Genomic DNA, 72,089 nt, shown 5'->3' on the forward strand with positions numbered 1-72,089 from the left:
GCGTCTAACACTTAGAACTTTAGATTCAGAATAGAGTGACGAGGTTGGGAAACGAAAGGGCTTTTTTAACATGACTTTAAGTACCGATCTCTGAGCTCTTTCGAGTCTTATAAGAGCAGAGGTTGGAGCTGAACCCCAGATCGATACGCAGTAAGTTATAATAGGTTGGCATAATACTTTGTAAATCCTCATCAGAATATCCAAAGTAACTTTATTCCGAAGGTTCTTCATGATGTATATTAGTTTTCTTGTACGTTCAGCAGTTACGTTTATATGTGGTCGAAAGGAGAGACGTTCATCAATCAAGACACCCAAGTATCTTGTGTCATGAGATCCATTGATTGAGACACAAGAACAAAGTCTCATGCCATCAACGGAGCTACTCATTGAACAAGTATGTATAAAAAGAGGGGTGTTATCTTTGGGCGCTGATCTAGCAGTTTTGTGAAACCTTAAAAATTTAGTTTTTTGAGTATTTAAAGTGAGGAGGTTGTTATGTAGCCATGTTGCTACTTGCGAAAGACCATGCTCAGCGGCCGTTATACAATTCTTCCAAGTGGAACCATGGAATACCAAGGCCGTGTCATCTGCGTAACAAATCATATCAGCCTGATCAAGGGACAATGAAATTAGGTCATTGATGTATATGAGAAAAAGAGTCGGCCCAAGAATGCTCCCTTGCGGGACACCGAAAGATACGTGTTCCGGCTTACTAAGAAAAGATTCTACTTTAAGTTGTTGAGTTCTGTTTGTAAGATAACTTTGAAACCAATCCAAAGCACAACCTCTTATTCCCATACATTCTAGTTTCCGAAGCAAAATTGGTATAGATACCGTGTCGAACGCCTTTTTGAGATCAAGGAAAACACCCGTGCAAGCTCTACCCTTGTCCAAGTGAGAGGAGACTAGGTTTATCAGGTGGCTAACAGCATCTTCCGTTGATTTAGCTTTTCGGAAACCAAACTGGACATCTGCCAATAGTTTGTTGGACTCTAAGTATTTGATCAGTCTTTTACTAATACACCGTTCTAATATTTTTGAGAAAGTTGACAGCAACGATATGGGTCTATAGTTACATGGATCGCTACGACTACCTTCTTTATGGATGGGGGTAATTATAGCGGTTTTCCATGGTTCGGGGAATACTCCCTTTGCGATACTTAAATTATCATGGGTCGCCATTATCTACCACCCTCGACAGCAATAATACAAAAATTTTGCGCCTAGAAAAAAGCATTAGCCAATTGCAACAACAACTGCAATCTGCTAATGAGGACATCATAAAGATGAAGGGGAAAATTAAGTCAATTACGAAACATATACAACCCGAAATGGCTTCAGGGATGCTGGAACATAACCTTAAATTGCAGAATGATGAAGAGGGGGCAAAAATATGGATATGTGGAACACAACAATGTGTTGGACTTGCTTCTGCAATTTTGCGGTCAAGATATTCAACCACATACGAGAAATATTCGGTTAGAGGTGAAACACGCCCACACTCCTCAAGTATGCAGATAATGAGAGAGTGTCATAAAATAAATTTAAAGATACATGATAAGCTTATATTATGTTTAGGTGAAAATGACCGTTATTATAAATCTGTCTTGTACTACTTAAAATATATTTTGGACAAATTTAATTCTAATCAAGTAATTGTATTAAATGTCTTGCAAAATAATTATTTAAATGTTAATAGATTAAATAATGACATGGAAAACCTTTGTAAGAAATATAAAAACTGTACATTTTTAAGTGGTAGTGAGTACTATTATAAATTAAGTAATTTATGTAAAACCATAAACTATTGTATCGACTATTTTGACTATAAAGAGAAGTATCTTAGTTTTGATATATTAAAAAATAGATTAGGACGTAATAAACCAAGCTCTAGCATATTAAATTATGAATCATCCCTATTGAAAGAAAATAGAACAATACAATTAGATAATAGTTCTATAATCGACACAGCTCATGATTCTGTATCAACAGTTACTAACACAAGAACGTCAAGTAATACAAAAAAAAAATTATTTGTTTTTTCGGCCCTATTAAAAATTCCTTACCAGCATATAATTATAATTTTAAATTGCTTCACCAAAATATTGCAAGTCTTTTATCAAAAAAAGAAATATTCGAACTCACATTACAAGAATTACATGAAATGCACAATGAGCCCGATATAATATGCTTGTCAGAGACTTTTATAAAACAGGGTTATGAAAATTATTTAAAAATTCATGGCTATGTGAATTCGGCTAGCTTCTGCAGAGATCAACAAAGAGGAGGTACATGTATATTGGCAAAACAAGGATTGTTAACTCTAGACCTACTGCCTTTGCTAAAACATCACGCAACAAAGAACATCCTAGAAATCTGCGGCATAGAGGTAATTTTAAATAGATTAATAATATTGTGCGTATATAGAACACCCTCCTGTGATCCTAATATCTTTTTAAAAAAACTAGAATGTGTACTCTACGACCTAAATAAAAAATATAACTCTAGATACCACACAATTATAGCAGGTGATATTAATATAAATACATTTAAAAAAGGCTTAATAACAAACAAATTGATCGAGTTATGTCAAAATTACAACTTAAAAATTCATATAGACGTTCCTACGCGTAAGAGCTCCTGTATTGATCATATACTAAGTGACCTACCCGAAGCGACTGCGTCAGTATTGCCACTACATTTATCAGACCACGATACTGCACAAATGTTAAGCTTCAATGTTAAAAGTAGAGTAGATAAAGGTAATTCATGTTTCATTTACAAAAGAGATTATAACCTAGATTACATTCGAAAGTTTCAAAATTGCATAGGAAAGCTTACATGGTCTGAAATATACAGTGAAAATGATCCTAATACAGCATTTAACGAATTCCATGATTTGTTTTGTCTTTTTTATTATCTTTGCTTCCCTACAATTCGTATCAAACTAAAAACAAATAAATATAAACAAAAATGGATAAGTCAGGGACTCAAAATAAGTTGTAATACAAAACGTCACCTACGATTTTGTTATTATAAAAATAAAAATTCATTTAATAAATACACCTATACTTCGTATTCTAATATATTAAAAAAATGTATATTTAAATCTAAAAAAATTGCAAATATCAAATACATAAATAATAGCATGGACCCAATAAATATCTAGAGGACTTATCATAGCCATAGTAAACAGCGTAATTCGTTTCTCAGTTCCCAATTTAGTCGATAGATGTCACTCGCAGTATCATCTGGCATTTTTTTATAATTGAATGGTTCTTGTCTCAACTAGATGTCGCTTCTAAAAAAAATCAATGTGCCAAAATACAAGGCCAAATAGTATCTTATGGTATCTTGACATAAAATATAATACGCAAAAAACGTAAACTATAACGTAAAATATAAAACGTAAAATATTATAAAGGCAAGAGGCGGCTCGTGACAAAATTGTACGGGTGTTCAATTATTGAACTAAAACAAAGAAAGAAGTACAGTAGCGTAGTAAATTCATAACAAAAAAAAATGAGCACCACATTATAAATGTCTATTTAAACACTAAAAATTAGAAAGTACAGGCTATTTCAAAACGAATTCAATGATTATCAATTAATAATTAGAAAATCCCCGAATTTGCTTTCGCGAGCGTATTTTTATTGTTTGTTTATAATATAGGAGTGGCAACTGGCAACGTCGCGCGCTTGTCGCGCGCAATTGCTGCTGTCATGCGATGCGGCAACATCGCGGTTTCGTGCAGGACCTCCGCAGGACTGTCGCAAAATTTCTCTTTCACTCTTATTGGATTACGTATTTAGGCATTTGATATTCGTATTGGAGTTTAGGTATACGATAAATTTAATTTTAAATTAAAGATATATTAATTGTTAAATGAATGAGCACAACTTTATTATAATAATTATTATTTATGAGAGTTCACTGCCCCAGCGCTCCTTAGGATGAACCGCCTATTTTTTCACGGACCACGCTGCTATGAACTGTTTTTATCTAAGAATTACTCGAACAATTAGAGCATAAATTTCAATGTAAGACGTATAAGTGTCTGTAGCTGTATTGACTCAGTCTCGTACTTATAAACTGATGGACGCTGGTTCAAATCATCGCCGTATTTTTTGCTCATATAAATATGTAATACTGTTTACAAGGGAATAATTAAGAAGAAAAAAGATAGACATTTTTTTTAACAGAAAATAAAGAATATATATACACTACTCTGATCACTATGTCGAATGTTTGTAGTGGGTGTCGAAACCTTATTAAAGGTACTCACTTCCTTAGATGCTCCCTATGTTCTTTAGCGTATGACTTGCAGTGCGCTGGAACCAACGATAAGAGATTTTATGCCATGTTACCTGAAAAGAAGTCTTCTTGGAAATGTCCAGCATGTCTTAGCCAGCGACCCAAACTTGATAACACCAACACAGTCAGTCGCTTACGTCAGTGTGAAGCGTACGTGTTTGATCAAGCGGGTTACAAATTAAATTCAAATCTAATTGAAATAGTATATCTTGTTGGAAGTTTTTATTAGTGGTGCTTAAGTTATCAAAAACAATCTGATTTGTGGACGAATACGCGTTATACATCACGATTTATTATTAAAATTAACATTGAAAACTTTTTGCGTAAAAGTGATAAAAGTGGTTGACGGTATATTAAAAACAAAAGTTACAAATTAACATTGTCATCTATCGTGACGATTTACCAGATACAATAAGAAACATAATTTCGTTGAAAATTACAAGACACTCGTAGCTCTGTACAAAGTGAACTGGATTTAGAACAGTTAGTAGGAAGATCGATCCTGACAGGGGTCATATTATCAGAAATTTATTACTATGTTTTTTTTTCTTAATTACTTAAATTTTCCAATCATTATGAAGTTTGCCTGTTGCAAAGCTACAACAGAAGGCAGCGCTGGGATTTTATCTTGCCCTCATTGTAAACGAAATTATCATATTGCATGTTTGTTCCCAACTGACAAAAAGAAACAATTGACAAGCGAATTTAAAAAAAAATGGTTTTGCCCTGAATGTTCCACTCATCAGTCAAGATCTCTGAATACTGAAAATACCCCAGTACGCTCATGCGCTCAATTATTACAACGAAGTCCTGATAACATTACAACACGTAGAGGTGGCACATCTTCTTTTAAATCCCCTATCGCTGTGAATAATAATGCATTATCAGCTGACTCTATTCGAGAGATTATATCCGAAGAGATGGAAAAGCTGCGGCGCTCACTGGAATCATCAATTATGAATAGGATTTCGTCAGATTTAAATTGTATAAAGCAAGAAATTATTAGTTTAAAAGACAGTATCACATTTATAAACAGCAGATATGATGATTTCAGCAAAACTATTTCAACGCTTGAAAAAATTAATAATTCTAATTCGTAATTCTGCACTAAGCCCTGTGAGGAGCATTCAGAACGCTCATAACTAAAAACTAAAATAATTCAAAAACACCGGAGTTTTTAAAACAACGCCCTCTAGATGTAATAATTGAAAATCGATAGTTTGCTGTTTCCATAGTTCTAAAATTGGTCACTAGTGGTGCTTTTAAAGCTGCAAATTAAATAATAAGCTCAAATCAGAGCGCCATCTAGTAATAGTCTGAAATTACGGGGTACGATCTCTAGTATGACCATTATCAGTCCTTTTAGATTATATTCGTCCATGATAATAGTAAAAATAAATGTATGGCGACGTGGAAGGTTATTAAAAACGAATTTAATTATATGAATGATAAACAAGATATAAGTAGCATAAAGGTTGGTAACAGTATTTTGACGAATCCGGTAGATATAGCCGCCGCTTTCAATAATTATTATATCGAATCTATTGATAATATGACACCAGACAATGAACACATAAAACAGGCTTTATCTGATGATAGTATAAATCCTACGACGATGTTTCTAATGCCTATGTCAGAAAATGAAGTCAAATTTGAAATTTTATCATTAAACGCTACTAATGCTGAAGGTTACGATGACATAAATACTAAAATAATAAAAGAGTGTGTAAATGAAATAGTTTCAGTTCTAACATACCTTATTAATTTATCATTTGGAACAGGAACGTTTCCAGAAAAACTAAAAAAGTCGATTGTAAAACCTCTTTTCAAAAAAGAAAATAAAGAAGAAATTTCGAATTATCGCCCTATAACACTTATACCTATTCTATCTAAAGTATTTGAGAAGTGTATGCTCAAAAGAATCAGAAATTTTTGCGATAAATGTAAAATAATTAACAAGGATCAATACGGATTCCAAAAAAAGAAATCGACTACTCTAGCCACTTTTTCACTGATACAAGAAATATTAACTGGAATCAATAACAATTTTCTGACAACATGCTTGTTTTTTGACTTATCAAAAGCATTCGATTGTGTATCACATCACTTACTTGACAGATTAGGAATAAGAGGATTAACCCTCCAGTGGCTATCATCCTATATAAAAGATCGGAAACAATGTGTTAGAATTAGTAAAATTGACAAAAATAATGAAATAACATCATATACATCTAGAGAAAGAGTAACTAAATATGGAGTACCACAAGGAAGCGTCTTGGGACCAATTTTATTTTTGTTATACATTAATGACATTTTTAATATTATAAAACATAAATGTATACTATTTGCAGATGACATCTCAATTATTGTGACATCTAATAAAATTAATTGCACTATTAAAGATCATGAAATTGACATTAATTCCACAATTGACAAAATGATACGATGGCTTGAAAATAAAAATTTATTTATTAACCTTAAAAAATCAAAATTCATACAATTAAATAAATCTTCCAATAAAAAATTTAACATTACTTTAGACATAAACAAAATTGACGCATTACAAAATATTAAATATTTAGGTATTACAATAGATGATAATTTGGACTGGAAGGCTCATGTAGGTGATGTATGTAATAAAATTAATAGATTCGTTTACGCGCTTAGACGGGTTAAAGTTACCACAAATTTAGAGACTGCCGTGACAGCATACCGTGCCTACGTAGAATCACACCTTCGCTATGGATTAGTATTATGGGGTAACAGTACTGCTAGGGATAGGGCATTCATTGCGCAAAAACGATGCATGAGAGCCATCTGTGGAATAGCACCCACTGAATCATGTCGACCCTTATTTAAAAAGCTTGGTTTATTACCCCTACCTTGTTTATATATTTTTGAACTGTGTATGTTTGTTTTTAGAAATAGCAGTTTGTTTAAAACATCCTCTCAACTAAACTCGAGATCACGAAGGGATCCGAATAAATTAATTTTACGAGAGAACCCTCGTATCGTCAAATACAGGGAAAGTTGCGTGGGGATGGCCGTTAAAATATTCAATCATCTGCCAAATAACTTAAAGATGTGTAATGATTATAAATTTAGAAAACATCTTCTTATTTGGCTCAATGAAAAAAACTTCTATACCATAAAGGAGTTCATGGAAAGTTCAACCCGAACAGACCATTAACTCCCTTATGGTACCTAATTATTTTTGCATGCTTGTATTGGCTGAACATGTTTGTGCTTTATTAATATAATTGTATCACCATTGAATACCATGTTTAAAGCAAAATAAAGATTTTATTTATTTATTTATTTATTAATTATAGCTGTTAGAGGCTCGAGAATGTAAAGTGCAATTGATTTAATTAGTCTATTATTCATACCATCATATCCTGGACTGCTACTGTTACTAAGTGATTTAATGATACAATGGATTTCGTGACAATCAGTTGGTTCAATGAAGAAAGAGTTTACAGGTGTGCTTTTTAAGGTTACTTTAGAAGCCAGAGACATCTCCGATTCATTGGTTTCATTTAACGTAGCGCTAGCCAATTTTTGGCCTATTGATGAAAAGTACTGGTTACAGGTGTTAAGGGGCCCTTATAGAGAAAGTTTAGGCATTTTAGGCACTGAGACTTCTCGCGCCCGCGTTGCGCAGGAGCCGGCGCGACATGAACTCCGGTGACCTATGAAGGCGGGCGATTACGCCACAGTATAAATAAATCAGTAGTTCGATTTTATTTGCTATCGTAGGAATGTTGTTAATAAATAAATTTACTACTTATCCTATACCATTAAACGAGCAATATTTGCATATTTATATATTTGTTTGTATATATACAGTGTAGAAATTTTCGATGTGCCCTGAAAGGAAAGTTCTTGAAATACTAGGGATAGCAAATTTTTCTGAAAGGACAATATAAAAGATAATTTATTGTTAATTTCTCGTAAAAATATTTGCTCTTAGAAATAAAAATATCATGGAATCGAACATTTTTATTGTAGAATCAACATAAACATAAAGAACGCTTCTGGTTTATTGGTCTATTTTATAAATACATTTAAAGTTTAAAATGAAACTCTCTTTCTGGATACATTAATTTATTTTCTTCTAAAAATATTGGTAATAATAATTAAAAGTAAAACAAATAAAAAAGGCAAAATAATAATTGAATATTTAAGTATGTAATAAGTATGTTAGTGTATTCAACCAACTTAAAAAAGTGTGACTATTTTACAACAATTTGAATAATAATCAATTAATGATTTGTATTATTGTATACAATATCGAAGCTTTTTAAGAAATGTATAAAATACTTTTTTATGAATTATGAATTATTATCATACATCATAATATTATGTTACCGGCAATATATTAAACCCTTCTTAGTAAATGTATGTTATTCCGAGAAACGGTCGGAATGAAATAAATTATATTCGTCAAATTACCTATGATATCTTTAAATCTGAACTTTTCCTAAGTAGCAAATGTGGGTGGTTTTTGGGGTAGCGATTAACCAATATGAGGTCAAAACTAAAATCCAAGATGGCGCCGACGAAAATTTGAAATGTTTTCGTCATGGGTGTCATTTTCAAAGAGTTGGAGTAACTATTAATCGATAAGAGGTCAAATCTAAAATCCAAAATGGCGCCGACGAAAATTTGACATCATTTCGTCACGGGTGTCATTTTCATGGTTTTTGGGGTAGCTATTAACCAATATGAGGTCAAAATCAAAATCCAAGATGGCGCTGACGAAAATTTGACATCTTTTCGTGATGGGTGTCTTTTTCATGGTTTTTGGGGTAGCTATTTATCAATATGAGGTCAAAACAAAAATCCAAGATGGTGTCGACGAAAATTTTACATCTTTACGACATGAGTGTCATTTTCAAGGTTTTTGAGACAGCTATTTACAAATCCCCAATGTTACCGTCGATAATTTGGTATATTTTTCTTACTCCTTTAAAGTAAACTTAAATAAAATAACAAAAACGTTTACAACTACAGTTTTGTAGACAGTCTTTCTAAAAACAATTTTAAAGAACATTGAAATGCATATTTAGAAATGTAATTATATAATATATAATAAAACGTAACTCTGTGGCAATCATGTTAATATTCGCTAAACTTTTTTTAAAATAAAGTTCATCTAAAACATTAAAACGAAGAGAATAAAATAATAAAGAGCGTGTGTGCCGAGATAACGTGTCAGAAGTGAAACTTCTTTGGCGAGATTTATAGATACCAAAATCACCAAGCCTTGCTCCATAACGTGACAGTATTACCATAACGCGATCTTGAAATTTTACTCTCAATGCGTCTAAAGAAGTTTCACTTCAAAAGGCTATTATCTGTGTACAGTTCCACAGAATTTGAATTCTGCTCGAAAAATATGTAAACGGTTGTAAGAAAAATATACCAAATTATCGACGGTTATATTGGGGATTTGTTAATAGCTGTCTCAGAAACCTTGAAAATGACACCCATGCCGAAAATATATAAAATTTTCGTCAGCACCATCTTGGATTTTAGTTTTGACCTCATTTTGGTTAATAGCTACCCCAAAAACAATGAAAATGACACCCGTGACGAAAAGATGTAAAGTTTTCGTCCGCGCCATCTTGGATTTTAGTTTTGACCTCATATTGGTTAATAGCTACCCCAATAACCATGAAAATGACACCCATGACGAAAAGATGTAAAATTTTTGTCGGCGCCATCTTGGATTATAGTTTTGACCTCATATTCGTTAATAGCTACCCCAAAAACCATGAAAATGACACCCGTGACGAAAAGATGTAAAATTTTCGTCCGCGCCATCTTGGATTTTAGTTTTGACCTCATATTGGTTAATAGGTACCCCAATAACCATGAAAATGACACCCATGACGAAAATATGTAAAATTTTCGTCGGCGCCATCTTGGATAATAGTTTTGACCTCATATTCGCTAATAGCTACCCCAAAAACCATGAAAATGACACCCATGACGAAAAGATGTAAAATTTTCGTCGGCGCCATCTTGGATTATAGTTTTGACCTCATATTCGCTAATAGCTACCCCAAAAACCATGAAAATGACACCCATGACGAAAAGATGTAAAATTTTCGTCGGCGCCATCTTGGATTATAGTTTTGACCTCATATTCGTTAATAGCTACCCCAAAAACCATGAAAATGACACCCATCACGAAAATAAGTCAAATTTTTCGTCGATGCCATCTTGGATTTTAGTTTTGACCTCATATTGGTTAATAGCTACCCCAAAAACCATGAAAATGACATCCATGACGAAAAGATGTAAAATTTTCGTCGGCGCCATCTTGGATTATAGTTTTGACCTCATATTCGTTAATAGCTACCCCAAAAACCATAAAAATGACACCCATCACGAAAAAAAGTCAAATTTTCGTCGGCGCCATCTTGGATTGTTGTTTCATAAAAATAATATTTGTCATACTCATACAGATCAACCAACATCATAATAGTCTTCCTACTAGTACTTCAAAACTTTGCCGCTAATCGCTATTCCTATAAAAAAGAGGATCTCAGGCAAGGTAATTTTTAAAACATAATTTTAAATTTACAAATAATTATTGTAATATGAAACTTGTGTCGATTTGAAGAATAAAATAGAAAATTTTATTTTTTTACATTTTTAGTTCTTTCGATTCCCGGTCGAAGAAAATGAATTTTTGAAAATCTTTGAATGCAGTTCTATTTCTTTTTAAAAATAAAGGAATGTTTCCTTTCAGCAAAATTTGCTATCTCCTAGTATTTCTGGTACTTTCACCCAGGGCCCATCGAAAATTTCCACACTGTATTTACAAACAAATATATAAATATTCAAATATTGCTCGTTTAATAGTATAGAATAAGAAGTTAATTTATTTACACCTACAATCCTAGGATAGGTAATAAAATCAAACTACTGATTTATTTATATTGTGGCGTGCTCGCCGTTGTACCTACTTGCCGCTCGGTTCTAATTATACGAGCGGCGACTACAACGTGGTCGGGAGCAAAACTAGCACAGGTCCTCCCTCGATGGCGTCCGGTTGGACTTTGGCGGCACTGGCGTGGTGCGCGCGAGTCGCATATTACGTATTATATTTTATATAAAAAAAAAATAGGGGCTAAATTATAAATCTATCCAAAAATTTCACTGTAAAACCTGATTAGTAAATGAAATGTAAAATTTTCATAAAAATAGCGTTTCCCTAATTCGCATAAAACTGAAAATGCTTTCAAAATCGATGCTACTTCTGATTTTTTTTTTATCGAGTTAAATATTTAATATTGTGTTTCTATCCAAAAATTCCACTAGATCAAACGTTTATCTGTACTATATATTTTTTTAGGATTTTAAATATGATGATTTCTCTGAAAATAACATGATTTAGAAACATGAATTTCGGTCCATGGGCCCTTAAGCGAGTGCATCGGATTACGTTCAAGGTTAAGCAGTTCTTCAGAATCCTTTATTTTCTTGTCGTAGCCAGTCACGGTTTTAATTGTTTTCCAAAATGTTCGAGGTTTATTTTCAGCTTCAAGAAGAATCTTCGAATCATAAGCATCCTTCAGCCGACGCAACAAGGTAATATAAAAGTTTCTGTATCTCGTGAAAACTAATCTTTTCTCTTCGATATTGGGGTCTAGTCGAGAAAGAGAGTGGAGCTTATCCTTAGTTCTACTGCAGCGTATAAGTCCAGGTGTCATCCAGTTTTGCAAGTTATTTTTACGTCTACTAATGCAAGAAGTTTTAGTGTGCTTTTTTACAGAGTTAGTAATGGTAGTCATAAACATATTAGTTGCTTCTGTTACACAATCGGAATTTAGGATTTCACTCCAAGTTAATTCCTTAAGATCTTGAATAATGCCTTCGACGTCTATCTTTTGCCTGAGTCTTCTGTGTTTAGCAGAATTCTTGTGGGAGGTTAAGATCCCAAGAATTATGAGGTCATGATCAGTTACGTCAGAAGAACAGACAAACGATTCTCCAGAGTACTCTGTTTGTACGAAGAAATGATCCAAACATGTTTTGTTATGGGTCGGCATATTGATTGCACTGAGGTAACCTAATTCAGTCAAACGAGAGATATATTCAGATGTTAAATCGGTGGTCCTGGAAGTATCTAATATATCAATATTTATGTCCCCTGTTAGTATTTTACACGTAAAACCCTTTACGTCTTTTAAATCCTCGGTAATAGACTCAAGAAAAGGTTTAGGGTTAAGAGAGGGAGAACGATACATAGCGATGAGATGAGTATTCCTATCAGGTATTTCTATAGATAAACATTCAGATTCCTCTACAGATAGTTCGGTAACTGTTACCATCCAACTATCTCTGATATACACCACAACGCCGCCAGCCTTAGTTTTATGGTTTGTTGTGCAGTACGAGGTGTAACCATCTATTTGAGGGATGATAGATGCAAGTGGAAGCCAACATTCAGTAAATACAATTACATCAAAACTGATAGAGAATCTCTTTAAACTAACCTGGAAAGGGAGGAAATTTTTATTTAAACTTCTGATGTTACTGCATAAAATTCGAACATTATATTTGTTGAGAATTTGAGAGGACTGTTCAGGAGCGATTATATTATGACATACTATGCTATGGGAATTGTCAATATCACCAATTACCTCTAAGAGGGCCATAGGAAAGTGTTAAGACTGAAGCAGCATCGGAAAAACATAAGATCTGGTAAGGTATCAAAGCAGACTTTGAAAAGCAGTGCAATTGTAATCAATTTAAGCAGTATAAAAAAAAGTATATAATAATAAACAAGCGAACTCTTAATAATAATAAGCCATTTTGAAGTATACACAACAATTATAATAGACATACATAACCCCATTAAATAGATAAGTAGCAAGGTACACAAATTAATACAAAAAATAGCTTTATGATAGTTGACTGGAACAATTGTTATACTACTAGTCACCAGAATGAAAAGGCATACGAAGCAAATCGCTGTTAGACTGGATTTTGATTGCAGGACACCCATTGATGAAAAGTATGGAGCCATTTCTAGTCCAGCAGTATTTAAAGTTTGCATCGGTAGCTGCCCTTCTGGTGTCTCGAAATAATTGCCTTCTTTCACGCGTGAGACGCTCGTTTACGTAGACTTTTCGCTCCGGTCCATGTCCTACAATGTCCTTACTATGCAACGTTCGACGTGATCCTCCAGCTTTTAGGAACAAATCGCGAACGATTTTGCGAGTGAAGCGATTATTAATGGACGAGGCTGAGCTACATTACTGGAATCACAATTCGAGTCTTTAACGTGTTGGCGTGGACCTGCTCTAGTAACGTTGTCAAGATCGGTTTCCGTGATATTTAATCCTATTTTGTTGGCCGTCGTCATAGCTAAGTGAGTGGGGTTTTCAGATGATTCCTCCTCTATGCCTATTACTTCCACTTCATTTATTAAGAATGCTTGTGAACGAAAATCAAGCTCTTGGCGTAAAGAAATAATTGTAGATTTAAGTTCAGCATTTTCACGTTGTCTTTCTTCAAGCTCTTGTATTTTTGTGGCATGAACAGCTTTTATTTCTTCCAGATTCCTTTCACAAAGAGCAAGAGAGGAGACAAAACTTGCCAAGTCGCTCTTAAAATTCAACACAATCTCACGAAGAAGGCGAATTTCTTCTGTTAGAACTTGCACGTCGGATGAGGAATTGGAAATTTCATTGGATGCCTGGGTAATCGGGCTGTTAAGATGTTCCACTTATTGATACATCAAAGAAGTATTTGTTTTAGAAGTGAGAAAGATAAAACAAGAAGATGAAAAGAGTTCCCAAGTCCAACATACTGACTCTGACAAAAAGAAAGAAAGGACAGAATCTTACTATATCGTCGGCTTACTGCAAAAACGTGATAAATGCAATTTTTTGCGAAATCGAGTTAAAGATACAGATAAATGTAATTTTTCATGCTCTATCTACTAGTAAAACCGAATAAATGCAATACCCAATGGCTGCCGAGATAACGAGATTGAAAAAGTGATAATTAACTAGTTTTCTAAAAAGTATACCAGTATAATATATTAAATAACCTTATATCTTAAATCTGTTTCAATTTATACAGTCAAATAACAATAAATACGTTTATTGCTTTTTACATTTTATAATTGAAGAAGTGGAATACTAAAAATTATTCTGAGAAAACATCATAAACGCATTTATTTTAGTGAACCATATAATTTAAACATCATAAATATAATAAAGCTATTTATTCCTTTTAACTAGTTAAATACTTAAATTTTTCGCTTACTTCTACTTACAACAAAAACGAAATAAATGTCATTTATGCTTTTTTACGTGTAACGAATGAGAGTAACTCCGCAGTTGTCACATTGCGCGCGCGCCTGCTCAACGTGTTGTGTGAAGAAAATTGATATAACTAACTAACGTGTAACTGTTTGTTGTGATAAATATGGAATCTCGAGGGAAGAAGATTAGTGTCTATGATAAATAATCCTAAAATAGTGGAAGGTGAGTGAGTTAATACTGCTTTTTTTTTAATTTTAGGTTAGGTTAGGTTAGCTAGCGTGATAGCTCTTGTTTTGTTCAACGATTATTCATGGTGTGTTTACTTGTTATTTTAGTATGTAATGTAATGTAATGTAATAATGTATATAGCTTAACTAAAATAATTCATGTAGTTACATACAAAGTTTCAAATTCAAGCGCGCGATTTACTTTTCACTGTTTTTTTACCTATTTTATTAATGTTGTAGGTACAGATGATTTCGATGAAGTGCCTGGACCTTCGCATCAAAATTTGTGGAGCCCAGCTTCGAACTGCACTTCACCTTTGAACGATTCTAGGGCAAAAATAGCAGCTGAAATGGAGCGCATGTTTGACAGCGATGACTCTGATAAAGACCCCACTTACAACCCGGTTCCAGATTCTTTAATACAACCAGAGGATTTATTCGATGAACAGTGGGCTAATAACAACGATGAGAATTTGGAAAATGTGGAATTCTATGGAAATTATGAAGTAGTTCAACCTAAAGCCGGCGATCTTATGATTGCACAGATACTGCCAACATCTGATGCACATCAAGTTGTAACATCTATTTGGGGGCTCTTATTGGAATACGTATGCAATGCTACTCGAAAATGGAAACGTTGGATGAAACCGGAACCCGGAAACTGGAAGGTAAATGTCGCAAAGAATAGAAGAGCTGATGGTTTAACTTATTCTACAAAAAAAAAAGAAAGTCTTGCTAAAATACCAAAAGAGATTGACTGTGGTAAATGTTTTTATAAATGTAGTGTTGTATCTCAAGAAGAACGAAATAAATTATGTCGTCACTACTGGAACTTAAATTATACCGAGAAAAAGAATTTCATTCTAAGTAATGTGGAAATAGATACTCCGAAGAGAGTTCTTGCTATACGTGGACCAAAAAAACAGCGTCAATACACAAAACGGTGCTTTTTTTTTCATAACGGAGAGAAAAAGCAAGTATGTCAAAAGTTTTTTTTGCTACACGCTAGCTATTTCTCCAACTGTAGTGAATGGTGCTATTCGAAAGCGGAATGATATCGGGGTGTACAACGATTTAGACAAGAGAGGTAAACATGAACCTCCTAATAAGACTAAAGAAGTTGATGTGAACTTTGTGAAAAATCACATAGAGTCCTTCCCTGTCATGGAGCCACACTATATTAGGCAATCTTCGAAGCGTCTTTATCTTGATGCTTCATTATCGATCACAAAAATGCATCAACTTTATAAACAAAAGTGCACTGAAAATAACATGACTCCGGTTTCTGAAATAACGTACAGAAGAATCTTTTGTAACCAATACAATTTCAGTTTTTTTGTTCCAAAAAAGGATCAATGTCTAGCATGCTCTAATTTCAATAAAGCTAATGATGAAGAAAAAGTAATGTTGAGGGGGGAATATGATGATCACATAGAAAGGAAAGAGTCTTGTAACCTGGAAAAGGCAAAGGATAAAGAAAGAGCAGAAAGAGATAAAGAGTTTCGCTGTATAACTTTCGATTTACAAGCTGTGTTACAAATACCTTCTGGGCTGGTGGGACAGCTTTATTATTGTAGAAAATTATGTGTCTATAATTTGTGTATATACGAAGCAGCATTGCCAAATGACGCATATTGCTTTACTTGGTCCGAAATAAACGGAAAAAGAGGTAGTTCTGAAATAGGAACTGTTCTGTATCACTACCTTTCGACGTGCGTTCCTCCTCATGTAACAGAAGTTTGTTTGTATTCCGATACGTGTGGAGGACAAAATCGCAATCAATATATTGCTGGATTGCTCTCCTATGCTGTACAAAGCATTTCCCATATACAAAAAATAGAACACAAATTTCTGGAATCGGGGCATAGTTACATGGAGGTAGACAGCATGCACAGCAGTATTGAGTCAGCAAAGAAAAACTCGGAGGTTTACTGCATGCCTGATTATTTAGCAATTTTCCGACGTGCTAGATCTAAAAAAGCAATAACTGTTGAAGGCAATCTTTTTGTAAAAAAACCATACGAGACGAAAGAATTTAAATATAACGAATTTTTTGATCTCAAAAAATTAGCAGACGAAAGAATTTTTAATCGCTCAAAGGATAGTAATGGTAATCCGGTCAAGTGGTTAAAAATTAAAAGAATGCGTTATATAAAGGATGAACCTTCTAAAATATTTTTTAATTATGACATGTCCGATACGTTCATGAACATTGATATAACAAAAAATTCGGAACCATCTGTACGTTTTAGTACGCGTGCTAAAAAACGCAGAGATTCTCCTTCTTCCCCTCTCATAAATTCTGTTGGATTAAAAAAACTTTACTATAATCCATTGCCGATTAGTGAAGCGAAAAAAAAAGATCTGCTTGGTTTATGTTCTAAAAAAATCATTCCTGAGGAATACCATGGTTGGTACTCTGGTCTACCAACTGCATCCTTTCAAAAAGACAGGTTACCTGAACCTTCGATTGAAGAAGAGTCAGAGGAAGATTGAACATTTTAAAAAGCCTAACAGGATGAATTGTCTTAGATGGACTTAGATTATTTTTAATGAATACTTTTTATTTGGCATAATAATGTAACAATTTATTAAAATTACTTATTAAAATTGATTATAAATTAAAAATCGTTTCATTTCATTAAACTTATTTCATTAAGCACTTACCTTATTTTATAAATCTCTTTTGTATCAAGTTTAGAGTATCAAGTAAGTGACATACCCTAAATTTCGTGTGCGTCAGGATTGCTCCGCCAAGTTATCAAATCAGAAAATGGTTTCAGCCAAAAATTTGTCAATATTTGTCAAAATCGAAAGAAACAAACCCCGTATTTGTCAAAGCAGAAATAAAGAAGTTATAAGCGTTTTAAGTTGGCCGCGCAATCCTGACGTCAAGGACTGCGCGGCCACGGAGATCTCAGCAACTACTTGGGATAGAGAAATAATTCCTTTTGTCAACTCAAGTCTGTATTTGTCAAGATTTGTCGAAAAATGAATCAAAGCTCTATATCAATATTATAATTAAATATTCGCCTTGAAAGTCATGGCCGCGCAGTCCTTGATTTGCTATTTTGTTTTTAGTATTTTTTTTATTAAAATTGAAGACTTCATATAGTATAGGAGTTAAAAGGAGAAAGGTCTTAATTTGTCGAAACTGACAAAAGCTTTAAAATACGACTAAAGTGTAATTAAACAGACGAAATCAATTTAAAACACAAAACTCGTGGCCGCGCAGTCCTGACGTTACTTTAAACCATGATATCTCAATAACTATAGTAGCTAGGATTTTGCTGTAGACGTCCATATAATCCTTATATTAACCCCATTAAAATGACATATCCTTTTACCCTCAACACTGTTTGGGACGCGAGTAATCTCAAGAATTATGTTACCCCATACAATGTTCTAGTAGAGTGACCATAATGTCGATTTGTTTTTAATCTTTGTCAAACTGGCTATGACAGCACAGTTCAAGGGCATTCTGTTCTGTTAGTCAAAAACTTAAATAAAATACTAAATAAGACGAAATAAAAAACTTGTTTAATATTTGAATATTTTTATTCATTGCACAAATATAAAGATTTCAAAAATCAACAAAATCATTATTCTTCAACTTTACTTTATTCTTTCAATTTTAACCGAATACGATAACCCAGAAAACCCTGTTTCTGTTTATATTCAGAAAATAAGTTGCACCTTAGGTAATACTACATATACGGAACCTAATGAAGACACCGATGAGAAGGAAAATATTCACGAAAACATAATCCTCGACGATGATGACGGTTTGCTCTCATGGTTTGATGAAATTGTTGAGAGGGAAAAAAGCCTAGATAAAACAAAAAGTTCGTCAGAATCACAAAACTCTTTCTACATGCCTCATTTAATAACAATGCTCAAACGGTTACTCCTAAAGTTACCCCTCTGGAGTAATATTATGTGCCCATTATATAAATCACAAAACAAAGTACCAACATCTTCAGCTATAGAGAGCTATTTTAAAACTATGAAAAATTTGTTATTCACAACAAGGTCGAAGAAATATAACATTGATGAATATTTAAATATGCATTATGATTATTTATTAGGCGAAATAAAAATTGCTTTAAATTGTTTAAATAATTTCGCCGACATTGTAGACAAAAAGGAGAAAAACATTAAAAGAAAACGAGGTAAGACTAGGAAGCGAAAAATGTTACCATTTGAAAACAAATGCTGCAAAAAAGAAAAACCTAGTGTAACCAAAACGTTTTTAAATGATTCGGTATTCTCAGTAATTCCTACGTATGTTGAAAACTGGAGAGGCGAAGGTGTTCCTAAAGATGATTCTGCAAATAAACCTGTAAATATAATGTTTTTAAAAAATAGTAATTTTACTGTACAAGATATATCTGAAAAAAATATTAAATTAACAAACACTTGTGCATTTGATTCCGTATTTTTTTTATTGGCCCACGGATTTAAAGAGTATTCATGCATACGCGATTTATTTGACAATAATTGCAGAAATAGGGATATATCAGCGTTTTTACAAATCCTCTGTAACTCTGATAATAACAGTGAAGAAGCAAACAAATTAAGAATAAGAATTGCTTCGATACATTTGAAAAACAATCATTATGATTGTGAATGTAACGCTGCATTTATTTATGAGCACGTCTTAAATGATATTATTTTTAGTGCTTCTTCTGTAAGTAACTGTTCAAATAGTGCATGCATAAATTCTACCCCATCAAGAAGAAAACATGTGTTTATACCGTTAAATTTAGATATAATTAATATTTTCACCATCAGTAACTTGGAAGATTCTATTATTATTCATGATTGGGAAAACAAGCAATGCAGAAAATGCAATGAAGTAGTTCTATTTCATTATACCTTGTCAAAAATTGTTACATTCGATTTAAATGGCACGCAAATGGTGTTTTTACATGAGGTACCTAAAAGTATAATAATTAAACAAAACGTTATTTTCGTTATTTTCGTTAATTATTAGGTGCCGTAGAATATGTTCCTCCAATACTTGGAACAATAGGGCATTATAAGTGTCATATTATAAGAAATAGCGGAATGCTTTGTTACGACGATAACAAGAGTAAATTAGAAGAGAGTACAAACGATTCTGTATATATCCATTTTTTAACTTATGTTTTAGTAGAGGTGTAAGAGCCGATGAAAAACATTTAAAGTTGAAGAATAATGATTTTGTTGATTTTTGAAATCTTTATATTTGTGCAATGAATAAAAATATTCAAATATTAAACAAGTTTTTTATTTCGTCTTATTTAGTATTTTATTTAAGTTTTTGACTAACAGAACAGAATGCCCTTGAACTGTGCTGTCATAGCCAGTTTGACAAAGATTAAAAACAAATCGACATTATGGTCACTCTACTAGAACATTGTATGGGGTAACATAATTCTTGAGATTACTCGCGTCCCAAACAGTGTTGAGGGTAAAAGGATATGTCATTTTAATGGGGTTAATATAAGGATTATATGGACGTCTACAGCAAAATCCTAGCTACTATAGTTATTGAGATATCATGGTTTAAAGTAACGTCAGGACTGCGCGGCCACGAGTTTTGTGTTTTAAATTGATTTCGTCTGTTTAATTACACTTTAGTCGTATTTTAAAGCTTTTGTCAGTTTCGACAAATTAAGACCTTTCTCCTTTTAACTCCTATACTATATGAAGTCTTCAATTTTAATAAAAAAAATACTAAAAACAAAATAGCAAATCAAGGACTGCGCGGCCATGACTTGCAAGGCGAATATTTAATTATAATATTGATATAGAGCTTTGATTCATTTTTCGACAAATCTTGACAAATACAGACTTGAGTTGACAAAAGGAATTATTTCTCTATCCCAAGTAGTTGCTGAGATCTCCGTGGCCGCGCAGTCCCTGACGTCAGGATTGCGCGGCCAACTTAAAACGCTTATAACTTCTTTATTTCTGCTTTGACAAATACGGGGTTTGTTTCTTTCGATTTTGACAAATATTGACAAATTTTTGGCTGAAACCATTTTCTGATTTGATAACTTGGCGGAGCAATCCTGACGCACACTAAATTTCTACAGGTAAAATAAGTTAAATGTATTACAAATATCATTATTTTGGACAATTTAATCTATAAACTTATTTCCTGTAAAGTGATTGGTGTCAATTGTCAAATACAATACACTGTTATTGAAAACTAAAGTGAGCTTCTGATAACAAATAATTCAGAAAATACGACATGTTTCTTAAATACAGGTAAAACATGTTAAATGCTGCACCCTTTCTATCTAAGTTATATTTTAAAAGGTTTCTAATCAATACAAATACTATTTATGAGTAAATATTAAAATAAGGGTAGTTAGTGCAATATTTTGCATTAAAATTTTTTGAAATAATGAGTGGTAAGTAGAACAAATTAAAACCTAAACTTTAAAACGCCATTTACTCGAAATGTCAAAAACTGCATTTATCATTTTTTACCAGTAAGCAGACGATATGTTTCTTGACTCTGATTCTTCAGCCAGTGATAATGTTAATACAACTACTATAGATCTGGAAACACTCCAATATTTAAAAGATGAAGACAATATCTTAGAATCCTTGAACAGTTTTTTACATTTAGATACAAATGTAAACAAGTGATAACTGCGTTAAAAACAACTGACTTCAAACTTGCATTTGCAACATTTACAAATACAGACAAAAATGCTCATAAAATAAAAACTACTGGGCCTATCCGAATAAATTTTTATGGGACCAATTCGACACCATCCCGCATGGAACAAAAAAAGAATCACGTAAATCGGTTCAGAAACCTCGGAGTAATCGGTGTACATACATAAAAAAAACATACCGGCCGAATTGATAACCTCCTCCTTTTTTTTTGAAGTCTGTTAAAAACTCTTCCTTAAATATAATACCTGCTTACCGAATTCTGCCCCTGTTGAACGACTATTTTCTTTTGGTGGTTTGATAATGAGGGCGCCATAGGCGGAACATGAGAGATGAACTCTTTGAACAAATACTCGTTTTAAAATCAGTTAATTAAAAATAAGTACTTAACTTATCCTTAACATGAGATAACACTTAAGATATTTTAGGTACTTTCAAAACCTATTTTGAAAATACGTATTTTGCATTTTGTATTAAAATACTGTTACTAAACTATTTCTCACATCTCTGGTGGTACGGGACCCAAGTGACTCATTAAGAACAATCGCACAGACCGCAGTGACAGCGAAAATAGCAAGTGTGTGTGATTTTTTTAACATTGCCGTTACGTGTTTATGTCATGCCAATAATTTATAAGTCAACATTCATAGATCTATGTCATCTAATTTATTCAAATTAATAAATAAATAAAATTACATTATAGCCCGGTCAATTTTAACCAAAAAATGAGGGTACTACTACATAAAGTCCCAACAGGCTGAATTTCTGTGAAGTTGTTGAAAACATAATTATAAACAATGTCTAAAAGTTCCCCATCATTCCCCTGTAAGCAAAAAATTTTATTCATGGTCAAAGGTCAAAAAAATGAGTTTTTCGCGATTTTCAGCAAAACGGTAAGTTTTATCATAAAGTACCTCAGGCAAAGATTGTAGATCATAAAATTATCTATAAAAAATGTATCAATACTTTTTTTCTTATGAGCCACCGTTTCTGAGATATAACGATTCAAAAAGTCATAAAAGTTGTTATCGTCATAATATGCATGAGTACGCCACGTATATACATCTAGAGATGTAATATTTTATTTTATTATATATACATATATATTATATATACATATATATTATATATATTAAATGTTTCAATATTTTTCTATCAGTCATTGTAACTTATACAGTAGAACCTCGATAACTTAAACCTCGGTAACATAAAAACCTCTGTAACTTCAAAAAATAATATGTTCTCTTCCCATCAGAGCCCAAAGCCTCTACGCAACCTCTATATCTTAAATAAATAATCTCTGTATTGATGAACTTATGATAGTCCCAACCAGTGAACAGAAATTTCTTACAAATACCCACAACAAGTCTCGGTTCATTTCAATGTTGAAAGAAAAGTTTACGGCTGAAAATATATTGGTAAAACAAGCCAATAATGATGCGGATGTTTTGATTATTATGGAAAGAGCAATTAAAGAGCAATTCAATTTGACAAATACAACTATTGTTGTTGGTGAAGATGTTGACTTACTTGTATATATTACTCACTGCTCGAACGCCAACTGAAAAAACTATTTTTTTTCTTAAAACCAGGAAAAGCTCAGCATCAATCAAATATATATTCATCAAAAAGTTTATTTACTTTAGTTAAGTGTAAAGATCATGTACTATTTTTACACGCAATAACTGGCTGTGATACGACATCTGCATTTTACAGGAGGAGTAAAACAGCAGTTTTCAAAATGTTTGAAAAACAAGATTTAATTCAATGTGCTGAAGTTTTTAAAAAGAGTAATTCAACAGAACAAGAAGTTATTACCAACGGCATACGCTTTCTTCTTTCTATGTACGGAGCTCCTAAAAAAACTACCTTTTTAGATAAGCATCGATATGCATGTTTCGTTAAAAACACTAAAAATAAAAAACAAGTTCAACTAGCTTGTCTTCCTCAAACCTCAGTTGCTGCTCACCAACATCTTTTTCGAGTATATTACCAAGTTCAAGTGTGGCTTGGTTATGATCAGCTAGACCCTACAGACTGGGGTTGGAAGTTGGTCAACAATATATTATGTATTAGAGCCAGTTCAAACTTTACTTCCACCTGCGCCGGAAAAACTGCTGAACACTATTTTTTGCAACTGCAAAAAGGGATGCAGTGCTAAATGTGGTTGCAAAAAAGTCAGACTGTCTTGTTCTTTGGCATGCACAAATTGTCAAGGCCGGTCGTGCTCTAAGATTGAATCACAAACAATGGAGGATTCGTTTGACTCCGACGAAGTATCATGCGATACATCGCTATTGACGCAATTTACTTGCATCCAAAATGATTCTTCAGCAGCCAGTGATAATGTTATTAATACAACTACTATAGATCTGGAAACACTCCAATATTTAAAAGATGAAGACAATATCTTAGAATCCTTGAACAGTTTTTTACATTTAGATACAAATGTAAACAAGTGATAACTGCGTTAAAAACAACTGACTTCAAACTTGCATTTGCAACATTTACAAATACAGACAAAAATGCTCATAAAATAAAAACTACTGGGCCTATCCGAATAAATTTTTATGGGACCAATTCGACACCATCCCGCATGGAACAAAAAAAGAATCACGTAAATCGGTTCAGAAACCTCGGAGTAATCGGTGTACATACATAAAAAAAACATACCGGCCGAATTGATAACCTCCTCCTTTTTTTTTGAAGTCTGTTAAAAACTCTTCCTTAAATATAATACCTGCTTACCGAATTCTGCCCCTGTTGAACGACTATTTTCTTTTGGTGGTTTGATAATGAGGGCGCCATAGGCGGAACATGAGAGATGAACTCTTTGAACAAATACTCGTTTTAAAATCAGTTAATTAAAAATAAGTACTTAACTTATCCTTAACATGAGATAACACTTAAGATATTTTAGGTACTTTCAAAACCTATTTTGAAAATACGTATTTTGCATTTTGTATTAAAATACTGTTACTAAACTATTTCTCACATCTCTGGTGGTACGGGACCCAAGTGACTCATTAAGAACAATCGCACAGACCGCAGTGACAGCGAAAATAGCAAGTGTGTGTGATTTTTTTAACATTGCCGTTACGTGTTTATGTCATGCCAATAATTTATAAGTCAACATTCATAGATCTATGTCATCTAATTTATTCAAATTAATAAATAAATAAAATTACATTATAGCCCGGTCAATTTTAACCAAAAAATGAGGGTACTACTACATAAAGTCCCAACAGGCTGAATTTCTGTGAAGTTGTTGAAAACATAATTATAAACAATGTCTAAAAGTTCCCCATCATTCCCCTGTAAGCAAAAAATTTTATTCATGGTCAAAGGTCAAAAAAATGAGTTTTTCGCGATTTTCAGCAAAACGGTAAGTTTTATCATAAAGTACCTCAGGCAAAGATTGTAGATCATAAAATTATCTATAAAAAATGTATCAATACTTTTTTTCTTATGAGCCACCGTTTCTGAGATATAACGATTCAAAAAGTCATAAAAGTTGTTATCGTCATAATATGCATGAGTACGCCACGTATATACATCTAGAGATGTAATATTTTATTTTATTATATATACATATATATTATATATACATATATATTATATATATTAAATGTTTCAATATTTTTCTATCAGTCATTGTAACTTATACAGTAGAACCTCGATAACTTAAACCTCGGTAACATAAAAACCTCTGTAACTTAGATTACAAAATAAAGTACAGATGGAGCATGACAACCGCCCGTCGCCCTTGTCAAAGAAAATACGAAATCAAAAACAAATACGTCGCTGCACCAGTGCTATAGCGCATATAGTGTCATGAAATACGTCAAAAAGGGTTTGCAATTTTAGTAAAAAAATGCTGTCTTGTGATAATAAAACGCTGTAAAATTTGTTCCCGAAAACAAAAAAAAAGATGAAACATCGTTTCACAGGTTTTCTGTAGATTATTTGGCTGATTTATTTCTTTATACGAATAATAATTTTACAGATATGAAGGAATACAAAACTTCAACGTATGTTGTGAGTATTTTTAGGTATTTTGAAAATGAATTTGCCATTTTTATTGGTAAAACGGTAAAATGGTTAAAAGATCTTCAGGGTAATGCTGTTGGATTTTTCGATCGTGAATGTGATTATTTGTATAGTGCACTAAACTTTCATGATCATTATTAGATTATTTTAATAAGCATAATACATTATTTTGTTACTTTTATAAAGCTTAAAAACGTCATAGTCATTTTCGCTAGCGATTTAATTTATGTGAACTCCATGATGAAAATATAATGTCCCGTATTCTCGACTAAAAACTACCGCTATTCGCATTCATATATTTGAAAAATAAAAAATAATTTAATTATTATAACTAGTTAATATTGAAACTTTTTTTTATGTGATGTATTTATATTAAAAATTGAATATAATTATTAGTAGGCAGGTACTTTATATAATAAAAGAATTTTTACAATATTATAAAAAAATATATTATAATATATCATAAACCCGAAATTATATTAAAATAAAAATTAAAACTTGACTGCTCATTTATGTGTATAGCCTACGTCAATATCGCCACTAACGTAATAATTCAGATGATTGCAATGAAACCTCACATCTCAAAATCGGTCCAACGGTTTATACTGCAGTGCGTGTCAAAGAAATATTATACATACATACATAAACTCGAAAAACATAACCCTCTTTTTTCCGTAGTCGGGGAAAAATTTGGGAAATTTTTCAATATCCGGTAACATTACACGCACACAGAAGCACCGTGTACGTACAGTGCAGCGGCAAAATGACAGCACACATAGCTTTATTGAAAATGACGATAAATCATTCGGTTTACTTCGGCAACGCTCCATCTGTCTTTTATTTTGTAATCTAAGCTCTGTAACTTCAAAAAATAATATGTTCTCTTCCCATCAGAGCCCAAAGCCTCTACGCAACCTCTATATCTTAAATAAATAATCTCTGTATTGATGAACTTATGATAGTCCCAACCAGTGAACAGAAATTTCTTACAAATACCCACAACAAGTCTCGGTTCATTTCAATGTTGAAAGAAAAGTTTACGGCTGAAAATATATTGGTAAAACAAGCCAATAATGATGCGGATGTTTTGATTATTATGGAAAGAGCAATTAAAGAGCAATTCAATTTGACAAATACAACTATTGTTGTTGGTGAAGATGTTGACTTACTTGTATATATTACTCACTGCTCGAACGCCAACTGAAAAAACTATTTTTTTTCTTAAAACCAGGAAAAGCTCAGCATCAATCAAAAATATATTCATCAAAAAGTTTATTTACTTTAGTTAAGTGTAAAGATCATGTACTATTTTTACACGCAATAACTGGCTGTGATACGACATCTGCATTTTACAGGAGGAGTAAAACAGCAGTTTTCAAAATGTTTGAAAAACAAGATTTAATTCAATGTGCTGAAGTTTTTAAAAAGAGTAATTCAACAGAACAAGAAGTTATTACCAACGGCATACGCTTTCTTCTTTCTATGTACGGAGCTCCTAAAAAAACTACCTTTTTAGATAAGCATCGATATGCATGTTTCGTTAAAAACACTAAAAATAAAAAACAAGTTCAACTAGCTTGTCTTCCTCAAACCTCAGTTGCTGCTCACCAACATCTTTTTCGAGTATATTACCAAGTTCAAGTGTGGCTTGGTTATGATCAGCTAGACCCTACAGACTGGGGTTGGAAGTTGGTCAACAATATATTATGTATTAGAGCCAGTTCAAACTTTACTTCCACCTGCGCCGGAAAAACTGCTGAACACTATTTTTTGCAACTGCAAAAAGGGATGCAGTGCTAAATGTGGTTGCAAAAAAGTCAGACTGTCTTGTTCTTTGGCATGCACAAATTGTCAAGGCCGGTCGTGCTCTAATATTGAATCACAAACAATGGAGGATTCGTTTGACTCCGACGAAGTATCATGCGATACATCGCTATTGACGCAATTTACTTGCATCCAAAATGAAGATGAAGAAGAAGCAGGAGAAGAAGAACAAGAACAAGAACAAGAAGAAGAACAAGAAGAAGATCAAGAAGAAGATCAAGAAGAAGAACAAGAATTTGAAACTTACGAATAAGACGAATAAACTTCAACACTTTTTTTTTTCATTTACATCACTTTTATCTTTCCCAATCTTTGAAAATTTCCGTTATTTTGCAATAGTTTTACATTAAACAGGATCACAACTGACCCGTGGAGTACTGGGGAAACCACGTTAAAAAACGCGCTAAGTACACTACCTCATAGGTGGCGTGGAAACGTGTGCATATTATGACGATAACAACTTTTATAACTTTTTGAATCTCAGAAACGGTGGCTCGTAAGAAAAAAAGTATTGATACATTTGTTATAGATAATTTTATGATCTACAATCTTTGCCTGAGGTACTTTATGATAAAACTTACCGTTTTGCTGAAAATCGCGAAAAACTCATTTTTTTTACCTTTGACTTTGAATAAAATTTTTTCATTACAGGGGAATGATGGGGAACTTTTAGACATTGTTTATAATTATGTTTTCAATAACTTCAGGGAAATTCACATTTGTTGGAACTTTATGTAGCACCGAATGTTTAAATTGACCGGGCTAGTTAATATATTTTCATACTTTTAAGTTGACACACAGAACAGTACTGATATTTGAACACTAAAATTAATAATTATTATTTTAACAATATTTCGATTGCTCAAACACAAGTTATATTCTGCTAGCTATATACCGTGGAAACCTACACAAACTCATCATTCATATTTATATATTCTTAAAATAAATTTAAAGGATTGGGAATCAGACTAAGAAATAATATTAGATTCACACAGGTAAAAAGAGCCTTTAATTATGTAAGAGTGTTCTATCACAAAAACAAAAAAAAATACATAAACACGAGGTTTTAGAAACTAAAGTAATCTTAAGAGTCGGAAACTAATCCATACAAAGTATGTATGATAAAAATTAATTCCTCTTGGGGCATCGGAACCTGCATATCATTTCTCAAATTTATATAAAATATCTGTTGATTGCACACGTTCACAGAACTTTGAATTTTTTTTAACATTTTAAAAAATGTAGTATCTAATAATAAATATAGAAATCGTACAGAAGCGCGCGCGGCGACTTATAATATCTACAAAATATCAAAATATAATTTAGTACCGCTCGCAGACCCGGCCGGATGGTATACAATAAATAATAAACGTCGATATCACATTCCGATCCATGACACGCTGCAGCTCCCGCGGATGACAAACACTCTCGACTCGGGGGGGCCCTAGGCCTGGCTCTCGGCGGCCGACGGCGCGTCGAGCGTGGCGCCCTTGCCCTTGGGCTTGGGCGGCGCAGTCGTGGAGGCGGGCGCCTCGCCGTCTCGCGGCGGCGCGCGCTGGCGCACGTAGCGGTAGCCGCCGCGGTACGGGGGCCGCGGGCCGCCGCGCCGCCCGCCGCGGAAGTTGCGGCGGAAGTACGCGCGCTGCGCGGGCGCCGCCTCGCCGTCGGGGGCGTCGGGCGCGGGCGCGGCGGGCGGGGGGCGCCGCGAGCCGCCGCCGCGCCGCGGCCCGTCGCCGTCGCGCCAGCCGCCGCGCGGGTAGTACTGGCGCGGGAAGCCGCGCCGCTTGTCGGCGGCGTAGGGCGAGCCCTTGACCGGCTCGCCGCCGGGCCCGGTCACGCCGGCCGCCTCGTAGCCCTTCTCGCCGGCCACCACGGCGAACTCCACCGCCTCGCCGTCGCCGACCGAGCGCACAGCCTTGCGCGGATTGTTCCGAACGATCGCAGTCTGGTGCACGAACACGTCTTCCTTCGTGTCATTCCTGCACGCGACCAACAAACGATAAACGACACGTACAATAATTAACGTTTCTAAGAAACTAGTGATATTTAACCTGTGTCAAACATATTACAATTAGGGCCGATTTTTCAATGCTTGGATAAAACTTATTCGTCGAATAATGTATAAAACTACCATTTTAAAAACGTATTCCAATTGCCCGTATTTTACAGTTTACGTGACATTTTAATATATATCCTGTAATACTTTATTGGACGGATAAGTTTTATCCAAGCATTGAAAAATCGGCCCTTAATAACATATGAAATGGATAAAGAAAGAAGAGAGAACCAACGCTCAAAATCTATATACTTATACAGGTGGTCCAAACCTAATTTTTATTAAGATTCCACACATTGTGGGCTATCATGTATGTTATCCGATTTTTCCCAGTTTTCAAGTAATATCATTTGGTTTGGTTTGCACATCAACAGTTTCTTTCATAAGTAAATTGCTTCACCTCAGAATTTCTTAATGGAGAATACTTTAAAAAATCATAATCCGAAAACTATGAAAAATAGGATAACATACATGGGCTGATAGCCCATGCATGTTAATATTATTTCTTGTAAATTGTGTGGCTAGACAAATCGAAACACATTAGTGACACAAATATTAAAATTCATCCATACTACCATAGTTAATTTCTCACAGTTTTTCTTAAAACTGTGAACTGGAATATATGGCATATAAATATTAACAATTTAATTTTTTGTGATGAATGTTATTCAATTGTATTCAACTAAGTCCTATACTGTTTCATGGCAGGTATCCCATTTATGGTTTGTGTAAAAATATGTAATCCGCCATTTTGTGGTGGCGGCTATCTTAGATGATGTACTATTAGGAATTACTGATATATTCAAATGTTTATAGGTTGTACATTAAAGATACAATAAAACCTGAATATGTAAACATCAATATCACATAAAAGACAGTATATCTTTGTTATGTTTTCACAAAAACACTATCTTAAATAAATTCTGTATATACTTGATTCCAATTTTTAGGCAAAAACAAATAATTTTAATGAAAAATTAAACATCCATGAACAATTTCTAGCATTTCATAATTATGCTATTATAAGGGAATTGAACTATCAACTTCTAATAATAATCATATTATCAGATATTCTTACACATCCTAGACAACTTACGTAGGTTTCACTATATAAGCTCAAATTACAATTATTAAACTCTCAATACAACATAGAAAACAGAGCAAGCTCAATGAATAATTAAATAAAAATTTATGATTATGATTACTAAACTATTGTTTAGGTAAATGTAAAAAATATGTTATAACAATTCAAAAGTGCTTCTAGAAGAAGTCTAATTGAATAAATAAATGTTCTCAAAACTAAATCTGTCTTTGCAACTGTATCCATACTTAAAGTAAAAAAAAACTAAAAATTAAATAATTATTTTAAATATTTTAAATATTATTATATAATTACTGGATAAATGAAGGTTTAACAAACCACAACAGGAGTCAGATAAATATTTAAAATGTAAAACTTAGATTTCATATTTCTATTAAATCTAGGATGAAGCCATAATTGTTTTATGAAACATGTAGAATAAAAATGAGTGTCGTACCTGTTAATAAATCCATATCCACTTTTCACGTTGAACCATTTCACTGTGCCAGAAACTTTTTCGGCTGAAACAGAATAAGTAAATGCATATAAATGTTTGCTCCAGATAACAAAGTATAATTAGGTATGTCATTATATAAACATTCGCAAGCATTTAAATTAATTTATAATATACTAGGTTTCCGCCCGCGGCTTCACCCGCGCAGTCAAAGAAAACCCCGCATAGTTCCCGTTCCCGTGGGATTTCTGGGATTGCGTCATTTTCCCAGGATAAAAAGTAGCCTATGTCCTATATCAAAATATGTCAAAATATGTCAAAATATCTCCATAACAAATTTCATGAAAATTGGTTCAGTAGTTTAGGCGTGATTGAGTAACAGACAGATAGACAGAGTTACTTTCGCATATAATAAAGCTGCAGTTTGTTCAAACATGCGAATGCATGCTATTTGAAAAATTATTTATGTGTTAGATAAGCCCATTTAGGCATTTATTGAGGAAGGCTAGGAGCGGTACCACGCTGGTGAAACCGCGAAGCCCAGCTAGTATGTTATAAACATGTCAACAAAAATGTTTACTTAATTATAATAACACAACACAATGTTTACAAATAAGCATTAGTCCAGTAAATATGCAAATCATATCCACAAAATAAACACACCATTCAAATAAATTGCATAGCACATGGGCTGCATCTACACAAACTTACAAGAAATTAAACAAATATTTATAGATTTCTATTTTTATGACACTTATTTGTGTTAGAAATTTTGTCTGACGTTTAAGAGAATTCGTGTGTATAAGTATATTAAGAAGAGCTGGAACGTCAACACATTTACACATTGCACATGTTAGGCCGGGAGATACTGACACAAAATTTCGGGTCATTTGTAACAGGATGGCGGTCTAGAGGGGTCTTACTTATCCGACGAGTGTGACTTACGCCCACGCGACTAGTCCGCCGGTACCAGCGTTCTGACCATCATTTTTCTTTTTGTCATTGCGTAATAAGACCTCTGTAGAACCGCCATTCTGTTACAAATGACCCGAAATTTTGTGTCAGTATCTCCCGGCCTATGTATGTGTCATATTTTGCAATTGTTTATAAATACAGGGTGATGTAATTGGTGTAGTACGAATATCTAAAAATCTATGAAGAATTTTGTGATACAGTAAATGGAAGAATTATATACTATTTTACAGTATTTAATAAAATCATTTAATTTTTTGTTCATTTTCATTAGAAATGTCAATTTTTCTCACCAAGGTGGAAATTGGGATGATAAGGATCTTGTTAGAAAAATATAAATTTTGACTAAAATCGGCATTTTTTTTTTCAAAAATCAAATTACTAATTAATAATCAAAGTTATCCACATTATTAAAAAAATAAGCCAAACTATACACAATTTTTACGTGATGCAATCCTCAAAGATCATGGACATAGTGTATTGCGCCTTCCACCGTACCATCCAGAACTCAACCCAATAAAGTTACTATGGGGCATAATTAAAAGGAAAGTAGCATCACAAAATGTGAACTTTAACTTTGCCAAAACCCAGTTGATTAAATGTAGTTTTATTTTAACATTAATTGATTATTTTGCCGTCAAAATTGGATTTATGTATATGTGTATTTTTTACCTAATATGCAGTTAGCTGCAGACAGCAGACTGTGTGTCTTAGATTTGGATTTAATGTTGTATTTGTTAGTGGTGGTTGCCTATAATTGTGACAGCACTATGTCTACGATTGTAATTACTTTAATGCTTTCATCTATGTATCAGTGTATATCATTTGCATATATTTATCTACAACGCACCCATTTTACAATTCGAGTCTAAAATGAAACTAGAGTCGCATTTATTTTTGAACATACTGTAAGTGAAATTGCATAAGTGTGAGTACTGTGAACATGTCAGCTTTCCTTAATTGACCGATATGTACATTTTGAAACATAGTATTCAATTCGCTGAGAAATATAATAAATCTTTTGCAATAGTAATATTATGAAGCACTTACTACTTATTCAAAATTTGTTTATTGAAACGAGGCAAATAGTTTATGGATTACTTTATATTGTAGCATCTAATAACTTGGGTTTCAATTTCAAAATATATTTAGAAACATAACCAAAAATGAGGAAGAAATTAGAAATTCATATTGATCGGTCGCGGAGCGTGGTACCGCGCATCATGCGTGCCGACTGCCGTGTATAGAAGGAGATGACGCGATCGATACCAAACCGCAACGCCGCGCTACTTGCCTCTGCCACTCGCCTATAATATTACTATCGACCGATTTAACATTCATTATCTAAACGTAAACAATTTAATTGTTATATTAATATGTTATATTATATTTGTAATATAGGTACATTAGCCATGTGCTTTGGGTATAATGCCGGGCACGAAAAACTAAGATGGCGTAGCACTTACCGATGACCTGCTTTTGTTTAGACGCTTTGGCAGGTTGTTGTTGGGGTTGTTGTTCCGATTGCTGCTGCTGCGGTTGAGGCTGCGGCTGCGGCGCCTTTTCGGTATCAGCCATGGTGTAATTGGCGAACGGCGATGGTGGCTAGATGGTAAAAATCCTCCACGACCTCTCCTCGATGTTCACTGCTCACTCGATGGTTTCAAAATGGACTGACGTTAGAAGTGAAGTCAGAAATAAAATAACTGTGTTGTCATACATAACCAATGATGCCATATTTTAATTTCAAAATAATGGGTACCATTCACAGGCGCACCCATCCGCTGGATTTGTAGCTGGCTACAAGTCCGCGGACCAATCTGCGTGTGTATGTGTAGTTGTGCGCGGCTCGCGGCTCGGCGCGGGCTCGCCGTCTGGATACGCGAGCGCCGCGCCGCGATAATTAATTTTAAAAATAACTAGCTTTCCACCCGCAGCTTCGCCCGCGCAGTCAAAGAAAAACCCGCAAAGTTCCCGTTCCCGTGGGATTGCCGGGATAAAACCTATCCTATTTCCCGGGATAAAAAGTAGCCTATGTCCTTTCTCGGGTATCAAAATATCTCTATACCAAATTCCATGCAAATTGTTTCAGTAGTTAAGGCGTGATTGAGTAACAGACAGACAGACAGAGTTACTTTCGCATTTATAATATTAGTATGGATTAAAAGAATTCATAAATCACAACGCATTTATTTATTTATGGTGGATTCTAGATAACAGATTTCGATTTTTAGGCTAAGCGCGCACCACGATTTTAATTTTTGCGACACGATTTCAAAATCGCGCTGTAGAAAATCGCAGAGAGTACGGTGCGCGCACAGCGATAATTTAATAGTGATTATTACTCACTTTCATCATGGATTTCGTACAAGTTGCTTGTCTTTATTTACTACTTCAGAGGATAAGAAGAAAAAAAAAGAAAATTCGTCTATATTGGACTCATTCTTTTACAGCATATAGAATTGTCAAAGGTTTCTTTTATCCATACTAATATTATAAATGCGAAAGTAACTCTGTCTGTCTGTAAATTTGGTATAGAGATATTTTGATACCCGAGAAAGGACATAGGATCGGTTTTATCCCGGAAATCCCACGGGAACGGGAACTATGCGGGTTTTTCTTTGATTGCGCGGGCGATGCCGCGGGTGGAAAGCTAGTAAGAAATACAATGAACTTCGGATGTATCCCAAAAAATTCTTTAGCTATTATAGAATGAAAATTCCGCCAAAAGGCCGCCCTTTGTGTTTTTTTATTTAATTATTATTTTAACCTTTATGTATATTTTGTTTCTTGTACAATAAAGTGTATTGTGTTTCTTGTAAATAAATAAATTCAAACCTTTGACAGATTACTGAATTTATGTTTACCAATACCAAACAGTACCTACCTATACCACTACGATGTTTACTGTTGGACAGACGAAACACAAGTGAAGTGCCGGCCGGGCCCGAGTGTGTGATTTTATTATCGCAGTGCGCGCGGTACCATACAATTTCATATTCTGCATTTCATTTTCGCGACAATCGCGTCGCGAGCAGTCGCAGCAAAATGTGACAAATCACAATTTTAAAATCGCTGCGATTATTTAATCGCATGTGCGCGCATTGTCATAGTAACTCATACGTTGTATTTCTGCGATAAAGTAATCACGCTGCATAAAGTCGTGGTGCGCGCTTAGCCTTAGAGTAACGTCTCTAGTAAGTATTTAAAAAGAAAAAAGGTTCAGTTCTTTAAATCAGAAAAGGTTTATTATGTTAAGAATGGTTTATTAGTAAAATCAAATATAAAAATTACTCGTATAGGTCATTATTATTATAAATATTATATTATTTTAATTGAAAAAAGTTAAACAAATGTGCAGTTCTAGTTCGTTCGTTCTTTTTTTCTTCGTTGTTTCAGCTATTCCTTTGCCCACACGCGCTTTTTTTTTCTGCGTTAAAAATATTGCACCGACTACTAGAGCCAGAAAGCTTTTTTTCGTGGTAGGATAGATACGTGCAAGGCTCACCAAAGTTCACAGTCGACTGGACTGCAACTCGGCGCTCGTGTAGTGTGTGGGCGATGACGGATTTGTCCACGGATTGGTACGGCTCGGGGCTCGGCTCGCGGTGCGTGTAGTGAATGCCGGGCTTAAGTTTTATGAATTATAATAATTCAGTTTTATTACAAATCGTTGACTAAAGAATAATTGATTGATTAAATAAAAAATAATATGTACACTAAAATAGAGATTTTTACAAGGACTGTCTAGAACTATCTTTCAAAACTCTTCAATTTAATAATTATTGAAAATAAGTAAGTATCACGATCTTGCTAAAACTTGCCAAAAAACGCTAGGTATTATTCTGTGCCGAAACTGAAACTGAAAATTCATTCGGTCACTATTATAATTAATAATATACCATTCCTAAGTATACTTTCTATACTTCGTATTCTACCTACTTCAAATTTGGGATGGCTTTTTACATTTAGAATTTTAGAAAATAACAAATAACGTTTTACAGTCTACACAATATCATTGCTACATTGTGTTTGGCACCGATTAACCGATATCAAATCTATATGTTACCGGAAATGTATGAAATCAAGGAATTGTATACAATTCCTAGGAAATGTGTACAATTCCGATACCATTAATTAGGAAATGTATAAAATACTGTTTAAAAAAACTATTTAATGCATGCATATCCTAGGAAATGTATAATCTTCCTAGGAATTGTATACAATTCCAATATCGTATTAGGAAATGTGTAAAGTAAATGCTTTCTGTAATTAAACACGTTGCTATTTTTTTTTATATAGCTCTTATTGATACAATCGGGTAACAGTCATACCGTTAAATTGTAATAATATTATGTTCATATTATTATCTTACTAATTAACATATTTTTAAAAATCAACTATCTAATTTTTACTTAAATATCACAAAATCAACTTATATTTATTCTCATAAAATCGAATTTTCATTTGGCAAGTAATCAGTCCCCTCGTCCCGGTGTCCCCGCGTATATTTGGCGCAGTCGGATTGTATAATACGCCGTATTACATTACGGCTAGCTGTTTTAATATGCCGAAATTTCGTCTTTTTCCAAAATTCTACAAAAAGACGGTCGGGAGCCGACGGAGCCCCACGAAGTTGGGCTCCTATTTCTGTGTAGTTTTAAAAAACACGAACCTAACCAACCCACCCCCTTATCCAAACCAAAAATTTCTGATTACGAATTATCGGCATAGTTACTACAAAATGCCGACCGTTTGTAAACGGCCAGATTATATACAATTTACCTGGGACATGTCAATATCTTAAATGTTTTACATTTCCGATAGCTATTTAGGAAATGTATAGATTTCCTAGGAAATGTGTATAAAATAATTTATTTCACACATTTCCGTGCGATTTTAGGAATTATATAGGTACATTTCCTAGGAATTGTATACAATGACGGATTAGGTACATACATTTCCGGTAACATGTATAATAAATAGCATATCTCAATAATAATAACAAATCTTTTTTTTTATATTTTACTTTTCCGTTTGAAGTCGGTTTTTTTTAACGTAGTTATTTTTACTGTATGTACCTACAACTACGATCTATCAGTTGAATTTTTTTAAACATACCTTTTTAATAAAATTATAATATGTATTATGTACATTATACTTATTATACAATACATGTGATAATATTATACAATACGGCAATTTTGTTTAGTTTTCTCTAAAATTTCTAGCAGAACTCATAATGATATCGGAACTTATATCGGAACGATTTTATCGAATAACTAGCGGTCCGCCCCGGCTTCGCCCGTGGTACATGTTTACGTTTTCTCTACATAAGAACCATCCACGTACTTCAAGGAATATTTAATAAAAAAAGAATTATCGAAATCGGTTCAGCCATTCTCGAGTTATGCGCTTACCAACACATTTTGCGATTCATTTTTTTATATTATAAGATGTGAAAGAGCAAATTGTAACGGGTATCGGATATCGGCTATGATCAGCGTCCGATACCGATATCGGATCGGATAATGTGAAAACGCTCTCAGAGGAAAATGTAATTTGATGACAGATTGTGACAGAGAGGATTGTAATTTTAATTTTACTGTTCTGTGATTGTGATGTTGCGTTGAGTGTGTAGTGCGGTTTGAGTGCGGTTATAATTTTTCCTTGTTTTACAATCTGTAAATGTTATGTTCCCAATTGGTTCCAATAATTCTGCCCAAACATTTTTTTGCTGTTTTAATAAAATAAAACTGGTAATATTATACTCTGTGGATGTGTTTGTGGACCCCACGAGCTATGGACTGTCTGACACTGACAGTGCGACATACCGACTGTCAACTGCGAGGTCAACTTAGGATTCCGGCCAGTTCCGGCCTAAGAGCAATTTATTGCTCTGATTCCGGCCGTTATTTCAGTTGTCACTTACGTGTCAGTGTCACCCTTAGCCAAGCTATACAAGTTTAAGCTTGTTTAAGCTTCACTTATTTATTGGCCGTCTTTGCGTATTACTGTGCGTATTACAGTTAAATTGTAAGTGAAGCTTAAGAGGGCTTATTCAATTTAACGCAAGTCAAAATCTCCGCGATCTATTACGATAGATCGCGGCTTGCGCTATCCTTTTACTATGAACAGCATAGGTCCACAGGAGAGCGCCGAGCAACATGTCCTCTCTCTGGAAAGGCTCGCTGCCGACTGATTTTAATCGGGTCGCGCGCAGTGTTTTATAGTACTTTAAAAAAAATTGTAGAAAAATAATAGAGGTACCTTAGTTGATTTTTTTTAATTTTATCTTATATGTAAGACGTTCTTTTATTGCAATATGTATAAATTATATTCAACTATGTCAAATATCTTGGTGAAAATAATCATTTTGTCGACTATAATTTCTAAACACATTCACATTGTTCGGATTTTAATTGCGTAAGTTAGGAGTCCAAAATAAAAAACTCTTTTAACTAACTATTTTAATAAGGATTTTTGCAGTTAGTTAAAAAAAATGTGTGTTAGATCTGTCAGCAATTTCAGATATTTTTAACTTCGAAATTGACACTAAAAGTGAAATCAAGTAATCATCGGCTCAGTTATCTTGATGGTATTCACAAATACTGTATTAATTGAAAAAAACTCTTAACTAACTATATAGACAATAAAATTTCCTAAAATTATTAGTAATTCATAGGTTTGTAAGATAAGTGGTTGATGGACAATCTGGTTTGAAAAATCACATATTTGAGCCAAACAGCGCACGGACCGCGTACACGGCCTTAACTAAGCCAGCCTCTTAAGTTGCGATTAAACGACGCGCAAACACGCGAGCCGAGCCTGGCTCGGCTCGTGGTCCGCCGCGCCACGCGCCGTGTAAACAACTGCGCTCGGCGCGGCTCGGCAAGTTTGCACGATCCATCACTTGTCGGTTTTTTCGACACAGATCATAGGCGTGCGGCTCGGCTTGTGTTAATACGCGCCGTCTAAACAGATGTCACTGTCTATTTTGTATTGATGTGTAGCCGCCACGGACGGCTCGGCTGGCGTAGGATCGTGCTACCCCGCGTCGTTTAAACGAGCAGGCTTGCGTCCGTATTTAGCCGAGCCGCATTTCCACGGACGGCTCGGCTCGCGTCAGGATCGGGCTAGCCCGCGTCGTTTAATCGCACCTTTAGTAGCCAGCCTAAAACATTTGTTGTCATATAAATATGCGAAGTTCATATCAATGTAACGTCACAATTGACAGTTTTAAAAAATTTTATAACCTTACTTTTTAAAAATCTGTGTTTAATAAGTATATTATTTCTGGATTAACGTAATAGAATTTACGTTACGAATGTAAATACCTAAGTTATTTGTTTTAAAGAAGCATATTATATAATGTGCTTTTGTGACAATATCACACCGACGATAACTTTCCGTTATTTTAGGCTTGGCTCGAGTTCTATCAGCAGTGGCAGTAGCAGTAGTAGCGATGATGAAGAAGTTTTTTCTTTTGTTGAACATCTTATCCGTCCACGAAAATCAAGAGTTTATCGAAATCGTGTCGACAATTTTAATAAATGGGAGGAAAACGAATTTTTTCATCGATTTAGGTTGACCAAAAGAAGTGCAAATATTGTACCTGATATAACATCTAAAACCAATTGGTAAGTATTACAAATCGTCGATTACATTTGATTTAATTCATTATATAGGTTTGACATAAGTCTGTGGCACTGTGTAGTAGTGTAGATTTTATACATAAAGAAATAAGAAAACAAACAATTAACTTATGTACAAAAACCTTCAACAATTAATAATACACCAATTTGTCATATTATTAATTATATACTCCTTGTCATACTCCCAGAGTAGGTATTAATAAATTTAATATATTTCAGGAATCGTGCTGTTGAAAGTAGGGGCAAGTTATTATTAACACTGCGGTTTTTAGCCACCAATAATTTCCTAGTGTCTGCTGGGGACTTTATTGGAATCCATAAAACAACCGCTGGAAGTCATGTGTGGACGGTTCTACAAGCCTTGGCAAATTTAAGAGCATTGTATATCTGAATGCCATGTACTGCACAAGAATTAGCAGATACTAAACAAAAATTTTATGAAATTGCAAGATTTCCTAATGTTATTGGAGCTATTGACTGTACGCATGTCAAAATTGAATCTCCAGGTATTATTCATATTAATATTTTGTTTGTCATTAACAGAGAAAAAACCAATTGCACGAAACATCCGAGTGCCAAAGTTCAGTTATAAAGGAGGCATAATATATACATACAATGCAGGCTATCATTCCATCATTCCTCACCCTAATAACAGGGCAGGAACACTGTAATATAATATGATTTTTTTTTTTCAGGTGGAAAGTTATTCAGAAACAGAAAAAATTTTTTTTCAATGAATGTTCAGGCTATATGTAATGCAGAGTTAAAATTTACTAATGTTGTTGCAAGGTGGCCAGGTTCTGTGCATGATGCAAGAATATTTGCAAATTCCAGCATAAAAAAAAGTTTTGAAGATGGAATATTTGCAAACAGTTTACTTCTTGGTGATAGCGGATATCCTATTTCTAATTATTGTGTAATACAAATACATCAACCTACAACCTAAAATCTCGGCAATTTAGAGGCCTTCTTACCATCGGAAAATATATTTTGAACAGGGAATGTTTTGTAAAATCTAATAAGACATGTAATTGTTTAGATCCGTTATTATAGATTTAGTGTCCATTACTGTCTACATTTTTGGTAGCTACAGGTTTTTCTCATGCATCAAGATAAAAATACTATTAAAAAAAATCTCGGCAATTTAGAGGCCTTCTTACTATCGGAAAATATATTTTGATCAGGGAATGTTTTGTAAAATCTAATAAGACATGTAATTGTTTAGATCCGTTACCATAGATTTAGTATCCATTACCGGTTACCGGTAACCAAGCGGTAACTACAGGGTGTCCAGTGGCAGATTTCAATGTTTGAGGGCTTGTAAAAAAATAACTATTATTTCTAAACAAAATATTTTTATTAAGGTCAAAAGAAGACGAGTGCGGATTTTATCTCCTGAAAATTACATTTTCCAAATGCCGCCCTTCTACTCTCACACACTCCTCAATCTATTCCGCATGTTGAGAAAAACTTGTTTGCAAAGGGAACTGGGAATTCTGTTTGTTTCAGCCCGGATATTTTCCTTCAGTTGCCTTATGGTTGTTGGATTTGATTGGTAAACCACAGTTTTTAGATAGCCCTACTAGAAAAAGTCACATAGACTTAGGTCTGGTGACCTGGGTGGCCACGGGATGGTGCCGTTTCGGGATATGTGCTTTTCAGGAAATAACTGCCGCACTGTATTCATTGACACATTTGCAGTATGAGCCGAAGCAAATCTTGAATAATCTGAATTTGGTATGGATGGAGCTTAAGCTTTTTTCGCATAATGACCTGTAAAATCGATTTAGGAATTCCCAATATTTTGGTACTGGTTTTTCTCATGCATCAAGACAACAATACTATTAAAAAAAATCTCGGCAATTTAGAGGCCTTCTTACCATCGGAAAATATAATTTGAACAGGGAATGTTTTGTAAAATCTAATAAGACATGTAATTGTTTAGATCCGTTATTATAGATTTAGTGTCCATTACCGTTTACATTTTTGGTACAGGTTTTTCTCATACATCAAGATAAAAATACTTTAAAAAAAAATCTCGGCAATTTAGAGGCCTTCTTACTATCGGAAAATATATTTTGATCAGGGAATGTTTTGTAAAATCTAATAAGACATGTAATTGTTTAGATCCGTTACCATAGATTTAGTATCCATTACCGGTTACCACGGTAACCACGCAGTAACTATTATGACATTTATAGTTTATACTATCGTAAATAGCTACATGTATTAATATCGATTATTGTTTTCATTGAATTACAAAAAAAAATCAATTAAGATAAAATCACTCTGTAAGGTATTGTTTATACACTGTAGGTTGTTTTAACATAGATAGTGAAGTAAAATAATATAAATATATATAAAAAAATATTATTATGACATAGCTTGGTAGGTAACGTTGTTTCATTCTTCGAATATGTAGTGAAAAAATGATTCAAACAACAACAACAACATGTAAACCGAATAAAAACTCTATTGGCATTTTTTAAATATATATTTAGGTTTTCTTGAAATCCGTCCCGGAAGATTTCTAGTGCCTACCTACAGTAGGCGATGAACAGATAGACTTTGTCTGAAAGCATAAGCTCTACGCCTAGATTAAATATGTTAAACGAAAAATAACCTTCAGACGATAAAATACTACCTAAATCACACATAAACCTAACTAAATCGGGTTTATTTAAGTTTTGAGGTTAATTCACATTTTTCTCAATATCTTGAAAACCACTGTTTTTATCACAAAAAAATCAATTGGTAAAAATCTTTTGAATATCGAAGAACCCTCCAAAACCACTCTGGCATTGACGCAATACTATACTGTGGTCCATACTTTCATGGGCATTCTCCTTTTCTCGAATATTCTAGAGCCTAGCTCTCTGAATATATAAGAGCCCGGTGTCGCTCACCAGAGTTAGTTTAATTTGAACAGCGAAACGAGCGATTTCAAAACGAAAAGAAGAGAAGTTATCTGTGAGCCTTTATTTAGAAGTATCTAACACGTGAGTATTTTTAATAGTGTGTTTAATTAACTTTCGATTTTGAAACGAAATAGAAAAAGTTATTTGTGGGTTTTTATCGTGAAATTTCAAATGTGAGTATTTTTTATAGTGTTTAATTAATTCTAATGGGTTTTTTTTCCTTTAAATTGTAATTTTCTTAACCTTCAAAAAGTCGTGCGGCGTCGAATTGATGCCTTCTAAGTTCTATATACTTTTGGCCGTAAACAAATTACCACTCGACCGCTTGAAGGTTATTTTTCTTTTTTGTCTCAACGTACCCCACGTTTCCGTTACAAAATAATTATCTATAAAATGTTTATTTAATTTATATTTTATAGAGTACAATGCCCAGACGTAAGAGAGGAGGAGATTTGGCCAGTTCTGCAGCGAAACGGCGGAAACAAAAAGAATCTCGAAGAAATGAAACGGAAGAAGAGCACGAAGCACGTTTACAGAATCAACGGACCAGAATGAGTAACCTGAGAAGCAGAAGAAGCGAAGAAAGAACAGCAAATAAAAGTGAAGTCAGCTTCAAAATCTGGACGTGGTCAAATTATAAAACAAGCTAAAATTATCATCTGGGATGAATGCACCATGGCTCATAAAAAATTTATAGACGCCTCTGCCTCTCTCGAAAAAACTCTGAAATAATGGGAGTAGCTCTACTCATACTCTCAGGAGATTTTCGACAAACATTTCCAGTTATTCCCAAGTCAACATCAGCAGACGAGATGCTTGAAAAAATCACATCTCTGGCCACAAGTACAAATACTGCAATTAACAAAAAACATGAGAGTTGAATTATCAAGAGATGAAACAACAGCACAATTTGCTAAAATACTTTTTACAAATCGGCGAAGGTACATATCCTACTGACCAAACGACCGGCCTCATTGAACTTAATAGTGATTTCTGTAATATAGCCACTACTGAAGACGAACTAATCGACAAAATTTATCCAAATATTATTCAGAACTATACTAATGCTATTCACTCTTTCTAATGCTATTCAAACTGAACACTGATTTGGAATCTATACACGAATGGAGTAAACTATTTGGTATTAAAATTAATAATCCTAATAAAAGCCAAGCAATAGTCATTGGAAGTTCACAACTACGCTCAAGAATGAACTGGACCGACTTTCCATGTATACAACTCGATGGGTTTGTTATACCATACACTTCAGCCCCCCTAGCCAAGTGGCTTTCTGCTGTTTCTAAAAAAGTGTATGCATCCGCAAACAGTTTAAAGCGGTTAAGCCACTTCCTACCCATACCTACCAAGATAATGCTGGCGCAGTCTCTTCTTTTGCCACTCCTGGATTATGCTGATGCGTGTTATACAAACTTATGTGAAGAGCAGCTTAATCGACTCGAACGGCTCCAAAATATTTGCATCAGATTTGTTTATGCGAAAGTTTGACCATATTTCCGAGTATCGTAGGAAACATAATGGCTGCCAATCCGTTCACGACGGAATATTCATGTCCTCAATCTTCTCTACTCTATTCTTTTCTGTCCTAATTCCCCTTCGTACTTAAAATCTAATTTTAACTTCCTTGCAACTGATACCTACTCTCTTAGATCTTCCAACAATCTTTTGCTTAGTTTCCCTATACACTCGACTAAATATTACACCTCCTCCTTCACTGTCACTGCAATCCGTTTATGGAACAACCTACCTGAGAGAATTCGTTGTGCTCAAACAATAAACTCTTTCAAGAACATACTGAAAGATCCTTTCCCTCTAATTGTAGTATTTATGTAATTATCTTATTGCTGTTTGTATCTGTAAGTATGTGTATGATATTTGTATGTGTATGTATGTATGTGTTACTATATATTTTATTATTTAAATATTTATTACTCATGTTAATTATTGGCTCTCACTACCGAAGTTATTATATTTTTATCCTCTACCCAACGGTTGCCTGGAAGAAATGGCTTATAGCCATAAGGCCGCCCACTGTATGCCGATTGTATCTTTCATTTTGTGTCGTCTTCATTTTGTATTTCCTATACAGTGAAGAATAAATAAATAAATAAATAATGCAGAGTGATTATTTCAAAGAGCAGTTTTGGCCACTAAAAATAATATTGTTGACGATATCAATTTTAATATTCTAAAGAAAATACCTGGTGAAGAGAAAATTCAAAATATATAAATCGATCGACACGATGGTAAATATTGAAGAAAGTGTCAACTTCCCCACTGAATTTCTAAACTCTTTACAAGTACCAGGAATGCCATTACACTGCCTTCGTCTGAAAATTGGAACTCCAATCATACTACTCAGAAATCTCAACTCCCCAAAATTATGTAATGGAACTAGAATGATCGTAAAACAGCTATCGAATAATATCATTGAAGCTGAACTTATTTCTGGAAAGACCAAAGGACAGACAGTATTTATACCTAGATACCTCTGATCTCTTCGGAATTGCCATTTCAATTTAAAAGGCAGTTTCCAATAAAATTAGCCTTTAGTTTTACAATTAACAAAGCGCACGGACAAACTTTAAAATATTTTGGCATTAACCTCAAAGAATCCTGCTTCTCTCACGGTCAGCTATATGTAGCTTGCTCAAGAGTAGGAAATCCGAAAAATTTATGTATATATTTACTCCGGACAATAAAATGAAAAATGTTGTTTATAAACAAGTACTGTAAATAATGAGAAAACGTTTTCAATAAACTTTTTTTTTTTTACTTTTTACGTCATAGTTTATTATTATTTTTTTTATTTCGCCTCTACCACGTCATGTCATATCAACTCCCGGGCGAAGCCGGATTTTTTAGCTAGTATTATATAAAAAGGCAACCGGACCATGTAAAATATGATTTTTCAGAATGATCACACTGGGTTTATCATTTTCTCGTTGCATAACGGGCGGGACGGGCAAAGGAAGATTTATTGAATTGGGCCACCCAAGTATTTATGGGCGGTGATGACCACTTAAGATCAGGTGGCCCACCTGCCCCTTTACTTGCTCTGACATAAAAACAATACTACATACCCAATAAAATCTCAGATATCCTAGAATCATATATCTATAACGATTCGATCGAGGCTTTAGAGTTCGACAAGACGATGCCTATACCTTTTGCACACGTGTGACATCCCAGTATTAGAAAAATACATTATTGCAACATTTGCTGACGACACTCCTATCATGGCCACAGGCATCACTTACTAGGAAACAGGAGATAGATAAAGTCCAAGAAACTGTAAACAACGTCTCCGAATGGACTCGGAAATGGCGGATAAGATTGAACGAATCCAAATCCATTCACATAAATATCACGAACAAAAAAAACAAAGACTGTCCCGATACTTCTTAACGGCAAACAAAATATTTTATGCCAACACGGCGAAATAGCTCGGTATGACGCTTCACGCTAAGCTACGCTGCAGCTGGAAGACTCACGTCAAGAAGAAGCGAGAAGAATTATGCTTGCGCTATAAGCAATGGTATTGGCTTCTTGGAAGATACTTCCGTTGTCGATACATAATAAGCTACTTATATACAAACAAGGCCTAATGACAGTATGGACTTATGGTATTCAGCTGTGGGGCTGTATTTTTTTTTTTTTTTTTTTTTATGTCAGAGCAAGCAAAGGGGCAGGTGGGCCACCTGATGGTAAGTGGTCACCACCGCCCATAAACACTTGCAACACTAGAAGTGTTGCAGGTGCTTTGCCGGCCTTTTATGGACAAATAAGCTCTTTTCTTGAAGGCCCCAATGTCGTAGTTGTTCGGGAACACCGCAGGTGGCAAATCGTTCCACAGTTTCACCGTACGCGGAAGGAAGTTGCGGGTGAAGCGGACAGTGGTGGAGCGCCAACCATCCAGATGGTGCGGATGGAACTGGTTTTTACGGCGTGTGGTCCGGTGGTGGAACTGTGCGGCTGGTAGTAGGTGGAACAATTCCTCAGAGCACTCCCCATAGTAGATTCTGTACAGTATACAGAGAGACGCAACGTCTCTTCGCACTGACAGAGGATCGAGCCTATCGGAAAGCCTACGGTCATCGACAATTCGAGCTGCTCGACGTTGGATGCGGTCAAGAGGAAGGAGTTGATACTGTGGGCCAGGTGGCTGTGTGGTAAGTCGGTGGGCCGGCTTGAAGTACTGTCTCGATCTGCTGAGCACACCAAGCTTTTTCGAGGCTAATTTAGCCTTCGCTTCCAAATGACTGCGGAATTGAACGTCACTCGAGATTTCAACTCCGAGGATTCCGATTTTCGGCGATATACTAAGGGGAGTACTCTTAAACCGAGGTTCTACGACAAATGGGGTCTTTTTAGCGGTGAACGCGCAAACCTGTGTCTTTTGGGGATTGAACTCAACAAGATTAAGTTCGCCCCAATCCGAGACTTCTTGAAGGGAAGACTCGACTTCAGACACAAGTTTGTTTCGGCTCTCATTGAGGCTTTCCTTTGAGGTGTTCGCACGGCCGGGATAAAGAGCATCCCCCGTACTGTCGTCTGCATAGCAATGGATGTTACTGATTTGTAACAAATCATTGATATGCAGAAGAAACAGTGTAGGAGATAGCACGCAGCCTTGTGGGACACCAGCATTCACATAAAGAGGCTTAGAGCAGGAACCGTCGATAACGACCTTAATGCTCCTCTCTTCCAGGAAGCTGGCAACCCAATCGCATAACCTCGCAGGAAGTCCGAAAGATGGTAATTTCGCTAGAAGTGCCTTGTGCCAGACCCGATCGAAGGCTTTCGCTACATCCAAACTTACAGCCAATGCCTCCCCTTTACTCTCAACCGCCTCCGCCCATCTGTGGGTGAGACACACAGATCACCAGTCGAGCGACCACTACGGAAACCGTATTGCCGGTCGCTTAACAGCTGGTTCTCCTCCAGGTACCTCATGAGCTGGCAGTTAATAATGGATTCCATTATTTTGGAGAGTAAAGAGGTGATGGCGATCGGTCTGTAGTTAGACGGATTTGAGCGATCGCCTTTTTTAGGGATTGGGTGGACAAGAGCAGTCTTCCACGAGTTCGGAACGATTCCTTTGGCGTAAGAGAGCCGAAAAAGACGCGTTACAACCGGTGCCAACTCAGGAGCACATGTCCTAAGCACAATAGGGGAGACTCCATCCGGCCCTGTCGACTTATGGATGTCAAGGGAAAAGAGAGCGTTTCGAACGGCACGTTGTGTGAAACGTATATCCGCCATTGAATGGTTGCACCGCGGGATGGTAGGCAGTGTCTTTCCCCTGTCATCAAGAGTCGAGTTCCTAGCAAAGAGAGCGCCCAGGAGTTCGGCTTTCTCTTTAGCGGAATGGGCCAGAGAGTCTTCGTCCTTGTGCAAAGGAGGAAAGGATGAACGACAGAAGTTACCTTGGATGGCCTTGGCGAGGGACCAAAACGCCCGTGTTCCCGAAGGAAGTCGCGCTAGTCTATCGCCAAGTGCACCAATATAACTGGATTTAGCCTTAGCGATCTCTCTCTTTTAGGATGATAAAAGATTGTAAATGATAGATTTTATTAAAGAAAGTCTTAAAAGGCGTTTTGAGAGATTTTATAAATTAGAAGACCCAAACAAAAGCAAAAGATGGCATAATAGCATCAGTATCTTATCCCTTTTTCAAAATGAAATGGGTGCTAAAAGCCAACTGAGAATACATACTGTGTTTTATTTCTTAATCCTATATCTAAAATTATCGTAATTTGTTCTACAAACAACGTATCAACTAAGAGGTGTTTTCTTACATAATTATTAAATGCTATCGGTACATAATATAGGTCAATTAAGGAAAGCTGGCATGTTCACAGTACTCACACTTATGCAATTTCACTTACAGTATGTTCAAAAATAAATGCGACTCTAGTTTCTAGAAATATTATATTTGTAGTAAGTATGTAATACCTACCAATACGCGCTAACAAATACATGTTACATGTTTATTGTATAATTTTCACACTATTGGTTTTAAACTCAAACTCAAACATTTATACAATTAGACTTCTTCTAGAAGCACTTTTGAATCGTCATAACAGTTTAACAGTTTTAACATTTACCACCAATTCAGAAAGCAGTATCTATAGAGAAGAAGAAGAATCTATTTAATCATAATCGTAATCTTCTACTTCACTGAAACTTTCATCGCTCGAAGAACTCGATGTTTCGCCGTCGGAATTTCTTAATGTTATTATAAATGAGTCAGTGTAATTATCTACTTTTGGTTCTAATTGAATAATATATTCAATTCCTCATGTTTTCGCGTCTTTCTCCAAACGTCACTAAACATATCCAGACTAATAGCATTTGCTTCCTTTCTAAATAATTCTTCCACAGTTTTCAAGTTAAAGTTCACATTTTGTGCTGCTACTTTCCCTTTAATTATGCCCCATAGTAACTCTATTGGGTTGAGTTCTGGATGGTATGGTGGAAGGCGCAATACACTATGTCCATGATCTTTGAGGATTGCATCAAGTAAAAATTGTGTATAGTTTGGCGTATTTTTTTTAAATAATGTCATAAAGAATAGGTATTGTGTTTTATTCTGGATATTCGCTCGTCTTTTAATTCTATTAAATATGCTTAGGATATGTCACAACTAAGCGCTCTAAAAGATTTTCCGCAAAATTTAATTACGGATCAACAACTTTACGAACACTTCCAAAGAACACATACCGCAATAAGACATTGGTATTCAATTTTAAGTAAGAACAACCGATATCGTTTGTAAATTAATGTAAATGGTGATAACTCTGATTATTAATTAGTAATTTGATTTTAGAAAAAAAAATGCCGATTTTAGTCAAAATTTATATTTTTCTAACAAGATCCTTATCATCCAAATTTCCACCTTGCTGTGAAAAATTGACATTTCTAATGAAAATGAACAAAAAATTAAATGATTTTATTAAATACTGTAAAATAGTCTATAATTCTTCCATTTACTGTATCACAAAATTCTTCATAGATTTTTAGATATTCGTACTACACCAATAACATCACCCTGTATTTATAAACAATTGCAAAATATGACACATACATAGGCCGGGAGATACTGACACAAAATTTCGGGTCATTTGTAACAGAATGGCGGTTCTACAGAGGTCTTATTACGCAATGACAAAAAGAAAAATGATGGTCAGAACGCTGGTACCGGCGGACTAGTCGCGTGGGCGTAAGTCACACTCGTCGGATAAGTAAGACCCCTCTAGACCGCCATCCTGTTACAAATGACCCGAAATTTTGTGTCAGTATCTCCCGGCCTAACATGTGCAATGTGTAAATGTGTTGACGTTCCAGCTCTTCTTAATATACTTATAACAAAGAGGAAATTTGAGATTTCCATCTTTTTAAGAAGTATTTTCATTGCCAGAAAAAAAACTAAATTCATAACAATTAATTCAAAATATAAAATTAAAATAAATAATAATTAAAATTCATAATCATAACAAAGAAACATAAAAAACTAAATTCATAACAATTATACATCATAACAAAGGTAACATAATAAGAGTAATAAAGTAATACAAATGTGCCAAAATAATAATAGCAACAAGAAACCAGTTCCATTTTGAATTTCATGTAGAATTGAATGAATCATGTGTCAGCTTGTGCTGACACATTGGTTGGAAGTAATGAAGAAGCGCATTCTTGTTCCAACCTACTAGTTATGGCTTTTATATTTCCTTTGCATTGGTTTAATTCTGAATAAATTTTTGTGATAGCTTCCGACAGTTCCTCAACTTTTCTCTCAACTTTACTTCGGCACTTCGGAACTTTTTGCACATCTGAAGGGTTATCACAGCATGCACTACATTTACAGCTCTTAGCATGAGGTTTCAATATGCCTTCTTCGATTAATGCCTGTATTTTTTTTTCCCCACATCGGATGGATCTCTTCCAATGTCTACACGAGGCAAGTCCACAGAATGCTTCAAATTCAATCGGTGTAAACCAAGATGAGCCGTGTTTTATACATTTCCCACGTCCACCAGAAAGAAATTTGTCTTTATGCAATTCTGCTGAGATGTTTTTACATCTTATGGTTAATATAGGCATGTTGGCCGACTCTGTCCATGACCGACTACTGGAAGGAGATGACCTTGAACTGGTTTCTTGCTCCTTTAGTTCTTCCATTGAAATAATTCCTTTATTTAACAAGACAGGATTATTACAATATGGTGTATTTCACAATATTAATTAATTAAATAATTTGATATTAATATAATTATGAGACTCATTGGTTCCCGCACTAGGCGAAGCCTGTCCTGCGGGACCAAAAAACGATTAACAATATATAATATAATTTATAACAGAGCGGCATAGATTATGTGGTTAACATTTAAATTAGTATTCAAGTATTAAATAAAAATATTATTTTAATTCATTAAATTCGTTTAAATTAAATTAAAAATAAAAGAAATAGAAGGAAAAAAAAAAATATGTCAAATTAAATTAACAACAATACCTACTCAAAAAGCCTGTCACATACTTATTGAACACAACAGCACTGGCCTATCAAGCGTCGCGTAACTAGTATAATTCAAAAGAGTTGAAGTCGTACAAATTGCTCAGTCTTATCATAGTCCCAGGAGAGCAGCAATTTCGTTAGCATGTCTTTAGTAATGTAACTACTTTTAGAGAGGTCCACGTGTCTCTTGATTTTATTGTATAAAAGTGGCCACATATAATTCGGTGCACGTTTTGCAAAAGAGGTATTTAATCTAGGAAGTTGTAGGTTATTTCGTCTGTTATTTGAGTTTGGTTGATTAGATGAAGCTGTTTTATATATCCTAAGGACTGAATGCAGAATGAAAAGGCGTCTAACACTTAGAACTTTAGATTCAGAATAGAGTGACGAGGTTGGGAAACGAAAGGGCTTTTTTAACATGACTTTAAGTACCGATCTCTGAGCTCTTTCGAGTCTTATAAGAGCAGAGGTTGGAGCTGAACCCCAGATCGATACGCAGTAAGTTATAATAGGTTGGCATAATACTTTGTAAATCCTCATCAGAATATCCAAAGTAACTTTATTCCGAAGGTTCTTCATGATGTATATTAGTTTTCTTGTACGTTCAGCAGTTACGTTTATATGTGGTCGAAAGGAGAGACGTTCATCAATCAAGACACCCAAGTATCTTGTGTCATGAGATCCATTGATTGAGACACAAGAACAAAGTCTCATGCCATCAACGGAGCTACTCATTGAACAAGTATGTATAAAAAGAGGGGTGTTATCTTTGGGCGCTGATCTAGCAGTTTTGTGAAACCTTAAAAATTTAGTTTTTTGAGTATTTAAAGTGAGGAGGTTGTTATGTAGCCATGTTGCTACTTGCGAAAGACCATGCTCAGCGGCCGTTATACAATTCTTCCAAGTGGAGCCATGGAATACCAAGGCCGTGTCATCTGCGTAACAAATCATATCAGCCTGATCAAGGGACAATGAAATTAGGTCATTGATGTATATGAGAAAAAGAGTCGGCCCAAGAATGCTCCCTTGCGGGACACCGAAAGATACGTGTTCCGGCTTACTAAGAAAAGATTCTACTTTAAGTTGTTGAGTTCTGTTTGTAAGATAACTTTGAAACCAATCCAAAGCACAACCTCTTATTCCCATACATTCTAGTTTCCGAAGCAAAATTGGTATAGATACCGTGTCGAACGCCTTTTTGAGATCAAGGAAAACACCCGTGCAAGCTCTACCCTTGTCCAAGTGAGAGGAGACTAGGTTTATCAGGTGGCTAACAGCATCTTCCGTTGATTTAGCTTTTCGGAAACCAAACTGGACATCTGCCAATAGTTTGTTGGACTCTAAGTATTTGATCAGTCTTTTACTAATACACCGTTCTAATATTTTTGAGAAAGTTGACAGCAACGATATGGGTCTATAGTTACATGGATCGCTACGACTACCTTCTTTATGGATGGGGGTAATTATAGCGGTTTTCCATGGTTCGGGGAATACTCCCTTTGCGATACTTAAATTAATTATAGCTGTTAGAGGCTCGAGAATGTAAAGTGCAATTGATTTAATTAGTCTATTATTCATACCATCATATCCTGGACTGCTACTGTTACTAAGTGATTTAATGATACAATGGATTTCGTGACAATCAGTTGGTTCAATGAAGAAAGAGTTTACAGGTGTGCTTTTTAAGGTTACTTTAGAAGCCAGAGACATCTCCGATTCATTGGTTTCATTTAACGTAGCGCTAGCCAATTTTTGGCCTATTGATGAAAAGTACTGGTTACAGGTGTTAAGCGAGTGCATCGGATTACGTTCAAGGTTAAGCAGTTCTTCAGAATCCTTTATTTTCTTGTCGTAGCCAGTCACGGTTTTAATTGTTTTCCAAAATGTTCGAGGTTTATTTTCAGCTTCAAGAAGAATCTTCGAATCATAAGCATCCTTCAGCCGACGCATGTACGTCGGCGTCGCTGCTCGAGCAGCGAGCTGCCCATGTACGGCATGTATGGCCATGTATGCCCATGTACGGTAGCATTCGGATCTGGGCGGTCGCGACCCGGCAGCCGCTGCCCCGCAGCCGCGACCGTGGTCGCGCCGCACCGCTTCGTAGGGAATTGTATGCGATGGTTACCGTCGCAAGCGACCGAGCCGCGCGGCCGAGGGGCGTGGCCTGCTCGCGACTTTGGCAGCGCCGCCGGGCCGCTCCGGAAGCAGTACGGTCGCGCTGCTCGTACGCGAAGAGTCACAATATGGCAACGTTTACCGATGAAAACGACGAGTTTTTATTTGAATGAATTGCTAAAAATCTACCACTTTACGATACTCGACTCAAAACCTATAAGGATAATGTTATGATATAATGAATCGATTTTATTCCTCTTTGATGATAGTAAGACCAACATTATTTGATCATCCTCTTCTTCGTCCTCTATCAGTCTTTTCACGAGTTTTCGCTTTCGTATATTTGACTATTATTTTGACTGAGTGCTGTTTGACTACTGCGCGTGGCAGTCGCTGCCCTGGTCGCGGACGCTGTTATCCGTAAGCTTCTGGCAGCGCCGCACAGCAGCGACAATGTTCCCGGCTGCAGGGCCGCGGCTGCCAAGTCGCGACCGCCCAGATCCGAATGCTACCTTAAAGCGGCCGTACATGGGCAGCTCGCTGCTCGAGCAGCGACGCCGACGTACATGGACGGGAGGTCGACGTCAGTCGTCAACTGCTCGCAGCTCGACCGGCGAGCCGTCGCGGCCGGTTGTTGCCACTCGATGCTGCCGCCAGCGTAGATACACGCCTTAAAACAATTGTGATTATTACTTTTATGATGTCACCATTTATTCATATGTACATTCAAAATAATTGCGATTCTGATATAATTATTTGTTCATAAATATATACCTACTAACATACCAGTTAAGTAGTTATATTGCACTGCTAAAAATTTACGTGACACTTTATTTTGGATGTTCTTATTTGTCTATTATAAAATTTAACTAAGTAATGCATTCGCATTCGGATGAACAGTCTGATATGAAAAAAAAAACCGGCCAAGTGCGAGTCGGACTCGCGCACCGAGGGTTCCGTATTTAATACCTATTTACTACTTACGTATTTAATACCATAATTTGGTATGAATTTCAATTTAATACCTCTACTCGTTTATGAGGAAATGGATAGTAAGTTTAAAATTATTAAAAAAATATATATTATGCGATGTAACTAAAAATTTATGGTTTTCGTAATTTTTCCTTTATCTATGCTATAAGACGTTGCTTCGTACCAAATTTCAAGATTCTGAGTTCACGGTAAGCACCCTGTAGGTTTTGATTCCCTTGCAAGTGTCGAAAATTTGCGGCATAAACGGCTGTATCTTTTGATTGCGTTGGCTTAGAAGTTTGATTTTTTTTACAGCTTCAAGGGACAGTAGACCTGAGTAATTGATATAAATTTCAGCTTCATACCTCCACGCGTTCCTGAGAAAAAGGGTCTTGACAGACGGACGGACGGACGGACAGACTGACAACAAAGTGATCCTATATGGGTTTCGTTTTTTCCTTTTGAGGTACGAAACCCTAAAAGTGAGGACAACATAGTATACATAGCTTTGATTTAAATTTTACAGATACAAGTACAATCTAAAATATTGTTTCGATCTAGATTTACAGCATAGTTTTTGTGCGCCATTATAGAATATGTAAGTATAATTAAATTATTACAGAAAAAATACGACTGCGTCGTCCTTTAACGCTAGGTATCGCAAACTAACTAATAAACTAACCTCCGTAGGTATATTAAAGTTAAACATTCCAAAGCATCTCAAATACAAAATGAATCAGGTGTTAGAAGTCCACTACTGGCAGAGTTACGCGGTTCCTGCATAAATGATAAAATGCTTTCAAATATACAGAAATAAGACATTTTTACTTCATGTTAGACTGGTCAATCCCGGATTTAATAAAATTTTGTTTTGACGTTTGCCTGACCAATGTGTCTCTCCCAGGTTTGACGAAAATTGTTTATTAAAAGGCTGAAATATTATATTTATTTGGGCTTTGACAAAGTCATTACGCCAGACCTGATAAATATGACCAGTCAAACCTACGAGTGCCCGAGCTTCAGGGTTTGACTACAAGTTACAACATTATACTCTCGCGAAGCGGGTGGAACCGCGCGGCGCAGCTCGTATTGTTACAACTAAAGGAGATAATATAGGTAGGGTCGATTGACGATTCGGACCTCTAGACTGTGGAATATATTATATTAGCAATGCCCTGCAGTTTCACCCGCATAGATAGCGATATCATAATCCCACCAAAAACATAAATGTAAAAATTGAAGCCGAGTTCAATCGTTGACTTAATTTGCCAAAAAAAAGAAATAAGATCTAAATGTGTGCCAAGTTCTGCAGACAGTCCAGAAATTTATTTACAAAGATGTATTAAGTTCTTAGGTTGACTGAAAACTCAATTGTTTTATTTTCCCTTAGAGAACAATGTTTATTCCAAAATATAACTTTTTTAATTTGAATAATATAATTATTTTCACAAAGCAAACAACTAATGACCTATTGAACCCCATAATTTGATGAGGCTAGTTTTTAGAACCTCACAAAATATTATAAACAGTATGTAAAACTAGCCTCATCAAATAAAACTAAACTAAACACTCATAAATAAAGAATAAATAAATGTGAATATGTAAAATTATATATTATTATTAACTGTATGAGCAATAAAGGCAATATTTTTATTACAATTTTCTTTTATTTTACGTTTAATAACAGTTTTGAATAAAGAAATCATGCAATCGAAGTAATCCGCCCTAGCGATACTAGCGCGAGTGAGTCTGATGTCAGAGGCGCTTCGAATCTACAGATATTTCGTCCTAAAATATGTAAACTTCAATAATCTATATATATATCTCAGTCATTTATTGATGGATTTCAAAATTTTTTTCGGCCACTGATTAGTTTTGATCTATTTTTTAAGACTAGTAAGGTGAATATACTATTTTCTTTAAAAAAAAAGAAAATAGTAAACCTTTAAAAAAAAACTTTTCCATTTTTCCATACAAACAAAATTTATGTCATTGAAAAAAAAATTAAATACAAATAAATTCAGTATTTTCTGATTTTTTCCTTTGTACACTCACTATTACCTAGTTGATTACAAAATTTGAACTTTCTAGGTCATCTGGAAGTGGGTTAGGTTTTGTATATGTCTATAAGTCAGTCAGTCTTAAAAATTGCGATTTTTGGATATTAATATCTACGCAACTGTTTAATCTGTATTTATGAAATTTAAGGTTCTTGTTTATCTTGAGGTCCTCTTGCTATGTACCAAATTTGGTTTATATAACTTAAATAGTTTTCGAGTTATAAGGGGGTGAAAAGTGGCTCGAAATGGTTCGTGTAAATATACACACGGCTGCTGCTCGCCAGTTCTCTTCGCTTGAACTCGGCTTGACACGCTGCCGCGTGTCTAGATATTATCGTGACAGTGAAAAGTCTACTATAGGTTTAATTTTTAATCACATGAAAATCACCTTCACCCCGTCCGGTCCGCGTCCGAGTCCCGCGCTCGGCGCTACGCCCGCGCCTGCTCATTGTAGACTTATACCTACTATTTTCTGTAGATTGACACTTTTAAAAATTCGTTATAATATATTTTGAATGAAATATCCATTTTGATTGATTTGAAATATCCATTTTTGAACACGGTTTGATTGCTGTCGGCACTTCTATTTACTTTGAAAACGTAAAATACTTGTTGTAACTTGTAGTACTACTGAAGATGGACATATTATGGTAACGCGGACTTTCTTGTAGATATTGATCCATACCGTAGAAGATTTTTTTGTTCTACCTATCTTCAATAGATTTCGCAGCGCACGCGACGACATAATTAATTTTATTAAGAAATCTTTTACACCTTGGGTTACATTATTGCATTTTTGGTAAGGATCTCTATTTTTTTTGAAAATGCAATAATAATCGCTCCTTGCCGATTTCGGCTACAGCGACTGCTATGTGTCGTCGACAATGCCCTGTCGTGCGCTCGGAGATGGCTAATGTAGCCAATTTTAGCGAGGAATGTGCGGTCACTTTTAGGGCAGGTCAAAACACCTCCTTGATAATTATAATAAATTGCCACAGGTGGTCGGGCTTTGAGCTCATCGCGTTTGGCATCCAGATCCCTGCAACGATCTTCCTCGAAAGCATTGATGTTTTGCTTTAACAGGTGTCTCCACTTTGAGCGATCATCAGCCAGAGATTCCCATCTGGAGGAATCGATGCCACATTTTTTCATGTGCCGCTTTAACACGTCCTTGTACCGCGGTAGCAGTTGCCCTCCGTGTTTACGTGAAAATGCAATATAGCCTATGTTGCTCAGTGAAGATGCAGCTTTCTAATGGTGAAAGAATTTTTTAATTCTTTCCAGTAATTTATGCGTGAAAACCATACATACATACATACATAATTACATAATTACAAACCTTTCCTCTTTATAATATTAGTATACTTACCTAGATATAGATTTATACCTATATCTTCTAAATATTGATACATATACATACATATATATTATTTATTTATCATATGCGCGTATATAAATGGAAAGAATAATTTAATTGTTACTTCATTATCGTGGACAATAATAATAATAAAAAAAGTTTTTATGTACTTATTGTAATCGCATTATCGGGGTTCAGAGGGGCCTTATCAAGTGGATGGTTGTGATTATCTGGTAAATTTTTGAATAACAATTTTGTTTGTTTATATTATTTTATTTCATGTGCATAAGACATAGATTATAATGGACGAGTAAAAGTTGTTATCAAAAAGAAATAAACAAGAATAAATTAAGTATTTCGCTATAGGTAGTACTTAGTAATCATTTCGTAATTTAGGTCTTTTAAAATAATGTTAATTGATATGTAACCCATTAGGTATTAACCTACTAGGTATAACATGATATTGTTTTTAATTTTTCATCTCACGTTGCTGCACAGGTGCATCATGCATGAGTATGACACATACAACACAAATAATTATTGAAGTGAAACTTTTTTATCGGGGTTGGAAAAAAATTTAGTGTAGGCTTAGTGTAGGTAACATTTTTTCGTTACCATGCATACGTATATTTCTGTAAAGTTGCAAATAGTAAATTATTTTTTGAAAAATAAGGTCACATATAAGTTGCACTTCTTAGTTCTTACGTGCGTACACTAGTACACACACACATTTTTTATATAAGTATGTATTAGTACAGATAATATAACACTAGGTATACTCACAGCATATTATATGTACATATTGTATTAGGTAAATATCTTCTTAAAAATCAGAAGTCTTAACTATTGGCCGTTTACCCTCAGTATGATACCTACGTGTAGAGGTTTTCCAGTAAAACATAAATAGTAAAATATACTTACAGTCTTATTTACCTTACGTTTTTCATCAAAAGTAACTAGGTAGGTACTTACTTTGTTGTGCCAATCAAGTGTAAGTTCTTATTACCAAATAATAATAAAATAATAAAATCGTCTTTATTTGGTCTCGTCTTATTAAATAAAAAAACACTGCTCTCAATAAACTAAAAACAAAAACACTGCTTATAAAAGTTTACAGAAATAAAATAATTTTCACTTTATTCGACGGGATATACCTACCTAACCAAGTACTTAGTTACCTACTTGGAAAATCTATTTCACATTATTTTACAATTATCTATTGTGAATCACCAACTATGATGAGCAAATAAATAATCAGTGAGCGAAGAGCATTCAATGGAAGGCTTCCAATTATTATTTAATACGTCTAGGTACTTTTATGTTGCACTTGAACATGTTGCCGTCATATTGCAAAAACAGTCTGATTAGAATCTAACTCGCAAGATCTTACGGCGACAATAAACAATAAACATATTATATCTTAATGGTATACTTACATCGTAACCTTCACCGCCGATCACTATCTGCATAAAACCGCAAAGGATTGATATTTGATTCCTATCCCTTGATTCATCATGATACGCGGTCAAGATGCAGACACAGCAACCACCTAAACTGACCAATAAAACTCATTACGCTTCAGCAGTCAGTGTGTCATTATTATAGAGTTCCATTAAAAACTCAAAACATTACATATTCCTTCAATGTACAGAATCGGACACGGTTTCATATTCCGTGCACGCATACCTAAGTACATCTAATTCCGCGCTAGTGAGTCTCCACGGACCGAGGCGCGGCGCAGCAAAATTTGCAAAATTACACGTGATCCATTTAGTTAGATCTCCATTATTATACAAAGTAGGTATATAAAACATTTTAAATAATATATTATTATGATCGCAAGAAATCATTAAAAAAAACGTAATTTCTTAAAACTAAGTAACTAAGTAGTTACCTCCATAGAAAACTAAATATAAGTACTTAACTACGCAAATTTTAAGGAAAGTTGCACAATAAAGACGTCATTTCGAAAATCTGCTTTGAATTAAAAATGTAAGGAAAACAAAATGTATGGGTTCTAAGGTAACATTTTTGGATATTTTTCGTTTTACTTTAAAAATTTATTAGGTTAACTTTCGATATCAATTTAAAGTTTTTTGATATCTGCAATAGTTACGGAATAATCGCATCGGTCGCATCTCGGTCTGGCAGGACACAGAAGGCTGATCCTTACCTACTTATCCCCAAAGAAAATCGATCAATGAAACAGATTTTGGTATGCATAATGCATCTGCCCCTTACCCCACTTGGGGACATGGGACTTAACTTTACATAATCAGCTCTGAGCGTCAAAGTGAATATTAAAAAATTGGTAACTACCTAAGTAATTAAATTTAATATGTATTTATTTAAAAAATACACCGATTCAAAGAAATCATTAAACATGCGTGTATTTTTGTTCGCAAGCGTATTTATTACTACATTGTAGGTACAATCAATTGAATGCTGGAGCAATATTTTACTACGTAATAGGTATGGGATATTATAGATTCCGTCGAAACTTGAAGTAATAACTTAATAAGTATATAAATATATCGTGTCGTGGTAGTTACCTATTTGTAGTTAAAATTTCCGAAATGGCTTGGCATATTTTGTGGCATATTTATTAGGGCTAAGAATCGGTCAACATCTATTAATCATACCATGTTCATACCCCTTAGTGCTTAAAAATAGTATGGCAGAACAACGTATGTGGGGACAGTTAGTGAAATATATAGTCTATACAATTAATCAGAATAATGCAAGTATTCTAAATCAAAAATATAAAAAACGAAGGCCACTTTGTAAAGGCCGCTTGTAATAATTGTTATATTATCATTCCTCTTTTGGAATGATAACGATAACCTCCAACAAAATTTTAAGACCAATAAAATGATTTATCACAACATTGACATAATGCGAAAAACAGTTAGTTACTTGATAAAAAAACTTAACATAGTGCTCCTGAAAGCGGACTGACCTACGATCTGCGGTCAACACGGCAATTATTTCTAGAGTATATTTATTATATTGACATATAGATAATACAGGTTTACAAATAGGCGAATCATTTATGGGAGACTAGAGGTCCGCCCCGGCTCCGCCCGTGGTACATATTTCGCAATAAAAGGTAGCCTATGTCCTTTCTCGGGTATCAAAATATCTCCATACCTAATTTCATGCAAATTGGTTCAGTAGTTTAGGCGTGATATAGAGACAGACAGAGCTACTTTCGCATTTATAATATTAGTATGGATTAGTCGAGGTGACGTGTTTATATCTATAGGTACGTAGATTCATTGGAACATATTGTTTTAATTTTTTTTTTTATATATTTATTTTACTCCTTTACTTGAAAGGGATACTCATTACACCCGGGCCTAGGCCAAGCGTGCAACGGAATACTTTATATTGTGTATGTTGATGATATAGTGGATGATGTTAAGAACTTCCGTGTTATTCGGCATGTGTTAAGGATGGTTGCTTTCTGTAGCATGTTGAATGTGTGTGATGGTAATTCTAGAGTGTTTAAATTGTGTATAAGTGTTTTAGGGATTATACCAGTGGCTGATAGAACTATCGGAACTATGTGGACTGTTTTCACATTCCATTGTGTTTTGATTTCTATGGCTAGATCCTGATACTTTCTTAATTTTTCTGATATAGTGGATTGTATATTATGTGAGTTAGGTATAGCTATATCTATTAGGTAAACATTTTGTTGAAATTTATCGTGTACAGTGATATCCGGTCTATTGTAATGAATTGTTTTATCGGTTATGATTGTCCTATCCCAGTATATTTTATAATTACTATTGTCTAATATGATTTCGGGTTTATATTTATAGTATGGCTCTATTTTTTTGATGAAATTATACTTATGAGCTAAGAATTGATGAATAATTGCTGCTACTTGGTCATGACGATGCTTATAATCAGTTTGCGCTAATGATTTACATGCTCCGGTAATGTGTTGAATATTTTCTATGCCTGCGTTACAATGTCTGCACTGGTCTGAAGTCTGATTAGAATCCTTTATGATGTGTTTTATGTAATTTCGTGTGGCAATAACCTCATCCTGGATGGCTAGCATAAAACCCTCAGTTTCTGGGAATAAATCTCCTCTTCTTATCCATTCATTCGACTTTTCTTTATCAACATGAGCCTGGCATAAATGAGATCGATGTCTACCGTGCAGGGCCTTACTAGACCATTCCAAGAGCTTCTGCTGTATGCTTACGCTGTGTTCGTTTTGCTGAGGGTTAGTGTCGTGAAGGTTGAGTGGAGTTAGTTTTTTGTCTAGCTGGGTTGCGTGTTTGTGTAGTAGCGAGTGTTCCGATTTCGTGTGGAAATAGCTTCTAAGTGACCGGATCTGTTGATTGTGAAGGTTTTGTATATCTATCAATCCTCTCCCTCCTTCTGAGCGCGGCAACGTTAATCTCTGTACGCAAGATTTCGGATGGTGCTTCCGGTATTTTGTTAAATTTGTATTTACGGTCCTCTGTAAGCTTTGTAAGTAAATCTGTTTTCGACCAATTTATAATACCAAATGAATACTTACGTCAAAATAGGTATGGCTTTGATTGTATTTTTAGAATTAAGATGGGTTTTTAATATTAGTCTTAGGCGGTGTGTGAATTTTGTTTTTAAATCTAATATGGTTTCCTTATGAGCTATCTGCTTTAATTGTTTAAATCCTAGATATTTATAGCTATTATGTTCAGTCATCGGTTCAATAATTTCTCCGTTTTCTAAAGTAAAGTTATCCTCCCTTATTTTACCTTTAGATATGGATAATATTTTACATTTATCCACTCTGAATTGCATTCTTATATCTTGTGAAAAAGTTTGTGTGATATCTGCTAATTTAAATAATGTTCTCTTATCTGCTGCGAATAACTTTATGTCATCCATATACATAAGGTGACTTAATTTGTAATGGGTATTGTTGTTTTCTAATAAAAACCCTTCATTTGATTTGTCTAATAGTTGGGAAAGGGGATTCAGGGCTAAACAAAACCACAAAGGACTAAGGACATCCCCTTGAAAGATGCCACGTTGAATTTACATAGGTTCAGTAGTTAGAGTTTCACAAGAAGATTTTATTTTAAGTGCAGTTTGCCAATTTTTCATAGATATTTTTAGAAAATTTGTGAGTACTTATTATTAACCCCCGACGCAAAAGGGGTGTTTTACAAAATACGATTCATATAGGTAATTAAGTACAAATTACAAACATACATGAGTGGCTTATCTTATACATATTATAGATTAGACAAGCATTAAAATACTTAAATGCTCTATTTATGAATATAATATAATATACCTATAACGCAGCCATTATGTTTTACAATCAACGTGACGCTGTGCTATGATGTCAGGGCCATCGCTAATTGCGTGCGCGGTGCGCTAATGTTCAGCCTGTACCGCCCGCCCGCCTGCCGGCCACCCCGCAGGGCAAGGGGTTCCACTACCTCCCGGTTGCCTCCCAGGCCCCAGGCCCAGCCATGAGCCAGCAGTCTGCACTCCTCAGTTCCTCACATATTATAATACATAACACGATGATAATCATACCATACACTGATTGTACTAGAAGTACATATGAGTACCTATATGTATTATGAATGGTAATCTATAATTATCCAGTGACGTCCGAAAATTATTCTATATTCAATCGGCTTACGGAATATACTAAAACAATATTAATAGTCTATATTACATATAATCAGAAGGGTCAATTCTGTACATTGAAAAAATTTAAAAAAATAAATAGCAGGGGGTGTTACTGGATCGATACCAACCGCAAATATGTGATTAAAAAATTTTTTGTCTGTCTGTATATGCTGAAATCACGTGAAAACTAACGGTTCGATTTTGATGAAACTTGGTATAATTATACTTTACTAGCGGTCCGCCCCGGCTTCGCCCGTGGTACATATTAACGTTTTCTCTACATAAGAACCATCCTCGTACTTCAAGGAATATAATAAAAAAAGAATTATCGAAATCGGTTCAGCCGTTCTCGAGTTATGGAATTACAACGAAAAGTGGCATTGATTTTTATATATTAGAAGATTATCGTGGAAAAATACGTGGAAAAAAAATCTCTTTCAGTTTTGTGCATAGACGTTGTTCTGTAGAACCGCGAACACACGTTGCGTTACCCGCAGTGGATTCTTTTTTTTTATAAGACGTCAGAGTTACTCAAAATGGAGGAATAAACCATCCACGCGAAGACGGACATCCGTGCGGACGGAGTCGCGGGCGGAAGCTAGTAAATTAATATAAATCTTAACCGCCTCGACATAAAATATATAGTAATATAATTATAGGTACTAATACTACGTATAATAAATATATAGGTACGGGACTATATTTTAATCCGGTATACTTCGGTTACCGCCGGTAACCCGGATTCCAGAACTTGGCTCGGATTACCTAAAACGCGAAAAAGATGAAGTTGTAGGTAACTTTTTAATTGTAAAATAATAAAATATTAATAAAAAAAATTCTTGTGTGTCTATGAGAAAAGTAAAGACTCCTAATGAAATGGCTGATTAAGCGTCAGGTGGCGTCAGTCTAGGACAAAAGTGGAAGAGTTAATATTCTGATACTTACAAATGTATCATCTACAACAATTAAGTGATAAGTTATTTTGGCATCAAACGAAAAGCAAATAGTGTGATGATGACATAGCTTCCTAGTCTCTCACAGCAATGTTTGCCGAGGACGTTAGGACGTTAGCGCTCGAACTCGTCCACGTTTAGCTAGTTAGCGACCATTTAGCGCGGATTTTTTGACTGCAGATTATTTGGATTTCACAACTTCCTACTCTATTGCGTACTTAATTATGCTAGTATAGCATACCTTAATTTGGTTATAGTATCAAGTATGACGTAGTTCATATTATTATGTATCGAAACTCGAGAGCGTGAGAGCAGGTGAGAGCAATGATGTGTATGACGTACGTCTCTAACTCCATTTATCCATTAGATAGTGTATAGTTAATGTATATTGTATCTAAAGATAAAGATAATTAGTGAGTGCATGCTATCAACCATCTGTCGATAATGTTTATCTATGATGTTTACAGGAGGTTATCTTGGACAACAAAACATTACTTACATATATTATCATAATTAACTAGTAGGTACTTTCCTACAAGAAAACTGTGTTAAGTACCTATGATGAGAATTGAGACCATTGAACATTAAAATGTTCTAATCAAATTGCAAACGTAGGTACCTAGTTCAAACATAATATTCATGTTTGGAAATGTAAACGAGTTTAAAGAAACAATAGTTACACGAAGTTAATTAGGTAGGAATTGATGATAATATATTACACCGTTTTGTTAATTTGGTACTGAAACGTTATAACGTGCTATACAACGTTGCTTCGTACCAAATTTCAGGATTCTGTGTTTACGGGAAGTACCGGAATATAATAATAGTACTTACCTGAAGGTTTTGACCTTGGTACTATTATATTTTTCCTACTTATTTAAAAATTCGTAGGGGAATCAAAATTCCCCTACGAATGTTGAAATAAGCGAAAATTTGCAGCATTAATTATTATTAATCGTAAAATAGCAATTAATTTAGTTATGTAAAAATGAATAATAAATAAACGACAATATCTTTTGATAGCGTTGGTTTATAAATTTTATTTTTATCACAGGATCAACGTATCATGTAATGATAGTTAAAATAATTATGTATTAACTAAATTAAACTTACTTAGTTCTTTTTTTTAACTCTGAATTTCCTTAGAAAACAAAAACTTAGAAATCATCCTAAAAAACCCCTCAACAGCAGCATGACAGCATTTATCACTTCGCAAAATAGGAAAGAGATAGAAATCACTAAAAGTTAGTGCTGATTTACACAGGGTCAGTAGACAAGTCAGTCGCGGCGCCGAAATTCGGCGCCGCGACTGACTTGCTTTAACTGTCTATATAGACTTCAAGCCTCTGTACTGACTTCAAATCTGTTTACACAGGGTTTTTTTTCGGGTCAGCACTGATTTGCCTCGAATTTGTAGTCAGTTACTGACCCTGTGTAAATCAGCACTTAGATCTGACGAATATGGTTTTTGAGAATTCTTTGAACTCTGCCATATAAGATGCCTCAGATGCCTGTGACCTCAACTATACGTCTGATGGTTATTTTCTGACCTACCAACACGACATCCTCTACTTTTTTCACATTATCTTCAGTGAGGGACCAAGGTGACTTTCACGATGTTCACCTTCAATGGATAATCTGACCAGTTTAAACTGCTGGGCCTGTGGAACTATGGAATATGGAAGAGCAGAGTCCCCCAATGCTTTCAGCAAGTGAGCAAGTGGAGGTTTATGTCTTTGATACATATTTTTTTTCAAACAGAGATTCTTCATGATATTCTGATTTTGTTTTTCTCCATTTTGATGCTATCTCTTCGACAGTTCGTATTCAAATTAATCTACCTCCTTGGAAACGTGGCCTGCTCACAAGATGTTTTTATACTAACTTAGTGAGTATATGAGCAAGCAAAAAAAAAAAAAAACATTAAATGTTTATTTTTGTGGACAGGAAATACCCGACTCTCATTAATTTTGGATCAACCTAGTAAATTTCAGCTTAATAGATACCTTCACGCTTTCCTGAGAAAAAGAGTCTTGACAGACAGACGGACAACAAAGCAATACACGCAAAATATGTTCGGTAGTTTTATTTCAAAACGAGATTCCCCGTACCATAGATTGCAATGTATGGCACACGGAATCCCATCATGATTCATGCATCACAGTGTTATTATAATTAAATAAACTCAAACAGACAATTCACTTAAAATAATATATATTAGTTTATGATATTTTTAAGGTAAGGCATTATGATTTCAAGGAAGGGCATAGGCATTGCAGCTTCTCAATGCCCCCCCATAGCTACGGCCTGGCTGCATGGATTTATTATATGTTATAGTGTAGCTGGGCTGTTAGGATTACCCATCAGATGTTCCAGATCTTCAAATTTATACTCTCAGCAGAAATGCTCATCACGTGGAACAATTTTAGTTTTGGCTCAACTCTAGTTTAGGTGGTCTGTTGCGATTCTGTATCAGGTGTTCCAACTTCCAGATCTTAAAATTTATAATCTCACCAAAAAAGGTCATCAGGTGGACTACTTTTTGTTAAAATACAATTTTTGTATCTCCTATATTATAAGTGTTGCCCATACATATTATACACGAAAAAAAAATAACATTCAAATCCGTCTACCTACCTAGTTCCAGAGATTAGCGTGTAGGTGCAAACAGGTGCAAACCATAGCCTTCTCCATCTTCTACAGGAGATAGAGAAGGCTATGGTGCAAATAGATTTTTTTTTTGGATTCGTGCTCTCTTTCTAAACCCCCTCCAATTATTTTTTTAAACTTATAACTACCTATTCAATGTACAGACACGGTTCTTTTACTGTTTTATTATATAAAAAATATATTGTATAATAAAAGAAAAAAAGAAGAAAGCTTAGATCCACAATCATTATTACTAATTAATGATCTACAGAAGAAAGCAAGAAAGTGATGAATGAAATTTAACTACCTACCTTTATTAAATTCTGCTTAGGTGACATTATTGACATTGACAGATTTATTATGTAGAACCATAGAACGTACATAGGTACTCGTAGTTCGTATTAATACCTTCTTATTATTTTAATTTATTATAAATAATGTTATTTTGTTTTCGTGTTCAGTGAATTAAAGCAAATTTGCGAATTTTAAACCACACTACTTAGTTTATTTTCTGTTTTGAGATTTTGCTTAACTATATTTAGTTACTAATAATCTTATGTTTATAGTTTGCCTATTTCGGTCGATTTACAAAAACTACAGCGATTAAAACATAACAATAAATGTGTTATCATACGTGTGTAATTATTCGTATGTGAATCTACATTGCCTACGAAGTGCTCGTGTGATAGTTGTTTATCACAGGCGACTCTATATAAACGCGCTGGCGCAGCGAAGAAGCAGTATTTGTGACACGGTACGCGTATAGTGCGTCGCTCCGTCGCTTGTTGTACAGTGTCTCTAAACTACTATAAAATGGCTGCGAGGGACCCCGCCTCCGAACAACTCGTTAACTTCAAGAAATCCGTTAAGGTATTTACCTTATAATCTATTTAGGTTGACATACCGAAAGCCTTGATCATCCAATCATAATATTCTAGCCCCGAGCAACTGGTACGAGTCTTGTTTGGATATTGCGAAATAATGATTCTCACTATTCATATAAATTTGAAAACCCCTGATTTGTTTAATTCATAAGGACATTTCTACTTAGGAATGTACTTTAATTCTTTATCTAATATACTTTATTGATACTTTAATATCTAAGTGAACTTTGCACTGCATTATCTGACTTTGTATTACTGTAGTTGTTGGTGTCAACAATTATTTTAACTAAAAGTCATTAACAAAATGATATTCATGAAGTTTTACTTATTTTCATATACTTGAATTACTATGCAAACTCAATAATTGTATTTAAATTTACTTTATGCTAATGTCTAGAAGCAAATGCTATGCGAATAATACTTACTAGATAAATTAATATACTGTAATTTATTTTAATAATTCAAATAACTAATTTAAAGCTAACTAAACATTGAACTTGACCTTTATCAAAATTCTTATTTATATGAAGTGAATAACTTTTTTTATATCCTTTCAGGACACATCAATTATCACCACTAAGTATGGAGCACCCGTAGGTGTGAAAACAGGAGTCTTAACAGTAGGAAAGAATGGTCCTGTATTGCTGCAAGATGCCAATTTCTTAGATGAAATATCATCCTTTGACAGAGAAAGAATTCCCGAGAGAGTGGTACATGCAAAAGGAGGTGGTGCATTCGGGTACTTTGAGGTGACTCATGACATTACCAAGTACTGCGCTGCCAAAGTGTTTGAAAATGTGGGCAAGAAAACACCAATTGCTATGCGTTTCTCGACCGTCGGTGGAGAGAGTGGTTCTGCCGACACCGTGAGGGACCCCAGAGGTTTCGCTATCAAGATGTACACGGATGACGGTATTTGGGATATTGTCGGAAACAATACTCCCATTTTCTTCATAAGAGATCCAACTCTGTTCCCGAGCTTCATCCACACTCAGAAGAGGAACCCGGCTACACATTTGAAGGACGCCGATATGTTCTGGGACTTCATGACCCTGAGACCTGAAACCATGCATCAGGTGATATATATGTTCGGTGACCGAGGAATTCCTGATGGCTTCAGATTTATGAATGGGTACGGTTCCCACACATTCAAAATGATCAATGCGCAAGGAGTTCCACACTATGTGAAGTTCCATTTCAAGACCAACCAGGGCATTAAAAACCTGACAGTGGAAAAGGCTGCCGAGCTAGCCTCCTCGGATCCCGACTATTCCATTAGGGACCTGTACAACGCGATAGCAAAAGGAGATTTCCCCTCGTGGACACTACACATCCAGATCATGACCATGGCTCAAGCGGAGAGCTGCAAGTTCAATCCGTTCGATTTGACTAAAATTTGGCCCCACGCAGACTACCCTCTCATTCCCGTCGGCAAACTGGTCCTCGACAGGAACCCCAAGAACTACTTCGCGGAGGTAGAGCAGATCGCGTTCAGCCCGTCCAACATGGTACCCGGCATCGAGCCGTCGCCCGACAAGATGCTGCAGGGGCGGCTTTTCTCGTACAGCGACACGCACCGCCACCGTCTCGGCGCCAACTACCTGCAAATCCCCGTTAACTGCCCGTTCCGCGTGACCGTGTCCAACTACCAACGCGACGGGCCGCAGACTATGTGCAACCAGGACGGCGGCCCTAACTACTTCCCGAACTCGTTCTCGGGCCCGCAGGAGTGCCCCCGCGCGGCGCGCCTGCAGCCGCGCTACCACCTGGCCGGCGACGTGGACCGCTTCGACAGCGGCCAGAGCGAGGAGAACTTCGCGCAGGCCACGGCGCTGTACACGCGCGTGTTCGACGAGGCGGAGCGCGAGCGCTGCGCGCGCTACCTGGCGGCCAACCTCAAGGACGCGGCCGGCTTCATCCAGGAGCGCGCAGTCAAGCTGCTGGCGCAGGTGCATCCCGAGCTAGGCAGCAAGGTGGCCGCCGCGCTCGCGCCCTACAAGAGGCACCAGGCCAACCTGTAGGCCGCCACGCCGTCGACCGCCACCACCGCCACACACGCCGCGCTACTGGGACTCATTGGGTGCTATCTACACGACTAGCTATAAGTTTTAGATTTTTAATCGATCCTCTTGGGAGCACAGGTACAAAATATAAGACTTTTATAAGAAATAATGGATTAAAATATTTTTTTTTTTATTAAATATATTATTGTTTTATTTTGTGCTCGATCTCATTTAGTATATAATTACACAAAATAAAAACTTGTATTTGTTACTCAATCAGGTCAAACCTGTACGGATTTTGATGAAAGTTGGCAGTGGTGTAGCTTACCAGAACAACAAATGCGCCACAAATATTTATTTATTTATTTATTTATCATGTATTCAGGAAATCATTACAATTCTTAGAAACTAAACAATTTTAAAATTATATAAGTATATGTATACCTACTTATAAACTAAAAATACATTGACATAAAAGAAAAATAAAAGCATTATTCGCTGAAAAGGTATTGGCTCAGCACAATGCCATCTTCTTTAATATATATAAATCTCGTGTCACAATGTTTGTCCTCAATGGACTCCTAAACCACTAAACAGATTATAATAAAATTCGCACACCATGTGCAGTTCGATCCAACTTGAGAGATAGGATAGTTTAAACATGTAGGTACCACGGGCGAAGCCGGGGCGGACCACTAGTAGTTCTATATATATCACTACAAATATCACGACTTTTATAATAACATTTACTTACAGTCCTTTTAACACTTTAACACTTATAATGTAGGAAAAAAATGAAGATTATAATTACATATTACTATAACTCGGATGAACAGAAAACATATAGGTAATCATAATTCATATAGGTATCAAATTCTAAATCTAGCTAACTCATTCATACGCAAACCACATTAGCATAAAACGTAAAAAAATCCGGCCAAGTGCGAGTCAGACTCGCGCACGTAGGGTTCCGTACTATAGGGACGGGGGGTCCCTATAGTTAATATTTTATTTTTAGTTCTTGTTGTAATAGCAGCAACGGAAACACATAATTTGTGAAAATTTCAGCTTTCTAGCTATCACGGTTTATGAGATACAGCCTGGAGACAGACATACAGACAACGAAGTCTCAGTAATAGGGTCTCATTTTACCCTTCGTACGCAATCATCTTCATAAACATTAATTTGAATGATAACTTTTTTAACAGTTAAGTTAAAGCTTTGATTAGAAATATACTTTAACTAATTACCTACCTAATAGTATTGTACATATTAGCGTAATGTTAAAAGTGTGTGTAGTTGTTATATTGGCCGCCCCGGCACGGCCCGTGCTACATATTTACGTTTTCCACCATCCTCGTTCTTTAAGGAATATTATAAATAAAGAATTAACGAAATCGGTTCAGCCGTCTCGAGTTATGTGTTTACCAATACAGTTTGCGATTCATTTTTAGGGTTCCGTATCGAAACGGTAAAACGGGACCCTATTACTGAGACTTCATTGTCTGTCTGTCTCCAGGCTGTATCTCATAAAACGTGATAGCTAGAAAGCTAAAATTTTCACAAATAACGTATTTCCGTTGCCGCTATAATAACAAATGATAAAAATATATATATCAAAGGGGGGTCCCCACAATACGGAACCCTTCTTGCGTGAGTCCGACACGCAGTTGCCGGTTTTATTCTATTAAGTACCTATCCAAGGAAAAACACAATCTGTATTCGTAATAACATGATATTATAATTATTATACCTATGAATTCACATGTGATTCGTATGAAAAAGCGAATTTAATGATAAGATAAACTCAAATATTCACTCGATGATTGATCATTTAAATTCCGATTAAGAGACACAGGTATTGCTAACTACCTATCTACTTTTATCTCTGTTATTTACAAACTTTCACGTCCAAGTATAAACTAGGTACTTACTAATTTAATTTGAAAGTAGTGAAAGTAAGAAAAGAAAATATGATAAGTATTTGTGTATAAGATGCACCAAATAATAATATTAGGCGAGCGGCGGCGGGCGTTCCCGCATCGAGGCGAGCGGCCCGCACAGCACGCTCGGGGCTGCGCGCCGCGGCCGCGCGACCGGGCGGCCTCGCCTCGCTCTCCGCTAATTCTCTAGTCTGGGCTTTCTCGAGCTGTCACTGTGCCACATGCTTCGTGCTCTATATGGAGCAGGTCAATGTTAAATCTTACGAGTACATTTCTAACGAACTATCAAATAGGCACCTACTAAATGTTTATTTAATCATTCGAGTTAAAAGAAACTTATGAACTTGATAGTCGAGATAGGAATTTACTTTTTGCTTTTTTTTTCGGGTATTATTGTCAACACATCGCGCAGTCCTAGTCGAGGTGAATATGAAGTAGTTAGGT

The 72,089-nt window shown here is 35.1% G+C and overlaps 3 protein-coding genes and 1 long non-coding RNA gene across 4 annotated transcripts; 3 read left to right on the forward strand and 1 right to left on the reverse strand.

The window, feature by feature from the left end:
* The first annotated feature begins 14,800 nt into the window (after positions 1-14,800).
* Positions 14,801-27,635, forward strand: LOC123705335. The gene is made up of 4 exons (XM_045654074.1): positions 14,801-14,828; positions 15,074-15,501; positions 16,184-16,340; positions 27,415-27,635. The coding sequence occupies exons 1-4, from the start codon at positions 14,801-14,803 to the stop codon at positions 27,633-27,635; spliced, it is 834 nt and encodes a 277-aa protein (XP_045510030.1).
* A 733-nt stretch (positions 27,636-28,368) lies between these two features.
* LOC123705170 (Y-box factor homolog) lies at positions 28,369-33,641 on the reverse strand. The gene is made up of 3 exons (XM_045653832.1): positions 33,412-33,641; positions 30,977-31,040; positions 28,369-29,361 (listed from the first exon to the last, which is right to left on the reverse strand). Exons 1-3 carry the CDS (start codon positions 33,521-33,523, stop codon positions 28,827-28,829), a joined length of 711 nt encoding a protein of 236 aa, XP_045509788.1. The 5' UTR covers positions 33,524-33,641; the 3' UTR covers positions 28,369-28,826.
* Positions 33,642-39,555: 5,914 nt separating this feature from the next.
* LOC123705212 lies at positions 39,556-41,423 on the forward strand. The gene is made up of 3 exons (XR_006753272.1): positions 39,556-39,585; positions 39,820-40,106; positions 40,296-41,423. It is a non-coding gene; the product is annotated as an uncharacterized LOC123705212 (long non-coding RNA).
* Positions 41,424-67,485: 26,062 nt separating this feature from the next.
* Positions 67,486-69,902, forward strand: LOC123705264 (catalase). Its single transcript, XM_045653973.1, has 2 exons — positions 67,486-67,685; positions 68,257-69,902. The coding sequence occupies exons 1-2, from the start codon at positions 67,629-67,631 to the stop codon at positions 69,718-69,720; spliced, it is 1,521 nt and encodes a 506-aa protein (XP_045509929.1). The 5' UTR covers positions 67,486-67,628; the 3' UTR covers positions 69,721-69,902.
* The last annotated feature ends 2,187 nt before the right edge of the window (positions 69,903-72,089 follow it).

The sequence above is a fragment of the Colias croceus genome, chromosome Z, assembly GCF_905220415.1.
Source record: "Colias croceus chromosome Z, ilColCroc2.1".
Classification (NCBI taxonomy): domain Eukaryota; kingdom Metazoa; phylum Arthropoda; class Insecta; order Lepidoptera; family Pieridae; genus Colias; species Colias croceus.

Excerpts from the sequence above, each read along its gene's own strand:
- LOC123705335 (XM_045654074.1), top strand. The coding sequence starts at position 14,801 with ATGATAAATAATCCTAAAATAGTGGAAG. Across the intron at positions 14,829-15,073 it reads TAATCCTAAAATAGTGGAAG|GTACAGATGATTTCGATGAA; the intron begins GTGAGTGAGTTA and ends TTAATGTTGTAG. Across the intron at positions 15,502-16,183 it reads CGGAACCCGGAAACTGGAAG|GATCAATGTCTAGCATGCTC; the intron begins GTAAATGTCGCA and ends GTTCCAAAAAAG.
- LOC123705170 (XM_045653832.1), bottom strand. The coding sequence starts at position 33,523 with ATGGCTGATACCGAAAAGGCGCCGCAGCCGCAGCCTCAACCGCAGCAG. Across the intron at positions 31,041-33,411 it reads TAAACAAAAGCAGGTCATCG|CCGAAAAAGTTTCTGGCACA; the intron begins GTAAGTGCTACG and ends ATTCTGTTTCAG. Across the intron at positions 29,362-30,976 it reads GGATATGGATTTATTAACAG|GAATGACACGAAGGAAGACG; the intron begins GTACGACACTCA and ends GGTCGCGTGCAG.
- LOC123705264 (XM_045653973.1), top strand. The coding sequence starts at position 67,629 with ATGGCTGCGAGGGACCCCGCCTCCGAACAACTCGTTAACTTCAAGAAA. Across the intron at positions 67,686-68,256 it reads ACTTCAAGAAATCCGTTAAG|GACACATCAATTATCACCAC; the intron begins GTATTTACCTTA and ends ATATCCTTTCAG.